The sequence below is a fragment of the Barbus barbus genome (genome assembly GCF_936440315.1).
Source record: "Barbus barbus genome assembly, chromosome: 19".
NCBI lineage: Eukaryota > Metazoa > Chordata > Actinopteri > Cypriniformes > Cyprinidae > Barbus > Barbus barbus.
In genome coordinates, this window is record NC_136747.1 from 10,864,947 (window position 1) to 10,937,035 (window position 72,089).

Genomic DNA, 72,089 nt, shown 5'->3' on the forward strand with positions numbered 1-72,089 from the left:
TCAGGGTTGGAGCTAAACTCTGCAGCAGATTGGCCCTCCAGGGAACGATATGAGGAACCCTGTTGTAGAGTTTATTTGTAATTGTAATGTTCGAGGCAGATGTCAGTAGATTTATTAGTACATTTATGCAACCTTAGGTTCCCATTGTGGAAACTCAAAGGAAATACAGAAGACAACTACTGAAAAGGGGCGGATCTAGGTCTATAGTGCGCAAAAAAAACACAATCCAAATATTGAGAGTCTCCTTTAAAGTTGTCCAAATGAAGTTCTAAGCAATGCGTAGTACTAACGTTAATCTAATTAAGTTTTGATATATTTACGGTAGGAATTTTACAAAATATCTTAATTGAACACGACCTTATCCTTATGGTTTTTGCCATAAGAAAAAAATCGATCATTCTGACCAATACAATGTATTTTTGGCTATTTCTACAAATATACCGGTGATCCTTATGACTGGTTTTGTGATCCAGGTTCACAAATGTGTTAACGTTAACTGATCCATTGCACACCCGATAACTACTCGATACCCAGTAACTAACTACTCGACACTAATAACTACACTAACTACGAACTACACTAACTACTCGATACCCAGCTAATCACTGGCTTTGTTTTGAACGCATTGTTTAAAAATGATTCACTGACTCCCTCATTAAGACCACCTGCTGGCGGTTTCAGTTTCATATTTCAAATTATCACTTCATTTCACGATAAAAAAGCGTCCGCCTGTCATATAGACAGATTTTTTCATCACCTGTGTAGCTTAATATCCCAATGTCCCGAGCTGCGTCTGCTCTGGCTGCGACGGGCAGCGGCTTATTCCGGATCAGTCGACCAGCCTTGAGGATCTTGTGTTTGAGGCTTCTGTCTGGTTCTTCCAGCCCAGAGGAAAAATAAGGCTTGATGTAATTATCGTACAATGAGGAGAGGAACCGAATCATGCGTCTGCCTGTCTTCAAACACTTTTTCAAAAAGCTTTTTTTCAAAACAAAACGTTTTCGTGACATCATCCATTTAGTACGTTTTCACAAGCGCCTTCATAAAATGCCTTTTACACAAACAAAAACACCTTTTTAAAGTCCATTTGCTTCAGAAAACGTTAAATGTTAATGCTCGGCGAATTTAATTAAAATTAAAGCAACACATTTACTGAACGTTTTGTCATTATGTAATTTCCTGAATCATTTTTGTTGCCATTATTACCTGAAACTGGACTGAATTTCTAGTTCCCAGCATGCTTTGCCATGGACTGGATCATGAAACTGCTGAAATTGTGCTATTTCGTTCAACAGTAATGAGTAAGAGCTGTTCTAATGTCTGTGCGGTTCTTGGTCCTCTCATATTGTACATGTAGTAAACATGCACTACAGGCATTAAAAACAGCACAATGCCATATCTGATAATTATGTAAAAATAAATTTTATTGCCACTTTCAGCAGAGGAAATACAGTAAACTCAAAAATGAAACAGTGAGGGAACATTAGCAATGTGACATCAAGTGAAATCTGCTTTCATTCAAACAGTAGAAGCTAAAGCTATTGTAAGCAGTACGCTCAAGCCCTGGACACATACAGTCACACGCTCACAAAACCATTACAACAGCTTTGCTATCAAGAAGGACATTAATTTACATTTTAATGAGGTTTGAACAATAAATGATGCAGTTGAATTTTACTGAGCTTCTGTTTGAGATGAATACAAGGCAATACATGTTAATTCAACCTTCTTACTTGATATCTCTGTGCAAAGAAAGGAGTGATCACCATTGCCCAGGGTCAAATACTGTAACGGTGGTCATTAGACAAACTCACAAAGCAAGAAAACACAGCCATTCATTTCTGTGACTGAATACAGAAAACAGCATAAACAGTATTATTTAAATATCTGTTATAGATAATTCTGATAAATAGAAGCCACAAAACAGCCTTAAATATATTGACTTCTGTATCATTATGGCTTTAGGAGTTGCGGTAAATGCCAAATAACGTTAAGAAACAATCTTACCAAACAGTTGTGCTTGTGAGGCCTTTCTGTACTCAGTACATTCCTCGAAATGTGCTTTTTTGATAGATTTAAGCCCCTGCTTCAATACAATTCTCAATGTCATACAAAATATTGCAAAAATAGATCGGGTGATCTACAAAACTGCGTTTTAATTGCCACCATAAGTGTAAATTCACATTTGAGAGCTTTAAAGATCAACACAGGGTGTTGTAATCGTCACAAAGCAATGCAAGCGTTCGGTTAGCAAAGAGCGTTTTTTCGGGTCAGGTGCATTAGCAAACTGAAAAGACATTTAGGAAAGGTTCCCTTGAGCACAAATACTGTATAACTCCATGAATACACTGTTAAAAGATGATACTGATCAACAAAACATCTTTCTATATGTAAAATGCCAACTTATATATATATATATATATATATATATATATATATATAAATTGAACAGCCCCTCAATAATACCAAATCCTGACTGTACCTAATCATATTGTGAACAGATATTTAGTACATCGTTAAAACAATCTGTTCTCAGTAATTAAAAAAACAACAACAACAAAAAGAGCGTGAAATCAGCATCTTACCATTTATAGTGAAGAGAAATGAAAAAATAAATAAATGATATTACAGTCACGTGACTCAGTAGTACAGTAACAATAGGCACAGAAGCGAGTTTGGATCACAGAGCAAAATATACTTCCAGTCTTCATTTACGTAAAACCCAAAAATTCACAGTAATGCATCACGCTTCACTGACTGAATATAGTGTAAAAGTGCATTTTCATATACTCTGACGGGCTCCAAACAGTGCTTGTTGTAAGATCCCATGCGCTCAGGCATTAGTACCGTGTTAATGGAAGTGTTCACTACAGGCTCTGTCCATAGAAATATTTTCCTCTAACCAGTGAAGGCAAGCAAGCGATGTATAAATCAGCAGTCCACCGCCCACACCGGTTATTTCTGTAGTCCATATGACCGGCTGGGTTCAAACAGCACACAAAATCTTTCCTTTCCCAGAGGTTACAGAAATCTCACTCTGTCCAGGTAAAAAAAACTCAAGCGGGGAGCATTAAAACGGTCCCTTATAATCCCTGAAACGGAACGGCACGTACAGAGGGGGAAAAAAAAAATCCCAGGACAAAATTAAAATAGGATTTGCTTTCTATTTACCGCCTTCAACAGTGCAACTGCAATCTGCAAATAACTAACTTCCAATATTAACACTCTTATTGTTTAATCAGCCATAATGACTCATGACCACTGTGACACGAGTAGCAAACATCCTGCAGAAAAGGAGACTGTGATACTGGTCTCAAGATATGGGCCTAAATCGAAGGCCAGGCTTCACTTTTCCTCTTGTTAGCAGGTGGTGTGTATTTCACGTCTGAAGTGTGCGGGGTCACAGGAGGGATAATGAGTTTTTCTAAAATGAAGTGGTAACAGCGTTACCGCGGCGAGTCCCCAGCCGCACCATCTCCCTCGGCACTGTGTCCAACTGCTCGTATGCCAGCCGCCCATCTTCACCTGAGAACAGAAACACACACACATGCTCTGTAAGAAACAGGAAGGAGTTGAAGTTTTCAGGTGATGTTTACAAGCATTGAGACCATGTATAATTTATATGTTATATTTTTGTTTAAGACTGGCACAAATAAAATTGATATTGAAATTAAATAGTCTTTTACTTTAATTAAGTTTGGGGTCAGTAAGAATTACGAAATTATTCAGCAAGTATGCATGAAATTGATCAAAAGTGATCTAAAAAAAGGAATCCTGAAAAAAAAAAAAAAAAAAAATCCGTGTATCATGGTTTCCACAAAATATTAAGTAGCACAACTGTTTTCAACACTCATGAAAAGTTTGCTAATAAAACAATAGTGTGTTTAAAGAAAGGCAATTAACAGATTGTGCCAATATTAATGAAATTGATGTACTTTACGTGTTAAATTATGCTCTTAGTCTTTCCTTCCTTTTTAATTATAAACAAGTATAAAATACTTTGAAAACTCTTATTTTGAAATGCCTTTGCCTTCCTATTCCCAGCTAAAATAAGCACTCTTACATCTGTCTTCAACATATTACAATATAAACACCAAAAAGTAAACATTGCACATTTATTGAATTATTATGAATTATGACAGTGTTCATTGATTTTAAACTGCTCAACCTTCAACAGCCTTTACAAGGTTAATAATCACATTAGCTTTTATTATGATTCCTGTTTTTCAGCTCACAAATTTAAAAACTTTTCAAATGTTAGGTACAACTTTTGTTATACCATTTAATATATTTATTAATTGTTACGACCTCGTATTTGATAAAACATAATTTAAGACATTTTAAAGGGATAGTTCAAGCAAAAATGAAAATGATTTGCACACCCTCAAGCCATCCTAAGTGTATATGACTTTCTTCTTTTGGACAAATACAATTTGGAGTTATATTAAAAAACGTCCTGGCTTTTCCATGCTTTATAATGTCAGTGAAAGGAGTGAGAAGAGATGATCATGGAAGCACAGACAAGAGAACAAAACCAAACACCTGTCACGAATTAGAAGAATGATACGAGGATTTGTAAAGAAAAATGTCCGAGGATTTCGATATGAGCCAAGAGGAGACTGGTTTTCCTTTGCTGTAAACAAAGCTTGGTTCTCACGAGACTAGCATATCCTCCCTGGAGCTTACACTACGTCTACATCCTCCGTCATCCGCTGGATGCCACTCTCTTGTGAACACGTGTACGACACTCAGCGAAGGCTCGAGATTATGGTTTATAAAGTTTTAAATATGTATATTTTCTTACAAAAATATTTACACACTTCAGTAAGCCTTTGTTCACCCCCCGGAGTCATGTGGAGTACTTTTTGTGATGTATTTATGAACTTTATTGGACTTCAAAAACTTAAACCCCATTTACTGCCATTATAATCTTGGAAGAATCACAACATTTTTTTAATATAACTCCGATTGTATTCGTCTGAAAGAATAAAGTCATATTAAAAGTCAGTAAATCATGAGGTCATTTTCATTTTTGGGAAAACTATCCCTTTGAGACTTGCTAAGGACCTGTAGGGACCCTGGTGCAAGCATACTTCTAAAAGTTAATCATACAGTCTTTCTCTTCTGGGAAAACATACCAAAAATATTGATGACTTCACGGTATACACATTTTTGGCTAATAAAATGCTGTCTAGAATGGGGTCTCAGTCAGATTTACACTAATTTGCAGAAAGAGCAAGTGTGATTAGTGACTAGTGATTAGATTAGTGTGACTGGATTTTTTACCGAAAGTGAGGAGGGTTTCTATGGCAATCTGGCGGAGATCTTCATCTGCTGAGTCACACAGTAACACCACAGCATCAATGCTCTCCACAGCCTGAAAATAACCCCAGACAGACAGAGAGGCTTAATGAAAAGTTTGGTAAACAATCACAGATATGATTTAATCTTCAGTTTAAGTGACGTGTGATCCAATCAAAGAGGCGAACTGACCTGCAGGCAGCTCAAAGCGGCACATGCAGCTCTTGATCTGTCTACTTCTGATAAGGCTTGTGTGTAACAATCAACAGCCTGTTGAAGACAAACACACAGAAAAGATTAACTACTTCATCATCTCCTGGTGAAGACAGGAGAAATGATTAAAAATGCTGAAATTTCTTCTTTGCATAGGAATAAATTACAATTCCAAACATATTCAAATAGAAAACATTTATTTTAAATTGTAAAACAAATTCACAGTATTACAGTTTTTCCTGTATTGATCGAATAAACGCAGCCTTGAAGACCTTTTTCAAAAGCATGAAAAAACATCTTAACCTCAAAGTTTTGAATGTCAGCTTATGTAGATTTAAACCTGGCTATAGACCTACCCATTAATCAACTCCACCAATAGCCAACCATGGGCTGTGCAAGCCAGGTAAAAGACTGACCTTTGACCTGAAGGGTTTGTGTGAGGCAGCCGAGGAGAGGAAGGCTGTAGCAGCCTTCATCACATCAGGGTCATCAGAGGTCAACAGCCCAGCCACGGCCCACAGGGTTTGATGGCGGGGCTGGAGACACATGACGGACACTTCCTGTAGTTCCTTCACACAACATTCTGTATCCCCACAGCTTAGGGCTTCTTCAAGCATGACTGGTTTGGACACAAAAGAGAGTTTTACGCTATGCTAAAACTGTGCTAATAATATATGAAGCTTTAAAGTCATTATTCGATAAAGCGTCTTACCCTCTTTGGCTAAATCCAGCAGGTGTCGCTCCATGTCCATGACATTGTGTTCAACAGTATAGCGGTGAAATTGAAACACAGTGAGGACATCCTGTGCCAGAGGGGACAGTGATGGACACAAGGAAGAGGCCAGCTCGCTCCTGTCCATCATCTCATTTACCACCATCCTGATCACTGGACACACATGCAAACACAGGCAGATGAACGCTGATGTTACATTCACTGATGTTTCCTCCTGCAGATTAATATTGTTGTTATTGTCACTACCTGAGTCAGGAGAGTGAGGCAGAATCTGTTGCAGTGGTAAGGCAAAACTGAGATGCATGTGCTTCAGCACTCGGTCCAGTGTAGTATGAAAAAGACCACCACTGCAGTCAGACCACAGAGACATCAGCACCGGATGCTCTACCAGCCCAGGTAACACTGTTTAGGGAACCAAGAGAGGTTATTTCACAAACACAACTTTTTACCACACCTAACAAGAGAATTGAGCAAAATTAGCAGTCATAAATATTTCTTAGGTGCCATGAAACTGTATTTCATTTCAAATGATAACTGCAGGTCATTTTGTCACTTGTATTATAATTCCTTGTTTAACAAAAACCTCAGGACACGTTGTGATTTTCTTCCTCACAATTTCATTTGGAAGCTTAGTTTATGCAATATCATTTTTGCTATTACATTTAAAGTATGTAATGTTGTCGTGACATTCCAAAGTGATTATTACTTGCACTTGGCTAGTATTAATTTGAGACCCTGATAACTTAAGTGCTATAACAATGTTCTAGCAAAAATGTATTTTGCTAGTGTAACCAATGCAAAATAAAACACTTTAATAAAATAAATATCATGCTTAAACAGCCAAAACACTTTGAAAAGCAAGCTTTGAAATACATGTGAGAAGTAACGATAACATGAAATTTTTTTTCAGAAGGACTAGTAAACATGAATACTTCACAACAAAATATTTAAGATATACTCACCATCAGACACTAAAATGCAGCTGCCCGGTCTGTCAAAGTTTTTCTCACTGAGCTCCTCCAACAGAAGTGTTTGAGTTGTTAGTTTGTGCAGGTATGTCTTGTGCAGCGACTGGCTTCCTCCTGAGCTCAACAACTGCATCCCATACATAGAGAAACTTTAGCATTTTATATTAAAAAATAAATAAAAAATACAATGACACAGTTCAATCTGTTTATGCCGTAAATATGCTGTCGACTGACCATGTTCGGTGTAAAAGACAAAAAAAACAATTTGGGAATCTGAGAAGGAGAAAATAAAGGTGGAAAAACCAAATAACCTGAATGAGATGACTGCAGTATTGTAGATGAACAACAATGGCCATGTCAAGGTTCTCGTTTCCTGTGGTGAGAGGCAACGGGCTGCCGGCCACACTGTTCCCCACACCAGTGTCCTCTGTGAGGGCTTCACTCAGGTGGCCTCTTGCTTCTGGATGTTGGCCTGACCTGTTGAACATGCGATACATACTTTCACCACCAGAGGACGCTACACAATCACAGCTACCGAGGCCATGCAGTTGAGTTCTTCAGTGAAACCTGATCACTGAAGGGTTTAATGTCCAACTCACCCCATTCTCTCTGACTCTATGTCAAAGAAGACAGCGCGTGAGAGGGTGGCAGCATCATCTCCCGTGTCATCGTCATCAAAGTCAGAGGTGTTGAGGAAGTCGAAACTTTCCAGAGCGCTCTCCACTGTCAAACTGAGGCTGGATGAACGGCTCCTATGAGCAGGTACCCGACACTGAGGAGAAACAACAATCTTCATTCAAGACTGAGATCATCTGAGACAAGGGGCTTGTTCACACACTGCTTTTCAATTATTTTCTACAGAGTCTTCTTGCTCATGACAGGATGCTCTAAAAACGTGATGCTCAAAGTTAAAAAAACACTTTCAATAAGCCAAGAGGAGACTGGTTTCCCTGTTGTAAACAGAACTTGGTTATCACGAGACTAGCATATTCTCTGGGGCAGTCGTGGCCTAATGGATAGAGAGTTGAACTTGTAACCCGAAGGTCGTGGGTTTGAGTCTCAGGTCCGGCAGGGATTGTAGGTGGGGGGAGTGAATAACCAACTCTCTCCACCCTCAATACAACGACTGAGGTGAGACCCTTGAGCAAGGCACCGAACCCCCAACTGCTCCCTGGGTGCCACAGCATTGGGTGTATGTTCACTACTGTGTGTACACTTGGATGGGTTAAACGCAGAGCACAAATTCCAAGTATGGTCACCATACTTGGCCACACTTCCCTTCCCTTCCCTCACGTGACACCTAGTCATCTGCTGGAACACCACTCTCTTGTGAGAACGCGTGTATGACAGCGGAAGCTAGAGATTACAGTTTATAAAGTTGTAAAATATTAATATTTTTCTTATACAAACGCATCACTTCAGTTCAGGAGGCCTTTATTAACCCCCCGTAGCCGCGTGGAGCACTTTTTATGATGAATGGATGTACTTTTTTGGGCTTCAAAATCTCGACCCCCATCCACTGCCATTATAAAGCTGGAAGAGCCAGGACATTTTTTAATAGAACTCTGATTGTATTCGTCTGAAAAAAGAAAGTCATATAGGACGGCTTGAGGGTGAGTAAATCATGGGGTGATTTTTATTTTTGGGTGAACTATCACTTTAACGACTGTTTAAAAATGATGTTCTATAGTATGAATGCGTGTAGTATGAATATAATCAGGGGTGCACATAAGTGGTACTCGGGTCCGCATGCACGACCAAAATTAAAAATGCGCTGTGTAAATAAATTCTGACAGCGCATTTGCGTACCGATATGGATGACAGCTGTTAATGCACAGTTACAATTTTAGATCGACGAACTGTACTGTATAAGATTTCTATTCAAACTGAAAGCATAATCTAGGCTAGCCGCTGCAGTTTTCAATGCAAAACTTTTTTAGTTTTTTTTTGAAGAATGATTGAACATAAAAATTTTTGCATGTAAATCCAGATACACAAAATATAATAGCAATCTCAAACTGTAGAACATTGTTTCAGAGGAGAAAAGTAAAAAAAAAAAATATATATTTAATGCAAAACTGTGACATTTCATTCACTGACGCTCTTCCATCAGCAGCTCTAAAACCGGAAGCGCATATACTGACATGCCGGCAACCCGCCAAAATAAAAGCTCGCTGATTTTACGTTTGAAAATGATGAAAATTCAAATTCAAATAATAATAATAAAAATGATAATAAAAAATTAGCCTTTTCTTTTTAAATTTACTATAAAATAATTGCATTTGTATGTAATACTCCCGTTTTATTTTAAAATAAATAGTATTATCACACTTGATTATTTAGTTTATTATTATTTAAAAAATTAAATAAAAGTGCAATAATATTATTAATCACTATTATTTTTGTTTTTTTATAGTTATATTTTATGGGTCACACACCCGTGTAAGGACCAAACCAAATCTCCAGGTACTCATATGAGAAACAGGCTGAAAAACTTATGTGCACCCCTGAATATAATCCAAACACACTACATTCTGAGGATGTCACGAGAACTGACACTACGGTACCAAGTCAGTATAAACATTTGACTGTCTGACAGCTTACATCTTGTTCATTCATTGTGTATCAGTCCGCGGATTATCCTTATTAACATTATTGGCTAATATTACTGGTTTTAGTGGTTTAAATAATTTATGTTTATGTTAATGGTTTTAAAAAATATTTTCATCCTGCCAGTATGTCAAGGAATTTAAACTATGCTTGTATTCAGAGTATGGGGGGAGGGTGTGTGTGTGTGCACGAATGCGTGCGTCTGTGTGTGTTATCTTGAAGGCCAAGTGCCACTAATGTTGTGTTTTTATAATGTTAAAAAAAGGAGTTAATGTTTAAGTATTATTGTTATTTTTTCCCATGGTATCGAGTATCGTGTACTTTTAGTGGTATCGGTACCGACTACTAGATTTTTGGTATCGTGACATCCCTATTATATTCGTCATGTTGCTATAGTCATGCAACCTACCAGTGTCAGTTGTGTTGCTTCACTGCCATTCACAACTACTCTCCTCTCCTGTGACCTCATTGGGTAGTAAAGTGTCAGATGCACACTTCAGAACCTGAAATAGTAGGTCATTCGGGGGCTTTTGGCAAACTGTTTTATGAATACTGTGAATTTGGACATACTACTCTGTCCACATACTATATATACTAAGGAAGTATTCCATTTTGGATGCAGCCTTGGTCTCAAGACCAAGAGTCCAATGCTCCTGAATCCATGACAAGACCAATACCACGGAAATATGGTCTTGGATTTGGACTCAAAGTGGACTCAAGACAAAATTTACCCTCAAGTCTTACAAAACTGTGGATTATCTGAACCCTAGACTGCCCTTTTCTTGCTAACCATAATTCTTTGGTGCCTAAATTCATGCTAATCAAATGAGCAAAGCTTCATGATCAAACAAACTCAGGTCTGCATCAAAATTTCAACAGTAACTCTTCTAATCACAGAAAAATCATTCACCTTAAGCAGGTCTTCGAGTCTCATGACCTCCTGCTCCAAGTCCTGCAGCTCCCCGCAGCGCTGGCCTAAGCTCTCCAGCCGCAGGAGCAGGGACTGAATGGCCTCCTCCAGGCTGCTCTCCTGGAAGGTCCTGCTGCTCTCTCCAGACCAGCTCACAGTGCTGGCCTCAGGTAGCATGTCAGAGGAGGTGAGCCTCCTCACCAGCTGCCTGGTCAGACTGCCTTCCTCCCCATCCAGCTCCACCGGCTTCAGCTCCAGGGCTTCATCAGGCATGTTGGGCTCCAAGAACACCACATCCTCGGGTCCCACCACAGACAGCTGACTCTCAGAGCACAGCGAGTGGGTCGCTGAGCCTGTGCCGTGCCCCTGGGCCTCAGCCTGGTCCCAATCCAGGTCTGGTTCGCTGATGCTGACACTGCCGCAGTCTTCCTCCACACACTCCTCCTCAACCTCCTCAGAGGCTGGAGCCGGTTCAGAGGGAGGGTCTGTCTCAGGGGGTGTGACTGTGATCTCAGGGTTTGACTGGATGGGGGCAGGGCTTGAGGTGGGCGTATCAGAGAAGGTGAAAGACAGGCGCTTGCATTCGGCCACACCGCAGCCTCCGTTCTCGAAGACGTCGTCTGGTAAAGTGGACTGTTTGATGGAAAGAGAAAGAAAATATGGTAAATATGGCTCCTTGATGACATTTATTCCTATCAGCACTATTATCTATAGTAGTTTAAGTGATCTAAAGATGCAAACAATATTTCTGTCCAAAGGTCAAGCACACTAAAGAGCAGCAGAACAATTAAAGACTTCCATGAAATGGTTTTTAACACAGGGATTCCCAAATGTTTTGTCAGCCAAAACTGTTTGACCTAAAACACTGACCTGAATTCTAAGTTAATATTTTCATATTTTAACAACACATTTGCATGTTCTCATTTCTCTGTTAAATACACCACTATTCACATGTTTGGGTAATTTTTTTCTATAATGAAATTCAAAGAAAGGATGCATTAAATTGATCAAATGTGACAGTAAAGACGCTGTTACAAATGCAAAGAACCCTGATAAAAACCAGAACTACTGTTTTAACATTGATGTTTCTTGAGCAGCAAATCAGTATATTAGAATGATTTCTAAAGGATCATGTGACACTGAAAACTGAAATAATGATGCTGAAAAAATATAAAATCAAAATATATTCAAATAGAAAACAGTTTTAAATTATAATAATTTTACTGGTTTTTCTGATCAAAATATTTTCGATCAAATGTAGTCTTGATGAGCATGAGAGACTTCTTACAAAAACTTTTTAGTGTTTTTTTTTTTAATCGTGTTTATTTTAAAAGGAAGTAAAATAGCTTTTCATCAACTCAGGAACCCCCAGCAGTTCCTTGTTTTGGGAAACCCTGGTTTAACATATCCAAATGTTCTTTCCAGGAAGTTGGTGTGGGACTTCCCACAGTCTGTTCATTGACCATGAGATACATACTACACATAAAACTGGAAAGCAATTGTGAAAACTACAACAACCTTTGCTTAAAATCATCTAGGCTGATAATTTGTGCATTTGTGATTTGTCAAAGTTTACATGCGAGGGGCTTAAACATGTAACTTTAAGATGTTCTATTTCATTAGGTAGGGGGTTCTTGGTCAGATTTTCATTTACTGTAACTGAACAAAATTTTCCATATGCTCCTGTGGATAGGATTAGTCGATATTTTAAGTCCATCTTCCTGAAAGAAAAATGTCTGCTAAATTTTTTGGTTGTTGTTTGCACACAAATAGGGCTCAAAGCTAACATGAACTCTCCCGTTATGGAGTCGCCACAGTGGAATTATCCACACAAAAGCTAACATGAACTAAAAGCCACAGTTTTTTTTCATAGGGTCTTTAAACAACTAATATTATAGTTTGGAAAAGTGTATGTGTGAATGTGAGTGAGAAGAAACGTGTGTTTGTGCGTGAAAGCAGAAAACGCAAGCAAAAAAAGAGCCACACGCAGATGTTCACTCAGAAGGGCAGGGCACATAGTGACCTGACTCACGTAGACCTCCAGGCTGGACCTTGAGCGAGGTCTCAGCGCAGCCAGATCGCCAAAAGAGCGACTGCGTCTGAGTTTCTCTAAGAGCGTCTCTCGGAGCGTGTGCAAGAATGAGAGACGCTGACCCTCCCACCGCCGAGGATGCCACTTCTTTGCCATCGACACACACGTAAAAACAACAACCACGATGCACATGATGCCACAGGGTGAATACAATTCATTAGACACAGCAGCACAGACTAATCATGAACATTCACACACAGGATGCAAGTGCTTTCATATTCAATAATACACACAAAATAATAAACACTGAACTCAGAACAGCTAGCCAGACTCAGTAGTGTTATATTTAGTTTAGTACTCAGCTGTTAAGATGGGAAATGTGACAGTGTGATCTAACACCTGATTTGAAAACCTCAATATCCTGTATCATACTGTATGTACACCCTTGTGAAAAAGAAGTGTGCTCAACTGCATTGAATGTTCACTTCAAATATTATAATTGTACTATTAACTGCAATTGAAGATAATAAAATATTAATGAAATAAAAGGCTACTTAAGTCTACTTAACGAGAATTTACACTTTCATTAATGTATTTCTTAACACACTTAAGTATACTTTTAAAAAGTGCAATTTTAAGTAAAATCTTTTACTTTAAAAGTACATTTTAAATCATTTTGTTTTAATAATCTTTTGTTAAGGCAGCACATGATATTGCATATAAAGTCAGTATATTTAAAATGTTCTAAATAGCAAGATTCTATAAAAATGACATCAAAGTATATTATAATTTACCTGCTTGTCAGTACATCAACAGTACACTTTAAAGATGGCATGTTCAAAGGCAATATAGGTAATCATGAAATTTCATATAAAGTTGCATTTAATATAAATTAAGACTACAATACATTTTCATTTAATTTTAAACAACAAGCAGTTAAGTGTCTTAAAACATTTAGTGCACACTTAACTATATTCTTTTATTTCTGTACTCATTTTAAAAGTATGTTTAAGTGTACTTCTTTTTCACAAGGGCAGGATTTAAGTTTGTAATGATGCAGCTGGTGACAGAAGCAGGACTTTTAAACAGAAATGAGAGGATTTTTCAGAATTGCACTCACAAAGAAAGACGTGTCCTGGAAAGTGGGCGTCTCGGGTGTGCCTTGGCTGTACACTGAAACTCGTCTCTGAAGGGCGGTGGCTTTACTCACGTTTCCTGAGGACAGTGTCAGATCCTCCACATCAAACGGACTGTAAAAAAAAGACAGACATGCATTCATGTACAGCAATCTAATATCATACTAAAGTATTTAATGAAAGAAAACAAAAAATATAGCATACAGCATAAAAACATATGTATCAACTGTTAGGCAGAAGTAATTCCGTGTGACTTCCATGACTGTCCTGAGGAGGGCAGTGTATATTATCACTTTCATTTAATGTGGCTGAAACCCCACACTTCTTATCTTGTTTTATTAGATAACTTCACTTACAACCAGGCGACCTCCAGGTTAAGTTTAATGGTTCCCAGGTCGTTGACGTCTACTGCTACCACCTGAGGCATAGCGGTGAACAGGTCCTTGGTTTCACAGATCACACTACCCACTAAGATGTGAGTGGCCAACCCCTTTAACTCTGTCACCTAGTAGAATAAAGATATTGAGTTAAGAATTGTCAATTCAGAAATGTTTCATTTAAGATAAATGCATAGCTTTCATTAAAGGAATATGTTTTTCTTGCATTCATCAAGGATCTAATCAAATATTCAAGATTAAGGGGACGACACGTAACATTTGAGGAATCAATGTTGATCAATATTGAGGGGACGTGTCTTTTTGAATGCCTTTGGTGGTTACAACCCAGTATGTCACTGTCAGAATTAACCACATTGTTTCATGGATGACTGTGTGGACTGGAGCCCACCTTGATGTTGATGAGGTCTGTAATGAGGGGCATGAAGATCATCTCCTCTCCATCCCAACTCTGCTTGGAGTTCGTTTCAATCTTTCCCTTCAGTTTCCACCGCTGTCGACCGTATCTCATGAAAATCTGCCAGAAAAAGAAAGAGAGAGGCAAAAAGAACTAAAAATGTCAGAATTAGGAAAATGCAGCCAAACAAGTTGACATAATTGTTTGAGTAATAAAGCAATGGGAGTTTTCAGTGTTTAGTTTTATACAGCCTTGAAAAATCTAATTGGGTTTGGTGAGTGTATGTTCTTGTGGATCAGAAGACAAAACGTTGCTAGGAGAGCTGTGATTACGAATGAACTGGATGTACTTGGCAGAACAGCAGGCAATTACTACAAGCGTTTAGTAATTTGATAGAAGACAGATGCATCTGGCTTTATTACATAAAAAAAGAATGCATGAATCTCAGTATGTTCTGAAAGGGTTTCTGTTTTTTGGTTTTCCAAACAACTCACCTCATACTGATCGCCGGGACAAAGCCTGGCAAAACCAGCCAATCCTAAGACAGGGAGCAAAGGAGTTGAAAAGTTTGTTATTTAAATACAACAAATATTTTATAGATTTGTTTTCACATTTTTGTGCAAAAATCCTGTACCTTTCATTTTGATATGAAACTCCCCCAACAGGTTCTCCAGTTCGGTTTCAAAAGTGCTCATGTTCTGAGGAGATGGGAAGACATGGTTATATGAATGACAGGTGAAATGAGATATTTGATTGGCCATAATTAAAAAGTATATTATATATTGATTATTATGCATTATAGAATGCAATTATAGTAGGCAGTTTGTTTGCATATGCTATGTATAATTCTAATTATATTAAATATAACTGTAGCAAATGCTTGAAGACAAATTGTGATTTTGTTCCTCATATTTTAGTTATTTATTGCAAGAAATATTTCACATACACTACTGTTTACTGTTTGTTTTTGAAAGAAGTCTTTGATTCTCACCAAGCCTGCATTTATTTGATCAAATAAAAACAATAAAATTGTGAAATATTGTTACAATTTAATTGTATTTTTGCATCACTATGCATGTCTTTACTGTCACTTTTGATCAATTCAATGCATACTTGCTGAATAAAAGTACTAAATTCTTTAAAAAATATATTTTTGGCTGTTGGCATTACTAAGACGCTGTGTCGAAAATAGTTGAACCTTTAAAAGCTCATCTTGAGACCTGTATGTCTTATGTAAATGCCCTCTCAGATACAGATGAACCCGAAACCAGACTAATTACACAGACCAATTAGTCGATTAGTCATTCAGACAATCTACACTCTAGTTGATTTAAAACATGTACTCTTCTGCAGCGTGTACAAAGCGATAAAAAATGGCTAACTGGTCAGACAAGCAAACATTAATAATATACCTCTGTATACTCTTTGTATCTGCGGTTGACCTCCGCCAGGCTCTCACGTGTGCCTTTAGTGGAGGGTGAAGCAGTGAATGCCTGTTTCATCTTACTGGCGCCATCACGCAACCTTCTCTGAATACAAAAGCCCTCATACAGCTCGTCGACCTGTAAACACACACACACACACAGCATTGGCGCACAGACTTATATTACACAAAAGCAACACGGCACACGCTCACGCATGCTAGCGCTCACTAAAGATTGCATAAACGCTACCTTTGATGTCTAAAGTGCTAGCATACATCATTACAGAGCCCTGGGGGTCCCCATTCAGCAGAGAAACGTGGCTTTTACAATCTACTGTAACGTTCTGTCTGCACAATGGAGCGGCGTACTGTACCAAGCACTGAAAATGAATTTGAACACTTCAAAAGCAAACACAAAATGATGCAGCTCAACAGCCCTGGGGACAATAGTAATGCCATACTTCTGTGACAGACGAGCAGCTCAGAGCCACGGCCTTTATCATGGAAATGCACATTTAGCACATTCACAACTCAGTGAACACTGGCCGTCTCAAATTAACTATGCTAATCCTACCAGCACCGAAGAGAGAGTGACTGAGGGGGATGGAGAGATAGCAAGAGCAGCAAAATGAGGATGCGGAGATGGACCGCAAGTGACAGAAACAAGTGAGCCAAAAGGGCCAGCAAGAACAGGGAATGATAGGGAGAGGAAATAGAGTCGGCAGGAAGAGGGATGGACACTGTAGCTAAAACGAGATCCAGCAGTGATTTCCTGTGATGCAGTGTTTTCTGCACTGCTGGTGAATCAGCAGTGCCACCGCAAAATTATACATTTATTTGGAATGTTGATACGCCATTAATGTTGTTTAAAGCTGTTATTTTAAGCTTTTGTTCAACTTGACACTAAAACGGTTTCCTTTCGACCTGACTTAAACTGATTGTTCTCAGTGGAGCGTCTGTTTGTGAGTCAATGGGAAACTCTTTAACTGCATTTTATTTATAAAACGAAACAGAAAGAGGCCTTTATAATGTTCCTGAAAGAACTCTTCTGCTTACCAAGGCTGCATTTATTTGATCAAATGTACATTAAATACAATAATATTGTGAAATATTATTACACATTAAAATAATTGCTTTCTATTTCAATGTATTTTAAAATGTAATTTATTCCTGTGATGCAAAACTGAATTTCCAGCATCATTACTCCAGTCTTCAGCGTCACATGATCCTTCAGAAATCATTCTAATTAGCTGAATTGGTGCCCAATAAACATTTCTTGTTATCATCAAAGTTAAAAACAGCTTAATATTTTTGTGGAAACCGTAATAAATTTTTTCAAGATTCTTTAATGAATAGAAACGTCAAAAAGAACAACTTTAATTTGAAATATAAATCTTTAATAACATTATAAAAATTTTTTACTGTCACTTTTGATTACTTTAATGCATCCTTCTGAACAAAAGTATTACTTCACTCAATAAAAAAATGAACAGCCATATATATAAAAAAAGTGAAATCAGTTGTACTCTTTGGATGGCAGCTGCCGTTTACAGAACTCCTAATCCGGTTAATGTGAAGTCCATAAAGTGCATTTTGATTCAGTTTCAGTAAATACACAATGTGTTTTTGTGGTAATGAAATGAGAATGCTCATTACCACACTTGTTTCATGAGTGTTAACAAGCAAACTGCCTACAGTGTGTGTGTGTGTGTATATATATATACACACACACACACATACACACACACACGCATACACACGCGCGCATGCAATGTATGTTACCATGTTGATGCATTATTTACTGACTGAAAGCAAAACTATTGCAATGCGCCATCCAATCTGCTAAGAAATTGCTCACCTGACAAATCAGTTTTAATCATCAATCTGACATCTCACTGAATCGGCTGTGATGACTCACTGACTTGGATGACTCACTAGCTCACTAAATGACACATTATTAATAACGTCTGAATCAACACAAGCAGAGAACAGTTACAAAGAGCAGTGTTCAAAATAGGTACATTTAAGTAAGTAAAGTTATTGAACCTTAAATCAGTTTATACCAAGTTAATAGTGTAGCAGAACGGAGTTTCAGAGTTTTGTTATAATGGTATTTTAATCAAAAGCGATTATATGTTGGAGAAAATAGAATTGTTAATGTTTAGTAAGATGTTTTCGGGTTTGAGGGGGTTGCCCCCCACTTAAAATACAAAATCTTGAAGCAAACCCTGCTGTGATGCCAAGGATGTGCCCTACTAAGCGCCGCTCTGCGAGGAAGTCTGTATGAAGATTTAATCCATAACGTACAGATTCTCCTCTTATAGGAGAAAACAAATAACATGTCAGGATACTAAATCAAAAGGAAATATTCAAACACATTCAGCGGAGGGACGTGAAATATTGACGCGGGGCTTTTTGAAGTCTCTCATTAAGGGGAAAGGCTGAGAAACAGGACAATCTAACCCAATTAGTGTGTGTGGATGGGGTATATTAACTGTGCGATGATGGATGTGCATGTGTGTGCTATGATGTGTGGGGGTTCCTCATGATAAACGACATACATTAGACACACAGTTAGCTGTGCGCATGTGGGGATAGAGTGTCTGGACGGTGGTCCTGTGGGTTTAATTACAATGGGAGGAAAGACCCCACCCAAGTCTGGAGAACTGGACCGAGTACCACACACATACACACGCCTACTGCCACCAATCACAGCTCTAATGTGGCACACAGCTGCCTGTTTATTTGGCTCCATAAAACCCCTTGTCTGACTCCTCTCATCTGCCATAGCAGCTAAGCAGCATGGGAAATGAATCACCATAATCGCCCCCAGCCTGGTCCATTCTGGCTGTCGGGTGGGGTCTGATGGGTGAAGTTTTATGAGCTGCATTTTGACAATAAATAAGCCTTTGGAAAAATACAGTTTTTCTTAACTCTAGCTATCAGACTAGTGTCCAATTTAAGGGAATTTTCCATTAAATGACAAGAACATAAAGCACCATAAGGTACCATGAAATAGTCCATACATCTCATTCACCATTACACATTTTGGTAGAATCAAACCCCCAATCTTAGCATTTTTAGCACCCTGGTAGTTCAGTAGATTTAACATCTTCTCAGGCCATAGGATAACTTTCACCCAAAAATGAAAATGCATAATTCATCCAAGTCATTATTTACTTACCCTAATGTCATTCCAAACCCATAAGACTTTCATTCATCTCCATTCTCCAAAACACAAATTAAAACATTTTTATTGAAACCCAACAGATTTCTATACCTCCATAAAAAGTCTATTCCACCAAAACTTTGACATTTCAAAGACTCAAAGTTCACAAATAAATAAATTAATCCCTTTAAATTGAGCAGTTTAAAGCCAAAACAGATTTAATTTAGACTTTTATTCACATATTCATAAACCTATATTATTTATTTATTTATTCATATATACTACATAAGCATTAAATCAACAAACATATATAAAACATCAAACAGGGCAAACCTAAGATCAAACATGATGGATGAACAAGAACCAATAAGGGTTTTTCTGAAACGTCTTGTAAATATAGCTGAGCTTCTGTTTACCATGTTTTATGAACTTTTTGAAGCATGAAATGGGATGGAATGGAATTTTTTGTTCCAGAGATAAACGCAAGTCTTCCGGATTTGGAATGGCATGAGTAAATGACAACAGAACTTTGAACTATCCCTTTAAGTCATAATTCACTAAAAACATTTTGTTCATCAAATGTCATTGGCACCTCCGCATATTCAATCATACCTCAACATATAAGCCAGAACCAATCATTATTGTCACAGTGAGTGCATATTTGAAGACGTTTGAATATTTGATTGTAAATTAAATTTGAGAGCTTGCACAATGTCATCCAACCAACTCTCAACATCTTCTCAAATTCACCAAAGGTATCCATGGAATGAGTCTCGACAGGAGTGACTCGTGACTAACAGGATGGTGTGCCGCTCAGGTTAGCTGTGGCTGTCAGCAGAGGGTTTGGCAGAGCTTTGTGTTTGTTTGATACAGACATAGCAGAAAGAAAGCACTGAGCCATTACAATCGGCTGATACTCTTCCAGACTGATATTGTCTCGTTTAAATATTCATGTCCACTCAATGACTGCTTTCTATCTCATTTGCTGTGCCTACAGCATTTGTTCTCACAGGCAGTGCCCCTGGTGACACAAACAGAGAGGCCTGCAGTGACTGCCGCAGCATGACCATTTCCTCTGAACACAAATCTGAACAGTCCTCAAAATATAGTGGCCTCAAAAAGTATTTGGACACTTGCGCCACACTTTATAAGTTCTTATATATATATATATATATATAATATAATATAACATAATACAATATAATATAAATGTGTTAGTGTATTATTGGTGTGGTGTGTAGGAGTGTGTTGGTGTTGAAAATTATGCATCTGGGGCAAACTGAGTGACACACACCCAGATATGCATTTCTGCAAACAGTCGTTCCTGCTGGGAACGCTTTTGATCTACTTGGGCACAACTTCTTTTTGGTTGACAGAAGAGGTCCAAGGCGCGACTCAACCCAGCCATGCGTGTGAGCAGCTGTTTGTCAGCCCTCTGTCCTTCGAAGTGTGCAGTTTCGGATTAGGCCTACTGATTCAAATAACAAGCCAAGAATACACAGCTGGTCCACACACACCGCAAAAACAACAGAAAGAACTAGACCAAGAGTGCACACATACATGACATATTAATATGTATCACTGTACAAAGGATATTTTAAATGGTCGAAGTGGAAAAATCCTCTTAAATTACAGGCATGTATCAGCTGTGATCAGAGGATTTAGACCCCTACTCAGGGGGGATGCCAGACTGATTAAACAGAGATTAAACCTACAATAATTCACCCACATCAAACATCTGTGGGGTCCAAAGCCAGATCATAAACTGCAAGCCTTTTGAAACCTCCTCTTGATGTTGCCTAACTTCCTATGGGCAAGCGGGACAACTATGGTTGTGATAAAGTTGATTTTTAAAAGCACAAACCCCTGCTGAGAGTCTGAGGCTGTTATCAATGTCCTTTCTGTGAGAGACACATAACATAATGTTATAATTATAGACATTAGTTTTCCTACAGCCATCTCTGGCCTCTTTACCCACAGCTCTCAGTTCAATGTGCTGGATATTATTCTGCAGATGTCTTTCAACAGGCTATGGAACTAAAATAAAATTGCCAGAGCCATTGGCTGTTTTAAAGGGGAAGGAATAAAGGACTCAACCTATTAGGAATTAACTTCTTAGAGAAGGTGCTGTGCTCTAGCATTCTAACAGACTAACAGTAATTGTTGACTGTCAACATGTTTAAACCCTCTCTAAGAAGTTGAGCATCTGAATTCATCCCATTTAAAGCACCGCCTCTACAGGCAGCAAAGCCCTGCTCCTGGAACAAATCCTCTTCCTTCACCAGCTCATCATGTGTCATCATGTTATGCCATCATTAATGCATAATACTATCATGTCATGTATTCAATTAAAAAAAATTAAATAAATAATAATAATAAACTTGTCTTAATCGACTCACTTTTTTTAACAGAACTAAGATCCAGCTCATTTAAGCTTATATAATCTGCATACACAATGCTCAGTAATAAAGTAGCAAAAACAGTAATAAGGTAGTAAAATTCTTTAACATGCATTTTTAGTAACATGTAAGTTCTATGCATATTTCTAGTAGAGCTGCAGGATTCCGGATAAATTGAGAATCAGGTTTTTTTCATCTCAAATAGACGTAGAAATAACAAAAGAATACCCTACGCCTGTCCATGAAACAGCTTTTGAATCAATTGCCCAATTACTGTTTTAGCAGCAAAAATAATAAAAATTGTGCCTGTGTCCAAATATATATAGACCTGACTGTATGTGTGTGTGTAATGTATATATATACACACATAGTAAATTATATATATATATATATATATATATATATATATATATATATATATATATATATATATATATATATATATATATATATATATAAAAACCATTTACTATTAAAATAATGAAAAATTGGTTTGAATTAATGATTCAATGACTCACTCATAAATAGCCTATTTCACTTGTTTCATTACTGGATGAATCAGCATTTTTGAACGAAACTCTTGAATGAATGATTCAATGACAAATACATTTTTCAACAGTAACTTGTCACAATGTAATCAACACAAATGTTATTTGAAGCTCCAATTACTTTCAAAAGTTTATTTGCTCTACTTTAATCGCCATCATAGTGTTTATATCTGAACTCTAAACTTTTATCCTAGTACTTCTGTGTATATTTTCAGACAGAAATAATACTGTGTAGTTGAAAGGCTGTTTGTGAACCTAAACAAGGTCACTGCTTGCTCTCTGCGCCAGCGGCAGCGCAGACAGATTTGAATGTTCCCGTATGATTTTTTCAAAAAGTTAAATAGACACAGACGAAAAAAGAAAGGTTGTCATGTAGAAATTAGATAATCTTTTAACGATTAATTATGCAGCTCTAATTTCCAGGATGTTATTGAAGTCCTTGTTTCACTCGTGTTATTTTTTCCAAAAGATTCAGTCTGATTTGTTGTACTGGTTTAAACAGTTCACTAAAAAGAACCGTTTCAAAAAATGATTCGTTCACGAACTGGACATCACAAGTGTGTTGGCAAACCTAAGCAGTGTTCTCTTCTGAAGCTTCAGAGAAGACATATGAAATTACTAGGAGAAAATGATGAGAAGTAGGAGTCTTGTTCATTTACTCTATATTTATTCTGCCTGGGAGAAATAGTGGAGATATTAAAGAGATCTCATTTGTGATTTTCTTTCCTGTGGGATGTCAAGACTGATGATCCATGCAAACTAAATAGGGCAGCACAGATCCGATCAGCTTTGAACAAACTTTCCCTTCTCATTTTACCAGAATCATACAGAAAATGCATCTCCCCCTATTTAGACATGCACACGCTCATTAACACCCTGGATTGAGCCATCAGAGGTTTGCTCATCACTCAAGGGAATTGCTTTGACCTAGATCCAGTGGCAACCATAAACAGCATAAAACGCAGGGGAAAACAAAACACTTCTGCAAGTCACACACAAAATGTTCTTTATAAGAACGAAAAAACAAAAAAATAATGATTGAAGAGTTTTTTTTTTTAGATTCGTACACTACCACACAGTCCAGAGTGTTCCAGTGAGCTAGCTGAATGTGGGGATAATTTCAAGTGCGTAAGGCTAATTTGAGCTATGAATTGCACTTCAACAGCCTCAAAGCTCTTGTCGTCAGGTTTCCATGGCTACTTCGGGACTAGACGTGCTGCTGAGTTGCCAATCAGCACTGTAGTTTACAGCAGACACCCACCTGTAATGTCACTAAAACACACTGAAAGAAGAAGGGGACACAGCAGGACTCCAGACACTGGAGAATGTCAAACCAGGAGACTCAAAATGAGTCAAGACATTCATTGGAAACCCGAAGCGCTCTCAGAAAAAAACCTGTATTTTCACTTCTTGTGTGCTTCACTTTTTCCAATCTATAAAACAGACAACGAATGCACATAAATATAAATGTAAAAAATGACCTTGCTGATGTGGAACTCCAGTCGTCGCATGTATCGCTCTATTGTCTTGATTTGCTAGGAAGCAAGAAGAGAACAAAAATCAAAGTTATTCACTGAAAACGAAAAGGCCAAAGAGAAGAAAGTTTTTCAAACAGGGAGGAATCTAAGTTCAGAGTCCCTAATTTTCAACACGGCTGACACCTGCGGTGATTATAGTGTCGCAATAACGGATCACTGCTGCAGGAATGCAGAACATCATTTATGCAAAGCTGCTTATTTTTCCTGCTGCATGTTTCTGACTTCAAACTTCTTAGAAAGGTTAACACAGGTCACCCTAGACAGGTTAAGAAGCATTAGTGTGTGTAGGGACCCTACCTTGTCCAGGTCATACAGCACACCCTAAGGAAGAAAAAAAAAGATATGTGAAATAAGTGGAAATGTTACAAAAATCAACATTTTATTATTAAAAAATTTATGTTTGGACAAAAACCCTGCTGAAAAGACCGTCTTAGATCAGCCTGGTTTATGCCATTTAATGGAAACAAAACTGAACAAGTACTGAAAATAGTTGAGCGGGGATTTCTTGCTTCTTTTAGCTAGTAAAGAAGTCTGACTCCAGCATCAAACTAAAACATATGCTGCACCGCAATTAATGCGTTTTTAATGAGTTTTTAATATCTTTTTGTACTTTTTTCACTTGTTTTTTATTTGTTTATAATAAAAAGAAAAATAATCTGCCACCGCAGTACGCCAGAATGTCTCCTATTAAAATACATTCTCTGAAGATAAGTCTTAATATCTTATGCAGTATTGCTTCTCAAGTAAAGCATCTTGTTTAAAGCATTTCTAGATATTCTAATACATTATTTCGTATGCTTTAATATGTATAATATATGTTTTGTAAAAATATAATATTGTGAACTACTATTGCAATTTAAAATAACTGTTTTCTGTATGAATATACCCTAAAATGTAATTTATTATTACTTGGGCACTTTATTACTTTATTCTTTTACTATTTGCTGCTCAAGAAACATTTCTTATTATTATCAATGTTGAAAACAGCTGTCTTTGTGGAAACTATGATAGTTTTTTCAGAATTATCCGATTGATCAATTTGAATGTGTCCTTGTTGAATTCCCTTTCAGTTTTTCAGCAGGATATAACAGTCATTAATAGTAATTTTGAGGTGCTTGCACACTACAGAAAACTCAGACCGGGTTTGACGGATATGAATGCACAAGGTTGATTCAATTGTATCAACACTATTTTGAGGACATTTAAAGAGATGGGTCCAGGAATACACTGAATTGGACTTCTGAAACCTCAGATATTGCTCATTGAAATCAATAGATTTGCAGCACTCTGACGCAGCGTAAACTGTAGTGTGTAGGCACCCCAATGTCTTATCCAGTCTCACCAGTCTGGAGTTCCTCTTCATGTCTTTCATGAGGGAAGTGAGTTTATCTAGCTCTGTTTGGTGCACCTCTAGATATTCACTGACAGAAAGAGAAAATGACAAAGACTTCAGAAAGATGCAGTACACAAAGATTTCATCACAGCCATTCTGAGCAGCAGTGATTCATGCAGTCAATGTGTGCTCAATATGACTAGTGAGAGCTGAGAGAGAAGATCTACGTGACAAGAGAAATGAGAATCGGAGGAAACATCTGAGCAGCACTCACTCCAGGCCTTGTTTGAGGGCTCCGTAAACTTCTTCCACTCTTTTGGGCTGCGGCTCTCGTGAGCTGCTGCTGCTGGACTTGTGCCCGGACAGATGGGGCTTCCTGGGCTTTGAGATGGGCTTCTTCTGCACTGCTGAGTTGCCCATGAAGGAGTTACACCTGAAAACACACAAACAGATGTGAATGAATCACAAGAAACCTGTCAAGATCATGTAGTGGTCCTTCAGATAGAAAGAAGAAATTATATTTTGCTTTAAAAAAAAAAAATAAAGCCACCATCCACCACCATCACACTGACATTTATTAAATCAAAGTTGCGGTGTTGTGCTGCTGCTCATCTGATTTTAAAGTTGAGCTCTATTGCACCAAATGTTGCTGTCACTCAACCAGTTGACAATTTAAAAAGATTATTTTTTTGTTGCAGGCATCTGTCAGAGTTAACAAATCCTAAGATTGTTTGCATTGTGACAATATTTCTGTAAACATAATAATAATACATTAATTTAAATTGCATGCTAATAAATTTTTTTTTTAAATTTAGATTTTTATTATTGGTATTTAAATAGAAAATTAATTCTATAAAATATATGAAATAAATCACTTCATTACAGTAATGAGAATCTTGAAAATAGAAATAAAATATAATACAGAAATTGCAAAAAATAAAAAAAAGTTTTTTAAAAAAGGGAACATTTATTAACTATTAACTATGACTTTTCCCTCAATAATCTCCTAATTTGCTGTTTATTAATAGTTAGCACGGTAGTTGTTAAATTTAGGTAATGGGTAGGATTGGGGATGTAGAATAAGGCATTAATATGTGCTTAATTACTACTAATAAATGGCTAATATTCTATTAATATGCATGCTAATTAGCAACTAGTTAAGAGACCCTAAAATAAAGTGTTACCAAGAAAAATGACCAGATGCATTACAGTGTAATTAAAATAAATCATATAATTAATTAATTAATACACTATTACACAGAAATAATTAAAACAAATAATTTCTTAATTTTATTATTTTTACTTTTAATTTTGGGGTGAAATACAGTCTTCCGGTGTAAAAGCCAGAGAGTTTAGTGCAGACTTGAAGCCTGTAGTCTAGTTTTGGCATTTTAGTGCACTTCACGCTATAATATCCATGCAAATAACCACCCTCTTCTCTTTTGGGAGGCTTGAAGGATTCATGTCATATGCGGATAAAGCTTGTAGTGTTGTACATCTACCTCAGTGCTTCCTGACATTTAAGACTTCTGTCAAAAGATGGGGTGCTCATTAGCCTACTTCTGATGTCACAGTCCACCACATCTAATAATATTCCTGTTTCATAATGACAGTTGGTTGCTTGACATGTCTGAACGTGTCACACGCAGTCAAAAAAAGCACTGGAAGTAATGCTACAGTAAATCTAGGCCATTGTGTAGAATGAGCACATGCTGTTGCCTAAGGGTCATCCACTCACGATTCACTCCGTCATGCTAAAATAAGCCAGCGTGCCCTGAACAAACACACTCTTTAATGCTGTTACTGCACCCACCGTTTTACATGAACATAATGAGCAGTTCTTCTGCAATTCTGGAGTTTAGTTTTACATTCCAAAATGTGGAAAGTCTTCGCAGAAAAGTGAAAACGGTTATTGGGAGGAATTAATCGTTTTAAAATGTTCAGTGGGTGTGGTGTTTATATACATTTCATCTTCCACAGTGGCAAAACTGATGCTTTATATTCGTCTAGTGGCTCGAGCAGCTCTTCTATAGAGGGGGGTTGGTGTTTAAGCCTCTGACGGGGCAAATGACCTCACCGTGAACGTCTCTCCTGCAGGGTGCTGAAGCCAGCGAACGACTGGCTCCTGATGATGCCATTGGGCCCTCCAGGAGAGTGAGTGCCAGCAGCCATGATGTCTGGGACGCGGGAGGACACTCCTGCAAGAGGGCAGAGAGGATTCTGGGTAAGAAAGAAACCAGTGGTACAGATGCAGGGAAGGTTGCATTTGTAGAACGATGGTGTTGGGAATGACCAAATGCTAATTTTTACCCAAAATAAAAAATTGGTGTTAATTTAAATCACCCTCATGTTATGAGGATGTGTGAACCAGTTAACTGAATGAAGGGGTGAAATGAAAGTTTTTATGGTTTCTCATAGTTTATGTAAAAAGGTAAGTGGACTAAGATTAGTTTATTCACTTTATATGCTTTAGACATGTAAAACATCCACATTTCACATCATTACTTTACTATAATTGAGAGTACATCACTGTGTGATTCGGTAAACAAACTAGTGAATCAGTTATTTGAACCAGTTCATTGAAACAAACTGTTTGAAAGAACCAGATCTGATTTCCCCAATTGGATTACAGGCAAGAATGCTGTAAATAATGCTCAATTTCTTGCACAGACTGATCATTTCGCTTCATAAGACCAAAATATATAATCAGGAGCTACGAGTATTCATTTTGTTTTGCTTGATATGCTTTTTTTTACTCTCAAAGTGACGGTAGCCATTGACTTGTATTTTATGAAATCACAAAAATACCACAGTTTCAGCTAAAAATCTTCTTTATAGGCTTTACTGATGAAAAAGTGAACTACATCTTGGAGGCCTGAGGGTGAGAAAATTAACGGCATTTTTTCATTTTTGGGTGAACTATCCCTTTAATAACGTAATAAATGATTTCAAACACACAAATTATAAATAATAAATTGTGATTACATAATGCACTTATAACTGAAGAAATCAAGATTATGCATTTCAGGGGTTGAAATGCACAGTTAATCCTTTTGTTAAAACAACATGAAATGAATTTGATACATATCACAGATTTTTGTTGAGTTTTTGCTATTTTAAAAAACAAGGTACAAATCAAAATGATGTTACTGTATGTGGTAGTTGATATTTCAGCAATTGTTGTCAATTAACTTGGCAAACCTGACACATTCACTAGATTATTTTTTTTTTAAAGATACTGGCTCTCTAATGAAATATCCTGACAACCATGACTCTAAATGAAAGTACATAAAACCAGCTGAAAATCACACAGGAAAGCAAGCAATGAGTCATTTAATCTCCTACTGAAAACAGCACTGCTGGGTGAGAAGACCCCATACGGTGCACATTCAGAGGTTTTTATACAGCGCTCAAAGCCACCTGAGCCCACCGCAGATCAAGACGCAGAAAAAGCACTTAGAAGCATGAGGCGGCCTAATGGAGCCCAGAAAGACCAACGTCTTCACTCATTTCTATCAAGTTTAATGATCCAGCGAGGGCACAGAAATCTCCTGCTTACAAAAAAGCCTTCAAGATCATCCCTGATCTCCTTATAGCTCATCTCCAACCTCCCCTAATTCATCAGAGCAAAGCGGGATAATGACAGTGGCGATTGAGGGTAATGAGGGTATCTGTGATCATCGATGTGAGAGACTCATTCTAACCCCACATCAGCATGCAACCTTCGTAACCCCGTCTAGCACTGATATCTACACCAGAAAAGAGGGAAAAATCTGGGTTTTGCAGTTGAGATTCTCTCCATAGTTGAGGTTTCACACTGTATCCAGGGACTGTTTGTCGGAGGTAACCATACACCTGTGGGTTTATGCTCAGTGCGATAGATACATAATTGCTTATATAAAGCTACACCAATCCAATACGGCTCTGAAATAGATGTTGTTTGAAGAGGAAAAACAAAAGAGTGTTGTATAACAGGCTATTTATAGGCAATGTTATATTGGTTTTGCCTCTAGAATTAACTTATTTATTGTGCATCTTGATCATATGACAACCGCTCAGATCATGCTCATAAACAGGAAAATAAAAGGCAGAAATATTAAAAGCATACACAGTAGCATACAATTCTTGAAGTCTAAAATAATCCATCCAATCAGAGAAATGCTCTACAGAAAATTATATTAAATATATATTAAATATAGTAAATTTCAATATTTTTCTAAATACGCCTCCCTTTTGTTGTTATGTGTCCATAATGCTATCTCAAAACTATAAAGTAAAACTATACTAGCTTAAAAACTGCACAATTTTCATATTAATATTCAATAAGAAATATTCAGTTATAAAAATATGTTCTAATGAAATAGCTAATTAAAATAATCTACTAAAAATAGAATAAATATGTACTTATGTATATACTGTATGTGCACTTATACACATACATTTTTCATTGTATTATGATATTATCTGGGGTCGACAATATAATTGGCCCGGTGGCCCGGACGTACTTTTAAAACCTTTTAAAACCGTCAGGGCCACCAGATCGCTCCAACCACTAGCCCGGTGGGGCCAGTAAAAATAATGCCTCGATTAAAAAAAAAGACTAATTTCACATTAATTACCTGTGGTTCTGTGTTTTGATTTCTGTTAAATCGTCTCGGTAACCACCGCTAGCAGGTTACGTGATCCCGACAGTTACAGATGCAGCGGGTTTATGCTCGCTCCCGCGGTTACGCGCGCAAACTGCACACTGCTGCTCAGCACCTACCTATAGCTACTATTAAGCTAGGCTACATGTTTCTGAAACCCCCATCACCCGGCCAAACGCCGGGTAAAAAAGAGAAGGCAAGGAAGAGAAAATCACCAGAGGAATTGAGGGAAAGCGAAAGGGAATACGAAAAGAAAAGGCAGAGAAAGTTTCAGCCCCAGTGGCGAGACCGCTGGAATTGGCTGGGCTTAGGGGTGGACGATAAAAATGTCTCCACGATCTGCTTTTGAAGAAATATGGTAGTATCGTGCTACAGCACACATTATATCAAATACAGTTCTGGCGCCGCGGTCTCTATATACTGTACAACACGACATACAGCAGTAGAGTTACTCTGACGGGACACTGCACTTATTCGCGATCGCAAAAGTACATTATTTGCACACAAGCCTTGCTGGTTAAATGTTTAATTCGCGCGCTGGTCTGACGTGCGCTCATACACCTGAAGCACGCGCGCTAAAAAGCCTGTCTAACAGCGCCTGATTACTCAACTAACTTATCTTCTGCGCTAATACTGTCAAAACACACAAGGTTTACATACAGACTGAGTTGGTTATCTCTAAAATGAAAGTAAATAGTTAAGAGAGAAACGGATGCGTGCCTGTATATTAGATGCGTGCAGCTCTTAAAGGGACAGGACACTAAACATGCTGCCGACTGTCATTAAAGGGATAGTTCACCCTAAAATTTAATTTCTGTCATCATTTACTCACTCACATGTTGTCCCAAACCTCTATTAATTTCTTGTGCTGAACCCAAAAGAAGATATTTTGAAGAATGAGGGTAACCAAACAGTTGCTGGTCCACATTGACTTTGATATGAAAGAAAAATCCTATGGAAGTCACTGAGGACCAGCAACTGATTGGTTTTCCACCTTCTTCAAAATAGCATTTATGTTCAGCAGAAGAAAGAAACTCATTCAGGTTTAAAACAACTTTTGAGTAAATGATGGTATAAAAATAAAACATTATGACAGAATTGACAGACAGATGACAGAATATTAATTTGTGGGGGAACTATTCATTTAACGTTAACAAAACAACAAAACACAAAGAGAAAAATCACTCTATTCTTGACTGAAAAACTTTAATACAGTTGCTTTAGGAATCAGTCTATGTAGAGTTTTATTTTTATATTTGTTCATTCAATTTCATTGAATGCTCTGCTAAATACACCTATTGTACCTGAAAATGAAGAAGTTTGTTTTATTTGTATATTATGTGTATTTGTAATGTGTATCTTAATCTTAATCTTATTTTTTAATAAGAAAGATAGAATGATGACAAAGATTTTTATCTTCGCCCACTTTGACCTAAATATCTGCCGTGTCTTTTTTTTGTTTTTTGTTACCTTGAAAGGCTTTGTCTTTCTAGTTTGGCTGTAATGCTCAGACAGCTTGTAAAACCAACATGACAAAGAATCGTGATAAAATCGTGAAATTTCTAAAAAAAAATCGTGATATGATATTTTTCCCATATCGCCCACCCCTAGCTGGGCTACGATCAAGAAAAAAAGAGGTTTACTGTGAGCTCTGCAGATCAATGCCCACATATGCAGACAAGTAAGTTAGAGAAAAGTTAACGTGCATGAAACCTATGGTATGAACATAATATAATGAATTGCTGTGTGACTACGGAGAATGAATCCTATGCAATAGGTTTATTTGCACTTGTTTCATGTTTTTGCACAGTTTTGCTGCACTTTGCACTAAACCTACCTTAAAAAAAATTAATGTTATTCATGTTGTTCAAGCAAACTGTTCTTTTTCGTGATTATTGGGATCAATACCCGACGCGTTGACCTGGGCCAGTGAACTTCAAAAGACACTGGCCCGGAGGGCCAGTGGCAAATTTCCCTTATTGTCTACCCTTGTATTATGTATGGTATGATTCTTTAATATAATACAATCAGTGTGTGTGTATACATACATAAGATGTGTTACTGTTAGTGTATATAGTATATAGTATATTTACTGTTATTTCAATTAAATTTGTTTATTAATTTACTATATTTTTAATTGAATATTAATGGTGCAATGTTATTTATTTTGTATCAACTTAATTTATGCATCCAAGGGTTAATGCTGAAATCTTTCAAAACACAAAACGAACACAAGGAAACCAATATAACCAAATGCTTATTTCAACAAACAAAGGTTCCACTTCAGTTTCAAAAACACAACGCGACACTGTGCCACCCAGTGCATGCTGGGATTGTTCCACTCATTCTATTCAGGCCTAGTCTTCTCGGTTCACAGGCACTCGTGAAGTGCCGTTAATGTGGGCTACGTCATCCCCGTCCCTCCGGGCACGACAGCTCATAAGTATTCTGAGTACAGCTGCCTGGCACCCAGCTCTGAACTCTTCACTGTGAGAGACGGATGACGAGGACAAAAGAACCAGGGAGGGGGCTTCGTTAATTTGTCACCTCCAGCAGGGACCATGTTTATCTGGCTCGTTGAGGGTGCGGGGGGGGGGGGGGGGGGGGGGGGTCTTGAAGCTAGGCTGAGAAGTACTGAATAAAAAGTGTGTGTGTGAGACATAGGGGGTCCCTCGTTTCCTCCCAACAGCCCACATTATGAATTCTGACTAGTGTTTTTGTTGTTTCAAGCATAAATCTAAATGTAGCTAGTGAGCTGCTTAAAACAAGAAAGTAACTGCAGTAAAAAACAAAAAAACCAACTCGTTATATTCTCTGAAAATAAGTACTAATATCTTACACTCTTAAAAGATGCAATGTCTTTAATAAGAATGCATATCCGTTATTGGCCGATTTAACAGTATCGTCAATGCTGGACATTTAATCATTCCTGCTTATGTCCCCAATTTTTATATTTAGATTACTTTTGCTGTCATCTTCCAAAACACTTATCATTTAACAACACTGTTAAATGCAAATCTCAAAATGAATATAACTTTTTCATATGCACAAATAGTGTGATACCTAAATTCACTTGTATCATTTAAAAATGATTGATTTAGGCTTTTATGTATTTTAATCTTTCATTTATCTAGACAAAATATTGAATTTTAATACCTGCAATTTATTGGTTATCAGCCATAACAAGAAAACAATTAGCTTATCATATCAGACATTTTTAACACTAGCGCAACCTTAGTTTTAAAGGGATAGTTCACTCAAAAAATTTAAATCCTGTCATTATTTACTCACCCTAAAGTTGTCCCAAAGCTGTATGACCAAACAGCTAACGATAGCCATTGTCTTCCATAGTATTTTTTTCTTCCATAGAAGTCAATGGCTACCGTCACAAAAGTAATTTGATTTCCCATGCAAGCACATGTGCACGGCCGCATGCACAATGCACAAGCGGACACTATCTGCACGCGTGGATATATCATCAAACTCAACCCACACTGCAACTTAACAGTAGCACGATTCCTAACGGCTGTATAAATGATAGTTTCTATAGTAACAGCAGACAATGCACAATGTGTCCAGTAAAAGAACACTGTTATCATGGATCCCCGCAGCAGGCCTCCTCCTGTCCTTCTGTTCTGAGGACCCGTTGTCTTCCCCAGTCTTTTGCTCTAAGGTAGGAGTTCAATCGCAGCAGCTGTGTGATACTCAGCTGGTCTTGTTCCACACCCTCCTCTCCACCTTGGAAGAGCGATGAACTCACTTCAAACATCTATGCAAACTGTCAGGCATGTGGCAGTGACCGACTGACCCTGTTCTACTCATGCTGTAGTAATGTGTGCTTTGAGCAGTGTCACCAAACAGGCCAGAACAAGGATGTGCAAAACCACATACACTCAAAATCAACTAGTCGATTGGTTGACTAAATGACCAAATATGTCAGAACAGGCCTGACTTACATCGCTGCACAGGAGATGAGTCTTTATTATAAGCACAAAGATAATAAACACAGTGAAACATGATTCCAAAGCAGGCGCATGATGACTGAATGGATGCTCTTGTGTTGTGACTGAAAGATCATGTGGTCATGACAGTGGCTGCTTATTGTATTGCTATTTTTAGTGTCCTAAAAAAATACAACATTCTTCTTGAAATTGGGAGGCACTTTAAGTTTATTGCCACATGAACACTATTTGGACAAACTGACCCAAACAGAAGTGGACCAAAAAGAAATCCACATTTTATACATGCAAAGAGAACCGAAGTCTTTTCACAATGTCCATGCTAGTCATAACTGCTTTAAAGCTGGTCAACCAGAATGGATTTACTGGTGACGTTTGGGAAGAAAAACCAATCGTGTGGTAATGTTTGCCACAATTTAATAAAGTTTCATTGAACTGATCTTTATTTTGAGTGCATTATATGGCACGACTTATATTTTCCTAATTTCTCTCATAAATTCACATCTAAATATAAAAGCTAAGTGCTTATAAATATATAAGAGTTTGAACACACTGATATAGATGAAGCTGACAAGTTAACATATCAGTGTTAAGATGTAAATTTAATATCTCCTAAAGCTAAAATACTAAGCTGTGTTATAATACAAACAGTGACACATGCATCTTATGGTCAAATCCTTTTGATTCTTCTGATGGTCAAAAACAGGCGTTTACATTTAAGCCACGGACATCAGTCTCATATGATTAAAAACACTTCAGTTAATCTATTACTAAACGGTCAACATTTGGACAGGAATGTGGGTTCAGCAAGTTAATTTGGCCCAACTTTGGAATTAATGGATGATTTATTTCATATTTAATCCACAGATTTAAGAGCACTTGAATGGTATCTAATGTCAAATACTATAATGTCACACTATTTTCATCTTCATTGTGTCTGAAGACAGAAAGAAACTATGTCAGGAGGCCTGAATTACACTTGACCACTGATAACCTCTGAAAGGCACATGAAGAGTTTGTAATCTCAACCTCATATCCATCTGAGCACGCTGAAAATGTCACTGTGTGAAATGTCTGTTCATTATTCAACTGCTATTAAATCAAAATTATGATAACCATTCTTCCAAAAACAGCCGAGAAAGGTAATAAAGAGAAAAGGCTTTTGTGTAACTTGACATAGTTTTTCAACTATAGTCCATATTCTGATTAAGCCTTTATTCAGAAAAAGACTATTGGAATATTTATGTATACATAATCAGCGTATTAAATTAATCTGTTAAGACATGCACTTCCATTTCCCATGATTCTCTTGTGTAAATAATAGAGATGCTCGCTCTCACCACTCATTTTTAGTAATTCTGCAGGGTAACTTAATCAACTCATTAATTCTCATTCATGTCTTTGACAGCACATAAGAGCACACTGAACTGAAAAAATGTAGATTTGAGACTCTTACTGTGCTTTTACACATATTTTATATTGATTTATGTTCTGTTAATGTATGGAATAAAATCTCCCTCCGTGCTCTGAAAATGTTTTCTTCTGAATTCTAAATAAGGCATTATTTAGGCTTTATTACCTATTATTTATATTAGTTTTATCCTATTATTTATATTAGTTTTATTAGGGTAACACATTTACATGACACCTACTTCATTGTAATGTGACCAAATTTTGATATGAATTGAATTATGTGCATGTAAGTATGGTTCATAGGCAGAGCAGTGACTGGTTTAATCTGGCTTAAAGACAGCTATGACGAAAACAAGTCAGAGAAAGAAATGAGTTTGAAGATGGGCTAGACTCGAGGGACAATTCTGAGTGATATGTGGATGTTTTGCTATAATACTAGACACTGAGCCATATTTACAAAGCAGCAAAGAGAGGACAGGGGCAAGGCAAAATTAGAAATGATGAACGAGACAGGAGCTTGAGGCCTAGGTAAAAAAAAAAAAAAAAAAAAAGTGTGCGAGTATCTGAGGATAACACAGCACAGCTGGCTAAAAACCAACACAAACCCAGATCAAATGTCAAACGTGATATGATGTGAAGCAAAAATCCTCTTCCCTGTGCCACAGCAGCTTAAAAATGCAATACCTTCAGCTTACAGTTTGTGTTAATAGAAGAGAGAACACATTTACTTAGAGGCTATCAATGTAGGACGCTTGTTATTGGAGGGCTGTTGTTGTATAATCACATATTTTGCTGTCATACGTCTAAGGAAGTCGATACTATCCTAAACCTCACACTGTTCCTATGTCTTAAGTGGAAGTCCAAAAAAAAAAAAAATGTTTTGGAAAATTTATTGGACATGTAACTACATTAAGAGTTCTGATTTGTCAAAAAGCGTATGGTTTTCTGATAAAAACTAGGCATTAAGACTATTTTGCTTCAAGAAAAATCTAAGTACAAGGGTGGCATGACATATCAGACAAAACCAAAACTAAGTTTATTTGGGAGTTTGAAACAGCTTGCCAAAGCAAACTTTATGGGGTTTTTTCACCGCTGTCATTTTGTTATTAAGAGAAAAGCATCCAGCACATAATTACATATTCATTTAAATGCCACTCTCAGCAACTCAGACGGCATCAAGATGTTCGTATAACAGTATAATGCTGCTCAAATATTGTAAACTTATTTTTTACCCTTAAACAAAGAAGAAAAACTTTTCTGTTAGTATATAGTTACTTGAAGATCTACCCCAATGCTAATTTAGCCCTCAGTGGGGCATAAGTGAAGTAAACGTACAAATGAGGTTGTATGAATTCATACAGTTTTGCCACCAATTCTCCAAAATCTGAAATAGTTATGAATTTTGCAATGAAAGTGTTGTGACTGATTCACACTGGCAAGCTCCAAAAATCACAAAACATATGTATTATAAAAGTAGTTTATATTTCTGCTGTATTCGAAGCCTTCTGAAACAGCCAATTTATCTGTCTGAAAAAAATACATTATTTTCTAAAACTTGACCTCAAGCTTGACAAAAAAGGTCCCTGTATGCAAATGAGTAGATTGGACATACTAAAAATTATATAATTTTGTATTCTAAAGGAAGAAAGAAAATAAAATGGTTTTGAAATGATTTTTCATTTTTAGGTTTGCTATCCCTTTAAGCAGCGGCACTCCAAAGAACAGCTGTCCTAAAATAACGTGCATTTTTCTAAGTGCAACAGTAAATGTGGATTGTCACTGAGGGCTATGCCAGTCCCCTACAATTGTTAAGCCACTGAACTAAGTTTCACTTGATTTGGTCTCTCTTTATTCAGACAGCGCTGACCAGTACCACACAAATAAGACATGGCTCAAGCGGAAAACAATCCTATTAGCTTTGGAAAATAGGAAATGAACTGAATTAATAAAGCCGTCACTGACCCATGTGGACACAGACACTTGCAGGTGAATCTCTAGAATGATTCAGCAGTTCAGCCACAGATCATTGTGAATGTGTGTGTGTATGCAAGATGCATGAGAAAGACAAGAACAGAGATGGAGAAAGACAGTTGCCTCTTCATTTCTGTCTCTCCTGCACTCTGCCAACTGGACATAACTAGAGCACTGCTAAAAAAAGACGCCGACATTTTGACTTGTTCCAGGCATATGCAGATGAAACATTGAAACAGTTTTTTGTTTTGAGGACTGAAAAGACATTTTAAATTAAAGATGACATGTCACTTTCAGCTTCAAAGCATCTAAGCAAGAAAGAAAACACTCTCTTGATGCACAACCCTTACAGACTGAAGATTAAACTATGTCCTAAAAATACAATGAAAAATTAAGATGATGAAATCTGACAATCAGAGGTTTGATGTGGTGTATTTAGGTCAGACAAAAAGCCAAATCCTGAATAAGTGGTGCTCGCTAAGACAAATATCATAAATACTACATACTCAGAGTGTAAAACTGAGAGAGAAAAAAAAAACTTGACCCTATTAAACTTTAGTGTAACTTACTAGTGTGTGCTATGAACAGAAATGATACCTTGAATTTTGCAAATTGTTGAATAACATTATAATATAAAATAATATGTATGCTTTCTACCTGTCAGAAAATAAAATAGGTAAACAAAACTCACCAGTTAACATTGAGGGAAAAACCTAAGTAATTTTCCAAGCTGGTCCGTTTCTACTCAGACATTTTCAGTTATAAGATGTAAAAATAGTTGGCTTTTAAAATCAGCTGTATGAGGGTGCTTTCCCTTCTGGGTTTGACAGGAGGGCGCTGACTTCATCCCTGCTAAAACAGACCCCGAGGAGGTCAGCACTCTTTAAAAGGCATAAGGATTTGGCTTTTCAAAGCAGATTACATGTTACAGCTGACAAAATCTAAAAATCAGACATCAGCTGAGGAAGAATATGTCGTACATGACAACATCCAAGGACCTCTATTCAATCAGCCAATGACATTTCAGAACGAATCCACCACAACCAATCAGATTTCCGCACACCATCTAAATGCTATGCAAACAGACAAGGAAAAACAAAAACATTGAGTTCATCAGCTTATGTTTACAGGATACCGTAATACTAATCACAGGGCTGAGAGATGTGATTGTGACGCTATGCAATAACTGTCTGCAAAACGGATGTACGAGGGGTGTCCTCAGTGCAGTCAAATTCAAACAGACTGTTAATCAGGGGCGATTATGGGATAGCATCCCCACTGATGAGAGCTAAAAGCACATGTCATCTGTTCAGGAAGAGAGAGAGCGAAGAAGGGAAGATGCCAAGTCATTCACTTCAGCTTGCCTTTCCCCAGAAACTGAACAAAACAAGCTCTATTCAGCAACCTACCTAGACTACCATTTGAAGGCACCATAGACACACTCCTGAAGCAAAAGCTGTTCGAAAAACCTATATTAAACTACGTTTAAAAGAACAGGCAGCAGCACATTTATCATTTGCAGATGAGGCAATCCCAGAATGCACAGCATCCAAGATGGAAGACGAGTCAAGAGAAATACCAATGCCAACTGTACATAAATTTATTCTATACTTTATGCTGCATATTAGGGCTATAAAATACTGCAATTGTGCTAATCACAATATGCATATTGCAACGGCTTGCAATAACTCACTGAGTTTACAAACACAAGACATTATCATATCATGTAGGCCTACTGTATTATTTAACATCAGATGTTTCTCCAATTCATGCAGCAAATAATTCAGCTTAGAAGGCAGCTGCCTATGTAGGCGGTTCACTAGGTTTTGGAACAGAGCTAAACTACTCAATCAGAATGTAAGAAACATAGCTAAATCAATATCAATGAACATGAAAATAACAGTATTGGACACCATTTATAAACCTGATTATGCACCCTTAAGTAAATTCGATTGTTGTATCAGCCACACAAACCTACTTTCTGATGTAACCAATGCGATTTCATTACCATGTACTTGTTAACATTAGAAAAAGCAATATATTCATTGAGGGTGCTGTTTGATTGTTACTGGTTGAGTGTTAGCTGACAACAAAGAGCATATGTCAGTGGAGACCAATTCTATAGTAACACTGACGCTCTGCCGGCCTCTTGCTGACTGCGCTGATTTGATTTAGCTCCCTTTACGGCCGTGACGCAAGCCGAAACTTCTCACTGCCCCGTCATACACAAAGTGACAGTAGATAAAACCCAGACCTCTTCCATTCCGCTTTCTTCACCTACTAAAAAGATTCTAAGATCTCTCTTTCATCGACAACTTCTTTTCTACCTCCTCTTTTTCTTAAAATACCCCTCCACAGGCCCTAGGGGTCAAACTTTGGGACAGGGATTTGTCTGTGCAAGATCACTGGAGAGAGAGCCTTTCAAACACATATGAACCTCATAAGCTCAATTATATCTCTGTCAGAGACACCTCAGCTCAGTGCGAATCAAGATACATCTCCATGAAGACAAACGATAGCCAGTTTACAATCACATCTAAATCAAGTTGGCTAGTGAGATGATAGTCTAACTCTACAGCCAAGTGGCTAAGCAATGGTTGAAGTCCTCCTGAGTAGAATTATACACTGATGACCACCAAGAGAGGAAAATTCTATGATTATCAGCTGTGAAAAGAAAAACACCAGGAATAAACATTACTGTAAACAGCTTAACAGCAACTCACAAAGCTGATGTGCTCATCCAGAGAACTAATTGATTGGATGTTTTTAAAGTGCCTGAAGTAAAGCGGCCTCATCTTACTGAACGTCTGCAAAGTTTCACTGAGCTTTTCCTTATCCAGCAAAATTCACGAATAAGAAATAACACGCTCTGCTGAAATCACAAACTTTGCCCTCAACTTTACCCTCAAATCCAAACATCTCCATTTACAGGATAGAGAATAAATATGCATGAAGAGCATCAACAATCATTATTCTTTGTTTAGAGTTTAGAAAAGAATCAAGGACTGTCTAGATTGCCATAATGGTCCCAAATAATAAGCTATAAATGTACTGTATTCAAACAGACAATGTTGCCCGACTCAAATAAATGCAAGTTTGCAACCCACCGGCTCAGCAGACTGAGATAAAACTGATTAACCACTGAATCTTTGCTTAGAAATGTCAAACAGAGAACAGATAGCAGAATGTGATCTAATATGCACTAGACAACATTTCTGAGAGGCTGAGATCGAAGAGATGAGAGTAAAAAGGGCTGAGAGCTGGAGTGAAAGGGAGGGAAAAGGTGGGTTTATTCAGTGAAAAAAAAAAAATGTAGAGATGAAATTCTGAGAAATGCTCATTTATCACTGCTTTGGCAGCACTAGACTCTAACATCCCCCTCCAATAGAGCGTAACCGTGACCACCCACTTTTTTAGTGGTTTTGGTTGCGGAAGCATTTTTCTCATTCATTTTCCCGGGAAGAATTTCAATAAAATCTTCATTAAAGAGTTCTAAGTTCTCCACCAAAGCAAGCAGCTCTGAGATAAATCACAACAGTAAAAACTTTGATCCAAAGCAAAAAATATGGAAACAAGAAGAAAGTACAAGACTAAGTCATTCAAGCACTGCAAATTATAGTAATAAATATTTTGTGTTTATTGCACAATATTCTGATATACACAAATACCTCAAATCACTGTAACATTAACTTCCAATATAGAAAGTAACCTCAAAAAGAAGCATTTCACCTTCTGGAAGTAAACATATGGCACTGTGTCATCCATATGAGCTCGTGAAATATTGACCTGACAGCTGCCAAATTATACCACAACAGGTTCAACAGACATGGTTTTCTGATGGCAGCTTGTCTTATTTCATGACACAATCTGTTTTAATCACACACGCACGAGCCAACAAAGTGCAGCTATTAGCAGTGGCAAGTAAGATTAATTTCTGCGAATCAGCTGGTTTCAAAGAACCTAACCCTACAATGTTCAAATAAAGCAATATGATTGCATTAATAATAGTGTTTATTATAATTTCATGGGTATCAATTCAGTTTGATTCTGCTCATAAAAACAAGTAAATTAGAAGATATAATTTGAATTTACATAAAACAGTACAATTCATCTACATCTAGCGGCATATAAAAATGCAGCTATGCATAGCCTACTATGTGTTGATAAAACGTTCATACAAACAATTAAATGCTAAATCGCTCAGATTGCCGTGAAGCTCGAATCATTAAAAAGATCCGATTCAAAAGAACGATTCGTTGGAGAAACGAACTGAAGTCCGATTCAGTTTAGTGCAGGATACATTGCATATAGTTATAATATGAAAATGCTTTCAGACAAAAAATAAATAAAACACTGTCCAGCTTCTGCAACATCACGTGACTCTCGCACAGTGCCTTACAAACGTATAAAATACAGAAGGCTATCATAGATATAGCCAAACTAAATTTCATATAAGCTGATAAATGTTGGACTCGGATGCAGAGTTAAAAGCGACAGATAATAATCATGCACAATGCATCAAAACAATGACAATTGGTGGTCAACCACAACTAACGTTATGCCTTAAAACTGTCATTTGTAAAAGCCCTCCAGCAAACGCACGCATGTCGCCAAAACGAGCTATAATATCCACATTTAAATGTGTTGTAGTGTCAAATATACAGACCGTAACGTTACTCACCGCTCGAGACAGAAAACTTATTCCCAGTAAATGTTATTTACTCGAGTTGAGCACTTCCATCCATGCGAACAAAACAGCACTTCTCCTTTTTGCTGCTCGATGTGCTGATGTGTGCTAAATAAAACTAACACAACAAAACGTGTTGAATGACAGCACCACAGACTTTGCCGACTGAAAGCACCCAGCACGACAGCTACGGATCAAAAATCATGTGTAGTACACTCGAAGAGATTTGTAGCGCTCCCTCACAGCCGCCGCGGACCAATCAGAAGACAGCGCTGCTGTAGTGGGCGGAGCCTAGCTGTTTTGTCATGTTCACCCTTGACTGATTTGAGGCTTGTCTAAAAACACATTGTAGTGTGCCACATCAGGGGCTGGCATTAATGGGGTATGTGCTCAGCTGTCAGAGTGAATCTTAAGCTGCTTAAACTATGTGTCTGTAGGAGTTTTGCATATTTAAAATAGCTCAGAGTGCCTGTAGGCAACATGAAACCTGCACACTATAGAAAATAGCACAAGCTGCCTGACCACTGACCAATGTAAATGCTGGAATACTATCTTAACAACAGAGCTGGATATCAGTGTTAAGCTCAGCTTTAAAGTACTGGAAATTGGGTTCATTATATGCACCACCATGATTATGATTATGAAGGATTATACATGAAGTCCTGTACCATATTTTTTACTGTTATTAGGACAGGCATAGGTGCACAACTAGGCCTAGCATTTTTAATAATAAACTACATATTTTACTACTATTTTAAGAACAGTTAAGAAAATACCTAAGCTGATTTGAAGAATGAAGAAGAAATACATAAAGGAACGCACCTAATTTCTGACGTTTTAAGTATTTCGTCATAATATTTAAGAAAATTGTTTTGTTGTTGTTCTTTATAAAGCAAAGGGATTTTAGAAGTGAGTCTTTCTGAATTTTAAAATGGGGAAAGGATTAGATTCCATTCGAAAACTTGAAATCTAAAAAACGTAGAATATAGAGTAAAAAAACTGACATTATACTCCAGTTGTGGAGCATTACTAACACTGAAAGCAACATCTGTAAAAGCATTTGGGGCTCTTAAAATTCAGCTTTGCCATCACAGAAATAAGCTACATTTTAAAATGTATTGAAATGGAAAACAGTTATTTTAAATTGTAATAATATTTCACAATATTACTGTTTTTAGTCAAATAAATGCAGCTGTGGTGATCATTAAACTCAATATAATTCAATCTTATTCCAAATTTTGTCTACCAGAAGTTTAGGTAGACACTGTTAATCTTACATACCCCTCATCAGTATTCATATCAAGATCAGTAAATTAAATTTCGGTGATTGACTTTCAGTAGACAGAAAAGCAAGTTTTATTTGAATTGGAATGGATGGAACCAAAACATCTGGGACTGTATTAGTATGTTATTTTAAATTTTTCACTGTATTAGTATGTTATTTTAAAGATAATGTGGGCAGATATGAGATCAATTAAAAGGATTAATTATGCATGAAATATAATTTATCTTTTTATCTGCAAATCACACAGATCTGTTCCCCAAGCTGAAGTCTTTGCTGTAGGTGGAAGAAATGTGCCTTGCAGGCACTGCACTTTATAGCAGAATCAGCATGACCACATTAAAGTTTGAGCACTTGATTTAGGTACTGTTACTGTGAAAGCCACTTTACATCATGTCTTGTTCTTTAAGTCCCAGTCTTCCCGCTGAGCTCATTGTGGTTAAACCTGACCTTGAAGGTACATCGCTCTCGCATGATGGGGTGCGGTGCAGTGTGATGTGTTGTATAATAGTCGGAGAGGCTGAGTGCATCCAGACAGGCTTGGACAGTGCAGCACAGACACCTCCACATGCATCCTCTCTCTCAGCTGCTGCTCGCCTCATCCTGTAATTATGGCTGTCATCAGCAGCCCCCGACGAGGAGCTATTTACTGGAGCCTTGTACAAACAGTTCTCAGGCTTACAGGAGCCTGGAACAAAAGAAAAAGCTCTCTCCATTCACTTGCAACTGGTCTTAAACAGGTTAGCCGGTGAAATATGAATGAAAACAGAAGGCTAATGAGATGAATCAATATGCAGTAGAAGAAATGTGACTACACTCAACACTTAAAAGTCTTATTTAGAGACTGGACATGCATTTATACATAACAGTCCTCTCATTCTGTCTCGGTATTTAATGCTGTTCCACATTGTAAATATAGACTGAGCAGGAATCATTCACATACGTTTGTACAGCTCTGTTCAGCAAACATGTCTCATCTCAGGTATTTGCGATCACTTCCATTGGGAGAGACAAACAGAAGTAGGTTACAGCATGCCACTGGGGTCAAGAGGTTAAGAAAAGCAGCCAAACAAGCGCTGCTGAAGATCAGTATGTGTGAAGCTGTTGATGGAATGATCGCTTTAACCATTTGGAAATATTCTGTTACTAGATTTGTAAATTACAACCTCGTAGGTCTCTTTAGCAATCGTATAATAATGCATTGAATGCAATTGTTTTGCATGTTTTTTTCACTACATGACTTGATTTGGTAATTTTTTTACAATATTAATATTATTTTAACAAAACTGTTTCACAGCTTTTTTCCCTTTAGAAATAAAAAAATTTAATATTATGTCATCCTACCAACTAAGGTTTTCACTTGAGGAATGTAATTATTTTAATGAGGCTTTTATTCCTTCGTGATTGAATTTGTATCACAGCACAGTGATTCTCAACAAACGTCCAGTGTGGCCTCAATATGACTTAAAATAAGACAGATAATATAAAAAAATATATTATTTTTAATATTTAAAAAATAATAATATAAAAAATATGAAAACAAGCTAAAATGATCAACAATCAAGAGATTTCTTATTTTAATTCTCCCCTACCTTATGGAATCCCTAAATTTAATTTATAGAAACTAGGAGCCTTCAAATATCATTGGGGTCAAAAAACGTGAAGAACCACTTGTAGAAAGCTCCCTATTGTGAGTTTTGCATGGGTATAGGAACCATTCACATATTCTTGTAAAATGCATAAATCTAGTTCTAAGTAAATTGTCAGGCTGTAAATTTCCACTGAAACCCTTTGAAACTGCAGCACCGCAAAACTGTGTATATTTCATGATGTTTAAAGGCCTTCAGTAAGCCTGAGTTTTCAGATTATAGGCTGCCGTGCCCTGTGGCTAATCTCCTGCCTTTGGTCCTATAATGACAGGCTCTGATGCAGGTAGCAGCCCACGGTGCCAAACCCACACAGCTGTCTGTGGACAGCCGCCCTCCAGGTGTTCGGTAAACTGCTGTCTGCATAATAGGTTTACGGTAAGATTGAGATCAGTTCTGTCGTGATAAATGACATAAAGAAACAAAATCAACCAGGGTATGGTGGATCATGTTTTCATACTGAATGGTGGTTCAGAGCAAACCAGGAAATGTTAGTGCTCATCTGTCAACATCTCCACATTGTGTGTTTTCACCCACTGTGCAGCACAAGAATACAGTCATAGATTGTGTTTGTGGAAAGCTCTGCTTGTTTGGTCTAAAGTAGGTCAATGGAGGCCTCCGTCATGTAGGGTTGAGGAAAAAACACACCGTAATGCACAACCCCCCAAACAGTCATTGTACACATGACACTTGAATCTCTCATTAAGCTGTCTTTTAAAAACACTACTCTGGCTGCTCAAAGAAAGAAAAGCAATCAGCAATTCCATGTACTTTTGCTCTCACCCTGCAGGCTGTACAGTTTGTTCTGCGTGCTCAAGGGCACGTGTACTGAATCGCTAAGACCAGGTCATGGCTTCTTCCTTCTGACACATTTGCCCTAAGCATCACACGCTACATGGATGGATAAACCGTATGCATGCAAGCTGCAGCAAGAGGGGCTAAAGCCTCCAATCTGCATAAGCCTGAACCAACCAACAAACAAAAATGAAAACATGGTTGTAATTCTGAGGAAAAAATGACTGGGGATTTCATAGCCAGCCTCAGGGTGCTCACACAAACCTCACATCTCACTCCCTCTTTCACGCACCAATAATTTCCTGTTACTTCTCTTTTATTCTACCAATAATTCTATCAATAGCCCAACAATAAAATTAAAAAGAAAGAATGCACTGCAAAAACCTTTTTCTTAATCATTATTTTTGTCTTGCACTCCAATACATTCTTAAAGTTGACACGAAACAGAAGTTATGATTGTCTTTCTTCCTTGTTGAGATGTATAACCTAGTGAAATCGATTCTTGAACTAGAAAAAAATGTAATTTAATTTTGTCCAGTTGGAATCGATTGGATCGTTGTTGTTTGCTATTGCCGCAAGAGTGACAGTTTGTCCCATCCTTGCACGAGTTTACTAAGAGATGTTGTTGCAAAGGGGAAGTTATTTGATTACAAAGGCACATGGATTTTTTTAAAAATTCATGATGTGCAGGGATAAATCATTTATGTCATTTTTTTTAATCAAAAAAAAAAGAACTCAGTTTTGATTTCATGTCGACTTTAAAAAAAGATATATTCACTTGAAAAAGTGCAGAAGAAATTAATCAGTTTTATTATTTTAAGCAACTTTGTTATTGCATCAATAACATTGTTATTTTCCTTACTATTGTTTTTAAAGCATCTAACAAAAGCGGTCAAGTTTTTGTTGTTGTTGTAGTTGTTATTAATTAAATATTTGTAAGTTGAATTAGTTAAAATATTTGCCTGTGTGGTAAGAAGGCAATTTTATTCATATGTTTTGTATATTCGAAGATATTTACTGGAAAAATATATATAACACTGCTTAAGAAAAATAAAAAAGACTATAACTCATTAACTGGCTTAAGTGGCTTATTGCTTTTATAAAACAGTGGCAACAAAAATATCATAAAAGAAATATATATTATTATAAAATCTAATATATTATATAATATACTATAAATGATACAATACATAATCTGATGTATTAATAATAACATTAATATTAATAGTTCTTATTATTATTATTATTATACACAAATTCTTCCAGCAATAATATAGTCAGTCTAGCTGTAGGTGATTTATAGATAATATGGACCCCAATACAACTTTGAACAAGGCTCAGCCAGTCAAATTTCAGACAGAGCAGTCTTATAATCTTATAATCAGTCCTATAATCAGTTTTATAATCTATGGTAACTTTCATTTTGTTACCGTTAAAGGTGTCTGGTGTGATGAATCAAACAGCTGTGTGAAATGCTCAGTGCTCACTCACACTCTAAATCAGCCTAGAGTGTATCAGGCCTCTGATCTTGATAAGACATCAGTTGATGCCCATCATTACAGCTGTTGATCCTACAAATCCTGCTTTGCTGACATAGGCACTGAGATCATAGTTATTCACTGGCAGCCTTGGACATGTAGTGCAGAGTGATGATGACCGAGCACATTGTGTAGAGATCACAGTGCCAGTTCTGCAGATAACATCTCTACCAACGGCTGAGGTAAAGCCAGACTACACCCGTAAATGTCTCGCCCTGCATGAATCAATACGTGGAGCAGCTCAGGGCTGAAATCAAATGCCACCACAGCGAGCTTTGTTGAAGCCCCTGAGGGGATATGGTTTCCTCAGCCTGAGTGCCATAGATCAAGGGCGTACGAATGACTTGAAATCTTGATTTGAATGACTTGATTTGATTGACAGAAAACATGAATGCTGTTCTTACATATACAGCAGCTTTCTGCCACCTCATATCACATAAGCACTTAGCCAATCATCAAGTTGGAAAGACCTTTAAATGAAAATACATATACATTTACCAAAGTCTCGACTATTACTTTTATGCTTTGGAAACAATTAAGGAGGAAATTAAATGTATTACTGCAAAATCAATATAGTCATAATACCAACTGTAATTGTATATTGATGAAAAAGGAGAGAAGGAACAATCTGACAAGTGGGAGCGACACATTATAAAACAGGCCTTATGAATTTTAATCAGGTGTCATAATTTTTATTGTGCCCAGTAGTTGTAACAGCTTTAGGTGGCACTCATTTCGGATAGTCATTAGGTTAGGCTGACATATTGGAGACTAATGTAAATTAATTTTCTTTACTACGACTTTTACCGTGACCTAGGTATTCTGAGGTTATTCTCAGCAGTACTCATACTTTATTGCTTCAGGACCAGAGAACAGACTTCACTCTCTACTTAAGGGGCTGCAGGCAGCCACATGAAAACCCTCTTGAATAACTCATGAACCACATGCAAAAGCACACAAGTGTGTATTTTGTTTCCATAAAGTTGCCCTTACTCAAACACTTTTTGACCAAATTAGGTTAAAGAAAAATTAATAGCTGAAGTGTAAAAGTTTTTGGAGAAAGTTTATGCTATAGGCTTCAAGCTGGATGGCCTGTAGTGAACTGGAAAAGCTTTGAGGGACTCTCATAAGATGGTTTTATTGGATGAGAAGATTTTTTTTGAGTCTTGGATTTTAAATTTCCAAATGAAAAATATACATAAATTGCATGATGATTGAAAAAAGGTGTTTGTGGCAGAAATAGTCACAACTAAATTGGGTCAGTCCAATTGAGTCACACCTTCCACAGATCATTTGCCATCAACCTCAGGCCATCCAAGGTATGCTTGTTTCTTCATCTGAACAGATTTGGAGAAATTCAGCATTATATCACTTGCTCACCAATGGATCCTCTTCAGTGAATGGGTGCCGTCATAACAGCTAATAAAAACATCACAATAAGTAATCCACACAAATCCAGTCCATCAGTTAATGTCTTGTGAAGTGAAAACCTGCATGTTTGTTCATCATTTAGTATCCAGTTAAAATATGAGTCTGCTATCCACAATATTGCTTTCTCCAGTGAAAAAGTTGTCTTGTCTGAATCAGGAGCGAAATATGCAAAGTTTAAACACAGTTTACAAGTGAAAACAGTCCAAAACAGTTCTAAACAAATATTTGTGTGGATGTTGATGTGAGAGGACAACAGGTGTGATAGGACAACAGCTTGTTGTAAATTCTCCAATTCGGTTACAATGAAGAAACAAACCGTACATTTTGGATGCCCTGAAAGTGAGTAAATTTTAAGCAATTTTTCATTTTAACTATTCCTTTAATGTCGTAATTATCATGAGATCAAAGGCAAATCTGCCTTTTTAAGACAATGAAAATGGATAGAGATAATTTGCTGTCAATTTCAGTTCAAATGTCAGTTTTTTTGTGTGCATGTGTGTTTTTTTATTGTATTTTTTTAGCATTTTATTGCAGTAGGACAGTATGTAGCCAGGAAAGTGTGGACTTGTGTGTGGAAAGCCAGAACTTGAACTCGGGACGCCGAAGCACAACAGCGCTGTATGTTGGTGCACAGGCCACGAGGCTATCGGCACCAACAGTTGAACTGTCAGTTTATACTAATTTAATGTTATGTTGTTACGGAAGCAGATTAGACACAGAGGATTACCAAAATAATGCAATGTATTTATTGATTCAGCAGATGGTAAGCAGCAGATGAAGGTGAGTAGTAGTATCGGAACTTGAATAGATGTGGAAAGGCTATACTGAATAATATCTTGTCTTGCCAGGAACTCATGGATGACTTGAAGCAGCACACACCCCAGGATGACGGTGGAGATGAGGACTGAATACTGACTGAGGGAGACGCATGATGGAGACGCAGGAACCAACGAAGGAGAGGAACGGGAGGTAAGTAGTCTTCAAGGTAAGTAGCAGGTAAGCAGTAGCGAAGAGCTGAGAGAGTCCACTTCGTGTGAGCAAGATCGGACAATGACTAGAGTGGGGGGTGTGCTTAAATAGTGCTGTTCTGAGGAGTGCTGATGATGTGCAGGTGCCTTGAATTAATATTCAGGTGACTGTGATCGTTGTGATGGATTGGTGGCGGAGCCTGGCCGATCTGCTCCAGAGGGCCGAGGGGCCCGACGGCGTGGTGGTCTACCTCTGGCTCTGGGTGCAGGTGAATCTGGGAAGTTGGAATGGAATTCTTTATGAGGGCAGGATCCAGAATGTCATCTTTGGGAACCCATGACCTCTCCTCTGGGCCGTAATCTTACCAATCCACGAGGTATTCCTGCCGACCACCACGACGTCGGGAATCCAGGATCGTTCTAACCTCGTAGATGGCCCCATCCTCCAGAATTAGCAGGAGAGAGGGTTCCGTACTCAGGCCAGGCTCTGTGGGGTGAGAAACAGGAGAGTGGTAAGGTTTGAGGAGAGACACATGGAAAGTGGGGGTGAATCCTGTATTGTGGAGGTAGATTAAGTTGAAAAGTGACCGGGTTAATTTGTTTCTGAATGGTGAAGGGGCCAATGTATCTGGGAGTGAGCTTCTTGCAGGGCAGGCTCAAACGGATGTCTCTCGTTGACAGCCAGACCTTCTGTCCCGGTTGGTAACGGGAAGCGTCAGACCTTCGAAGGTGTCCTGTCATCTTGCGCCTGCGAAGAGCTCGTTGAAGATGATGGTGTGCTTCGTCCCAGACCCTCTCGCTCTCTCGGAACCAGTAATCCACTGCAGGAACATCCGAGGGTTCCTCGTCCCAGGGGAACATGAGTGGCTGGAAGCCGAGCACGCACTGGAAGGGAGTGAGTCCAGTAGATGACTGACGAAGGGAGTTCTGAGCATACTCGGCCCAGCCAATGAACTGGTTCCAAGAGTCCTGGTGGCCGTGGCAGAAGGTTTGCAGGAAGCCTCCAATTTCCTGGATTCTCCTCTCCGTCTGCCTGTTGGTCTGGGGGTGGTAGCCAGATGACAGACTTACGGTCACACCTAGGAGTTTGAAGAAGTTTTGCCATACACAGGAGATAAACTGAGGACCTCGATCAGATACTATATCCTCGGGTATGCCGAAATATCTGAAGTCATGGTTGAACATAAGTTCGGCTGTCTCCATAGCCGTAGGTAGGTTCTTGCGAGGGATCAAGCGGCAGGACTTGGAGAACTGATCAACTATGACCAGGATGCATGTGTTACCATTCGAGGCTGGTAAGTCTGTGACGAAGTCTACCCCTAGGTGTGACCATGGCCGGTTGGCAACGGACAGCGGGAGGAGCTTGCCTGTTGGAAGATGGCGAGGACTCTTGGAGATGGCACATTCCTCGCAACCCTGGACGATCCTTCTCACATCCCTAGCCATGTTCGGCCACCAGTAGCGGTCTTTTAGCAGCGAGAGGGTTGCGTTGGCCCCAGGATGGCCAGTGCCCAGTGAAGAGTGCACAGAGTGAATGAGTGGAGTGCGTTGGGTTCGTGTGACATACTGTGCACCTGGTGGATAGCCCGGCGGGGTGGCTGTGGAGACATTGGAGGAAGGAGCGGATTCGGGATTCCACTGGATGGGATTTACAAACATTTTTTCAGGTATGATGGGTTCTGGTGGTTCTTCTCCTTCTTCTGGGGCATAAAGGCGTGACAGGGCATCCGCCTTGGTGTTCTTGGGTCCTGAGCGATAAGAAATTGTGAAATTGAAGCGTGTGAAGAATAATGCCCAGCGTGCCTGTGACGTATTGAGCCTCCTTGCCTCCCTCAGATACTGTAGGTTCTTATGATCCGTGAGCACAGTGAAAGGGTGTTGGGCTCCTTCTAACCAATGCCTCCACTCCTCTAGGGCCAGCTTGATAGCAAGGAGCTCCCTGTCACCGATGTCGAAGTTGCGCTCCGCCGGGCTAAGTTTCCGTGAGAAGAAGGCACATGGATGGAGTTTAGCGGGGTTCCCCTGCTGCTGGGATAGAATCGCTCCAACCCCCGTAGTGGAAACATCTATTTCAATGATGAAAGGTCTCTTGGGATCCGGATGCATGAGGATTGGAGCTTGGGTAAATGCCTCTTTCAGTCTTTCGAAGGCTTCGTTGGCTGCTGGGGACCAGGACAGAGATTTGGGCTTGCTACGGAGTAGGTTCGTGAGGGGACTGGTGAGAGTACTGTAGTTCTGGATGAAACGACGGAAAAAAATGGAAAATCCTAGGATTCGTTGGAGTTCTTTAATGGTTGATGGTACTGGCCAGGTCTTGATGGATTCCACCTTCCCCTCATCCATCCGGATGCCACTACTGTCGATATGATATCCGAGAAATTGTACTGAGGGTTGGTGGAAAGAACATTTTTCTGCTTTGAGGAAGAGTTGATATTGTCGCAGGCATTGGAGGACCTCCACAACATGGTGGCGATGTTCGGCCAAGCTCCAAGAGTAGATTAGGATGTCATCGATGTAAACCAGGACGAAACGGTGGAGGTACTCTCGGAGCACCTCATGCATGAAATCCTGGAATACGGAGGGGGCGTTGACTAGACCATACGGCATCACCAAGTACTCGTAGTGGAAGGTAGGGGTTACGAAGGCCGTCTTCCACTCGTCCCCCTCATGTATCCGGATGAGGTTGTACGTGATACAGAGGTCTAGCTTTGTGAAGATGGTGGCACCACAGAGATGTTCTAGAGCTGCTGGGACGAGAGGAAGGGGATAACGGAATTTAACAGTGATATTGTTTAAAGCCCGGTAGTCAATACAAGGCCGCGAGCCTCTGTCCTTCTTGGCCACGAAAAAGAAACTGGAAGCAGCAGGGGACATGGGAGGGCAGATGTAGCTTTGTTTAACAGCCTCTTCAATGTACTCCTCCATGGCCTTCTGTTCTGGGAGTGATAGTGAATAGATTTTCCCTTTGGGTACTGACTCACCCGGTAACAGATCTATCGCACAGTCCCATGGCCGGTGAAGTGGAAGTTGAGAGGCCCTTTTTGGGCAAAAGACGTCACTGAAGTGGGGATAACAGGTGGGTATGTTACTGGACTGTTTCTCAAGAGGACTTTCGATGGTGGTGGAATTCAGAGATATGGACTGCTTGACTTGCGGTGACGGTTGAGTCAGGTGTGGAAAGCAGTCTGGGAAGCACTGGTTACCCCACTTCAGGACATCTCCCGTGCGCCAGGATGAGGTTCATGAAGTGCGAACCATGGTCGGCCGAGAATGATTTCCGTAGTGGCTTCCTCCAGAACCAGTAAACTGATGTCTTCTTCGTGAAGGAGACCCACTCATAGATGTACCGGACCGGCAACGAGTCGGACATCATGACGGCTGAGAGGTTTTCCGGTTATGGATTGGATTTGGTAGACCTTTGGATTGATAGTTGTGTGGATCTTGAGTTGGTGGCAGAGGCTCCCTGAGATGAAATTCCCGGTGGACCCCGAGTCAAGGAGGGCATGGACTGGAACAGACATGCTGGGTGCAATAAGCGTTACCACTATAGAGAGAGGCTTCATATTTTGACGTAGGGGTTGAATTGCACTCACCAATTTTCGAGGAGGTCGAATGGGGCATGTAGAGATCACATGCCCGCCATTTGCACAATAAAGACATAGACCCCGAGTCAGTCGCCTCTGCCGCTCAGTGGATGACAACCGCATATTGTCCGTTAACATGGGTTCTGGGACTGGTTCTGGAGGATGGTTCGCTTCTGGGTGACACTGTGGAGGAATGCAACGGCTCAACATGGTTTGTTCATCAAAACATGATTGCATACGGGTGGAACATCGGATGGAGAGTTGAATCAAATCTTCTAATCTACAGGTATCATTATAACCGGCCAGTTGTAGGCGTAATCTGGGTTCTAACCCTTGGCTATAGGTGGTGATCAAGGATCGCTCATTCCAACCGCTGGCTGCGGCAAGGGTTCTGAATTTTGGCGGAGATGGTACAGCTGGTCACTGACGGATGTATCATCAGATGGTCTTCCGAACACCTCTCTGAAATGAGTGACAAAGTAATTAAATTACTGGGTTACATTACCCGATTGGGCCCAGATAGTTCCAGCCCATTGTAGTGCCTTGCCGGATAAAAGTGAGACGATGAAAGCGATCTTTGATTTCTCTGTGGGATATAGATAGGGCTGCATCTCAATGGCGAGTGAGCATTGTAGAAGAAAGCCGATACATTCGTCCGCCACACCAGAGAAGGGCGCTGGTCGGGTCATGGGACTGGCGATCACAGGTAGGGATGACGTGGTGGTGTTGGTGGAGGTGCGGGAGTGAGAACTCGTCGAAGATTATCCACGAGTTCCTGGAAGGGGTCCGGTTGGCTCATGCTGAATCACTCTGTTTTTGGTCCGATCTTCTGTTAAGGAAGCAGACTAGACACAGAGGATTATCAAAATAATGCAATGTATTTATTGATTCATCAGATGGTAAGCAGCAGATGAAGGTGAGTAGTAGTATCGGAATTTAAATAGATGTGGAAAGGATATACTGAATAATATCTTGTCTTGCCAGGAACTCGTGGATGACTTGAAGTAGCACACACCCCAGGATGACGGCGGAGATGAGGACTGAATACTGACTGAGGGAGATACACGATGGAGACGCAGGAACCAACGAAGGAGAGGAACGGAGGGTAAGTAGTCTTGAAGGTATGTAGCAGGTAAGCAGTAGCGAAGAGCTGAGAGAGTCCACTTCGTGTGAGCGAGATAGAAAAATGACTGGAGTGGGGTGTGTGCTTAAATAGTGCTGTGCTGATGAGTGCTGATGATGTGCAGGTGCCTTGAATTAATATTCAGGTGACTGTTATCGTTGTGATGGATTGGTGGTGGAGCCTGGCCGATCTATGACATATGTCAGTTTAGCTGGTTTACTAACAATATTTTAGGTTAGATTTGAAAAATAACTCAAAGATCTGAAAATTAACTAAACGAAACAGGTTTTCTTTGATTAGGTTTTATAACACCTACAGGACGCCAAGTCAGCAAGGTCCCCAAAAACATGGGTGCATTGATATATCTCAAATATCACAAATGTATATTAGCTGAAAACAACTTCCTGCAACACAATAATGAACAATGGTGATACCATAGTGGCATAAATATATATATATTATCCTTAAATATCTATTGGACATATGCGCAACAGACTTCCGTATTCTGCTAACCTGGTCTCGTTGCTTCCGGTTCACGCATTTTGCATATGCCTCGTTAAATATGAAGCTGTTTTACTCAAGATGCCTTCAAAGTAGACACTAAAGATAATCATAACTAACGTCTATCACATATGTGGGTTGATTAATAAATGTTTTTTTATTTTTATTATTTTCACTAACATTTATATATAAGTCGAATAAAGTGTCAATAATAAAAACAGCTAGCTAATTTAACTGATTACCTTAAAAGTCCATTGATATCACTATTATTTAATACTGTTATTAATGCACTCTCCGAGAAGCGGAAGCGATGAGACCTGTTTTCCGGGTTTCATCATGTGACGTTCAACATTTACCACATTATTCCATCTGTTTTAGCATATGTTTCTCAAGCACTAAATCGGTATATTAGAATGATTTCTGGAGGATTATTTGGAGTACAATTAGCTTTACCATCACAGGAATAAATGACAGTTTAATATATATTGAAATAGAAAACAGTTATTTTAAATTATAATAATGTTTCACAATATTTACATTTACATTTATTAATTTAGCTGACGCTTTTATCCAAAGCGACTTACAATTGCTATATATGTCAGAGGTCGCACGCCTCTGGAGCAACTAGGGGTTAAGTGTCTTGCTCAGGGACACATTGGTGTCTCACAGTGGATTCGAACCCGGGTCTCTCACACCAAAGGCATGTGTCTTATCCACTGCGCCATCACCACCCCTTTATATACACAATATTACAGTTTTCTCCTCACTAAAGCACAAATCACAGCAGTTGTGCTCTGTTTGCCAATATTTCTAATGCTAATGCACTAGTAGAGAAAGTCACATTGCATTCATCTGCTTGAAACTCCATTTAAAGAAAATAAGCAGTCATTGCATCTTATTACATTCTGTTTGTGCTGCTACAAAAAGTCATTTAGGAGCAACCACACAGTAAATGTTCTTCCGAATTCTTACAGTATGTTAATTTATGCAAATGTTATAAACAGGGGAAATTTCTGCCCTCCAGAAGATCAACAAGCATCCGCTTTGGCATATGAAACAGATATCACTCAAAGCAACATGTCTGATAATCTAATGAAATGCCAAACTGCTGCGAGGTTTCAGCTCTACAGCAACATGCCCATCCGAGTTATCAAACACATCTACTAATGTACTTCAACACAACCAGGAGTTATACAAGAACGCCCACTCGACACTAACGCTCTTATGTTAAGATATGACACATAAAAAAATCCATCTCCACAGGATTCACTCACAACCACGGCCTAAACTTCACACCGTGTCCCAGCATGACCCTACCGTCATCATCAAAGACATCCTCTGCCTCCTCACGAATCAGTTCATTTAGGTCATCCTCCGTGATGTCAGGAAAGGCCATTCCGCTATATCCTCTCTTTTGCTTAAGCGTCTGAGCAGTAAATATACTGCAAAATTAAATCAACGCTCGGACTGTCTCCCCCCCAGGTGAACGTGAAGCCCTCAGTCAGCTTGAGCCTGAGCAGAGAGGCGAGAGGCAGTGGACCACTCTGAGCTTCTACTCACTGCACCAAGTCGAGTGTGAGTGTGTGTGGGAGCCCACACCATCCAGGCCAAGTTTCATCAACAGGATGATTTCATAATCTCCTGTGTGAGTGTCAGAATGAGGGAGATAATGTGTGCGTGTGGTAAATATGCCAAGCCTGGTGTGTTGAGTGGAGGTCAGGTTGAAGCATCTGGAGAGCCAAACTCTGTGTAGTATTCATCTTGAAATATTACTAACAATATTAAAGTTATACTTATGTTTACTTTATAAAAATCATTATAGATTTCACAGCAACCTGACGGCTTTTAACTTTTATCAATCAGATGACAAAATGCATGTACAGGTCGTGAAGAACAGGTTTGTCAGCAAAGTTGTGATTTTGTTGGCCTTTTAGAAACTCAAATATGATATATTAGGCTTTATAGGGTTAAGGTGCATATGGTTAATCACTTACGATTTGGTGTGTGTTTGAAAGCTTCTATCATGTTCTTCACATCTAAAGTCTTTCTGAAATAGTAACTAGGCTGCAGTGGATTTAAGTGCCTCCTATGAAAGCTCTGCGGAACCGACCTAATGACAATCTCATTAACGGAGGGGTCAGTTCACACATTCACAGTCGTATAACAGCAATTATTCACTTCAGTACTCTTTAAAAACATGTCCTAAATAGAGGAACCAAAATAGATCCACCCACACTTGTCACGTTTCCAGGAAACATTTTGATGTGATTGCTCCATCCTTTCACATTTTGTGGTGTTTGCTATAGGGCAAGAATCACTATTATTATTATTATTCAAATACAGAGTTTGTAAATTGAACAGTATTAACTGTGAAATGTAACTCATCCTGAACAGTTTGTGCTATTGGCATGAAGGATACATCAAATTATGCTTTTCCAAACAACAAGACTTTTGCTTTTCACCTGGCGGATAATAAGACATTAAATAAAATCTATTAGCAAAAGCTTATTTTGAATGAGGAAGCCATAGCGAACACCTGGCAAATTACCTACGTGAATTTTTTTTTTTTTTTTAATTTTAGTGTAAATGAATATAGCATTTACATTAGGCTACCTACCACTTACCAACTACTTAACATCTACTACACCAACTACTGGTACAAACTAATTAACTGAAAGAAAATTTAACCATAAGTTGAAGAAATCATGTCTGTTGGGGGAAAAAAAATATATTTTTGTATGTCTCAAAACAGAGATTTTGTATATTTTGGCACACATACAAACACAACAAACCTTATTTAGGCTACTGATAATTTCTTATGTGCGCAAAAAAAACAAAGTTATTTGGCAACTTTTCACTTGATTAGCGACAGGTGTGCATTTCACCAGTCTAACAGGCCTAATAATCAGTAAACGCGCATACATTTGTTCCTACCTTTGTTGAAATGTTGATGAAGCCGATTTATATGGGAAGTCGTGGCCTAATGGTTAGAGAGTCGGACTTGTAATCCAAAGGTTGCGGCTTCGAGTCTTGGGCCGGCAGGGATTGTAGGTCGGGGGAGTGAATGTACAGCGCTCTCTCCACCCTCAATACCACAACTGAGGTGCCTTTGAGCAAGGGCACCTCAACGCCCAACACCTCAATGCCCAACTACCGAACGCCCAACTGCTCCCCGGGCGCCGCAGCATAAATAGCTGCCCACTGCTCCGGGTGTGTGTTCACGGTGTGTGTGTGTTCACTGCTGTGTGTGTGCACTTTGGATGGGTTAAATGCAGAGCACGAATTCTGAGTATGGGTCACCATACTTGGCTGTATGTCACGTCACTTTCACTTTTATTCAAAATGATGAGCATGAAACATGTCAAATCATGTTCATATAAGGCCTTTCTGTACCACTTCACGTCCCTTGCGTTGTGTGTGTGCAGTTGCATGCCGATAAGTGAAAGAGACCTATTTTTCAGTCAAAAGCTTCGAAGCACTATATGACTTCTGTAAACAAGTTTCTTATAATTATGAATTTAAATGAGATGAGTCAGGTCTATTTTTCTTCATATGGTAAAAATTTGTTTTGATAAACAGATTAAAACCTGTGGCTAGATGAACACTAGCATCTAAAATCCCCACAAGCCTCCCTGATTCTACAGCTATGCAAGCAAAATTACTTAATATTGTAAAGATAGATGAGTGAATTGTGTTTGGTTGGAGATAGACTGGCTTGCCCCTGGCCTACAGTCGCCTGGTGGTGCCTTTCAGGTCTGTGCACGTGAATAATGAAAGACAAGAGAGTAATAAGACCCCTGAGGTAGCCAGGAGGAACTGTTCTCTAGACCAGACCACACACAGTAAGTCTGGTTGTGTAAGTAATGTATGTGAACTTCAAATCTATGCAAAATCTCTGTTAAAATCCTTCTCATGCAGTCATCATTGGGATATATATTGGAGAGTTTCCATAAAAAAGTCACAAATGCTGTCACTGGTACGAAAGCCTTTCAAAAGGCACACATTTTGGTTGCATTTTAGTCTCTTTTAGTAGATATTTGTACCTAAAGTGTACATATTAGTACCTTTTGAAAGGGTACCATCCCAGCAGCTTTTGTACACAGTTGTAACAAAATGTGTAAATAAACATATTTTAAATCAGCCGAGCAGTGATCATTGCTGTATATAGTATAGTCATTTAAACCTTTAAAGCATATCTCTACTGTACATAAAATGAAATGTACAAAATCCACAATAAAACAGTAATTTCCTTATTTTTGTTTTCCTCGTCTGTGATAGATATAAAAATGAAATCTTTTATGGCAACACAGGCTCATCGACAGTCTGTCCTGCTGTAATTATGTTAGCGGTTAGTCATACCACTGAGAATGAGCAGCTATCATACCCCCCAACCACACACACACCTGCTGTTATCAACACATCCCACGCACCACAGGCTGCCAGGTAAAAACAAGAAACACACTGTATGAAAAATATCAAAAACCTTTGGGAAGGACAGTAATCTGCACAATATATCCGCAAATATTGTTAAACAGTTTAATAGAGAAGCTGAAAAATATTTCTACCATCACTCTGCTGCCTTTATTTTATGAGAACATCTTAATGCCTATTCCCATTAAGTTCACATTTTATTCCTTCATCTTAAAGTTCTCACATTACCTTTAACTTTCCTAACACAACTCCAATGTCTCTTCTCAGGAGTTCATCCATATATCATTTTTAAGTCAGTCAGATAAAAGGATTCTGGGTCTTGTTCTTGATTCGGTAAAGTGCCATGAATAATCTTAATTCACGTCAGTTATAGCTTAACAATATGCTTTACTTATGCAAGAATGTGCAACCTCTTTTAGATGAAACAGGTTGTACTAAAATACTCAAAGAGATGGTAAAACAAGGAAGGACATTGAAACAAGCAGAGGAAATTCTCTTATTGTGCCACTTTGTTCATTTCTTTCCACCAAGAATGCCAACATACTGTATATTATAATATCAGCATCTACTAAGAACTGCTGCTTTGCCAGAGAGACAATAAGAAACATACTGTAATATAAGGCAATTAATGATCTGGCACATACAGTAAACTAAACATCATGCTACTCTTACAGTGACAAGTCGAGGTCTCAGTAATGCTGATTCAGTGCACATTAAAGCGGTTTAAGAATATGACCGGTCTGCCTTTAATGCTTGCTGAGTCTGTTTCCAGATTCATTTTCAAGTTTCAAGTTCAGGGAATGCAAATTATAAATAAGTCAATACGAAGCACCCTCGTGAGCAAGAACAGCTAACGATTGTTTGTCCAAAATAACAGTAGATGACACAGAGTTCTCCTTCCTAAAAGCTCTTCAAAACGGTATTCCACGTCAGGGTCAGCAATGCAATCATACGGGGAGGAGAGTTGTTTTATTTCTGATTTTAAACTCTCAGTGACCCAAAGCCACTTTGCAAAGCCTCACTGCTTACTCATAAGGCATGGGAAAGAGGGCACAAGCAATGTGACAAACAGTTTTACTGAACCACACCCTGTGCCAGATTCAATATAACTTCTGTTTTTACCTCTAAATTATTTTTCATATCCCCAAGGGCTTTTAAAGGACAAATGCAAAGCGTATGAGTCAAAAACTTACTTCATTTTATGAAACTGAATACATAATTTTCATGATATGATGTTTTCTTTGAAGTGGTTAATACCATGTAATGGTATCAAATGCAAGTTTCATGTTGCTATAAGCGATGGTACTGAATGATTACCATAGTACATGTAAAAAAAAGGACAGGCTATGGGTGGAGAAGCTTCTGTGGTTTGCATCACATCCGTTCCCACCCAAACAGGTGACCAGAGAGCAGGGATGTGTTTGCAACAGGGGGTGGAGAGAGAAAGAAAAAAGGGAAGGAAAAGAGCCACACCTTCCAGATATCTCTAACATGCTGATGTTGGTTAAGAGCAATATTGGTCATGCCTTAGCACATTTACCACTTCCTGAAAAACAAGCAATTCAGGGACAGCAAAAAAAGTGAAATGGTACACATGGGGTAAAATTACAGCAAAGCTGAAGTAATGCTGGTCAAACCAAGAATATCTCCATTAGACTTATTAGTAACACATGATATGGTAATATGCCTTGACAAATGGGAATGGGTGGTGACTGATTGTGAATGTAAGGGGGACAGAGACAGAGAGAGAGAGAGAGAGAGAGAGAGGGTGGTAAAAAAAAACTGAATGGGCCTTTTTTGTTGAGCAAACTAAGTACAGCAGTTGAATAAAAAATAACTATAGCAAACTATATATATATAAAATAACTATTGTTCATATTAAATTACAAAAAAGACAAAAAAATTTATAAATGTATATTAGATGTTATTTTATTTATTTAAATATTTTAAATAATTATGAATTATTTAATATTATTTAAACTAGGTGATTTTGGTTTGCTATTGGTGATAATACTAACTAATAAAATAAATAAATATTCTAAATATTTAACAAAATAAATAAATATTTAAATACAATTTTAGTGATTGTTCTGCTATTAGGTGCGATTACTAAAACAAACAAACAAGCAATGCAAATAAATGTAATTTAATATTTAAATCTAAATCTAAATATTGGTGACTGGTTTGCTATCGGTAAAATTACCAAAATAATTTTATTTAATTTAATTTAATTTATGGTGTATAAGTAAGCAAATACATAAATGTAAGTTAATATTTAAAATATAAATATTAGTGATTGGTCATTGGTTTGCTATTTGTGAGATTAAAAAAACTAAAATAATTTTAATTTAATTTAATATTTGAATATTAATATTTGCATACATATATTAGTGATTGGTTTGCTATTAGTGAGATTACAAAAATAGATAATTAAATGTATTATTAATTACTTAAATACTAGTATTTGTATACAAATATTAGTGATTGGTTTGCTATTAAAGAGAAAATATCAATCAATAAATAAATAAATCACAACAAAACCCCACAAACACAATTTTAGAAACCCGCAAAGTATTTATGCATTCATTATGTATACATTAATGTTATTTTAGTGAAAAATAGTTAATTTGACAAATTCATTTCTCTTTACCCCTGAACATGCTGAGAACTGCTTGGTGCTGGGCTCTTAGTTTTCCATCCTAGTACTGAGTGTGAGATTCCCATATGGAGTTCCAGAACTCCAGACAAGGAGCTCTTTTCCAGTTTATCTACATGAGAATGTTCTTTCCCAGCATGCCTGGCGAGGCTGTCACCCTCTGCTCATTCAGCCTAGCCAACCCAGGGATCCTGGCATTCTTCAGTGGGCCCACATCCTGCTTTTAAAACAACGATGAGCCATGGTAACATCCCAGAATCTATCAACACCAACCACAAACCCCCAGGCCTCACAGACTAGAGAGCTCTTGAGAACCCTGGGACCCCTAATTTAGGATTGCACAATGTTGTTGTCCCGTCTGTTCCAGTAATGTGTACCTGTTGGGAAGCTACTTTTGTAATACAACAGAATGTTAAATGAGGCATCGTCACCCTGTTGGTGCATGATTTATGGGCTTCAGATGTGTCAGGGTTGTTTTGTAATCATTCCTGCGGGCTGCTGCTGGTTTCTTTACGAATTTATAAATTAGAATGACTCATTTGTGATCGTCAGCTTTTTGGAGACATAATGAAACTGGTAAAGACACAGCATTCTGCCCACTGTTGTCTGGCTAATAAGGTTACCACGGAGAAATATTCATCAGACATGCATCCAAAAACTGTGCAAAACAAATTTTATTTTAATTAAATTACAGTGTTATGGATGGTTGCATCTAAGTTGTTATTGTTAACTAAAACGATTAAAATTTATTTCATTTATTTCAGCTTCATTTGATAAATATTAGATAAAAAAATAAATGTTAAAAATGTTTCTTGCCAACTAACTGAAACAAATATGTTTAAGTTAAAAAATAACTAAAACTGAAGTAAATATTTAAGCTATTGTAAGTAAAAAATAATAAAAAATTACACTAATAAAAATGAGTAAAAACCTAAACTAAAAAAAAAAAAAAAAAAAAATATATATATATATATATATATATAAATCAGTCAAGTTGATTCAAAATATTAATAAATGCTGTAAAATGGTATATAAAAAATACTAAAATAACAATGTTCTAAGTATGACGCTTGGCATGTTGCCCAAATATTTGATATTTTACATTTGGCTTGGGTCCCTCCCTCACAGGAAGGCCATAGCATTTTCTTCTTCTTCATATTTTAACCTGAATCCGATTACAAATAATTAAGTGCACACTTTTTCCTCAACGAGCCACACAAATTATATTTTAGACATTGAGTGACATGAAGTGAGTTACATGCTTTAATGTAATACTATTGTGTTACATTGTGTTTAAATTGTTAACCCTTAGTATCCACCCACCTCCCTATACTTCCTGTTTAGAAGAACTCTGCAGCATATCTGTTGCTTGATTTCATTCAATTCCACCTACTATACAGAGAAAAACAACTTAAAAACCCCTGAATCATTCGAAAGATGTTCACGAATGATACTAGAATACTTCATTACACACAAAGGTCAGTCTAACCCTAAGAAAAGTAAACAAGCAAGAGGTAAACAAGGTAAAGGGGCCTTTTTTATGTCCTGCCGTGTTTCTTAAATGTTGTTGAACCTGATGCACTCATGCAGGCACATAAATTCCTTTCCAGCAGGGGCCATTCAGGATTACTTACATTGTGATCAAAGACTGTGAGTTTGTTAAATCCTGAGAGGACCCGCTATGGTTGATGGTGCTGTGATCCTGTTCGAGGGCCCGTACCTGCATCTGCATGCTTCAATGGCCCCTATTGTTTTATAATATCAGGGCCATGTGGTCATTATGGTCTTGGGTGACTCAGCATGTGACAACACTGGATGTCTAAATGCCTCATGTAATATCTTTCCTCTGAGAGCAACCCAATTAGAGCCATACAAGATGGTGGAAGATGGTGCAAATAAAGAGAAGCAAACGAAACTGCAAGAGGAGTGTGAATGAATCACATCTCTGTAACCTAAACCTCTCTGAGGTGCTTAACCTCCACATTAAGGATCCTGTATTAGCTCCAGAGAGGCGTGTTGCCATGGAGTGGGAAGATGTTGCTCTGCCTCCAAAGCTCATAGTAAAGCAATACATGTAGAAAAAGAAAGGAAGCCAAAAGCAGAAAATAAAACAAAACCAAACACATAGGTTTCAAAACAATATATTTAATCTGTTTAATGATGCTGCCCTCACAAATGAGTCCTCAAGATCAAGCATAATTTTCAACTTAATCAAAATTGTATTTTCATAGCTTAAAGGTGCTGTATGTAGGATTTTGACTCTACTAAAGCATAAAAATGCCATATGTTTGCAGATATTTAAGAAACATGCTAAGTTAATATACTTGTTTATCTGAAAAACAATGCTACAGTCAGTTATTCTCCTTTGAAAATGAACATTCCGGGACGGAATGTCGGTCTCTGTTTTGGTTTGTGAAATCCGCCCACTTCCAGTTTACCCAATTGTATTTCGGCACCCCAGGTTGCCAGTTGGCAACACAGAGCGTATTTCATGTCATTCATCGTCATGTGCGCTCGTTCCTGTTTGGCAACCTGCGTGTGAGTCAAGTCTGAGGAGGAGGGGCCGGTGAAAAAAACCCTCTCCAATATTTTGAATTTGGACTGCAATAGGTCAATCCTACATACAGCACCTATTATAAATTCAATAACCATGGATTACCATAAACACAGGGCGGCAGGTAACCACATCATTGCTGATATTCAGACCAACAGCATAATGCAGTGTAATATTGAATTTATAATGTTTTACAAAATACTCTCATCTCTAAAATGTGCAACACATTTTACTTCCAAATTGTATGTAATATCTCATTCATTTCACTTATACTGGAAAGTTTTCTTCAACATTATGCAATTTTGGAGCACAAAACTGTGGGTAATGGGACAGGCCTATATTGTAGAGTAAGAGTTAAGTTAGCATGCTGTTAAAAATATAGCTACTCACTTGTTTCGTTCCTGAATGGATCAGTGCTATTTTAATGAATCTGCTGAAAGAATGATTCGGTGACTCGCTCATAAAGTCACTTGTGTCCACAACTAGCATAATGACATAAACTGCAGAAAGCGTCACTGAAAATCCCTACAGCTAATTGACACTTTACACATTTCTAAGTTTCTAAGATGCGCAAGTCATCATAGTTGGGTAAACTTTTACAGTAGTGAAATTACTATGTGTTTTTTTGTGTGTGTGTGTATTCCAATAGCAAAAGAAAAAATCCACATTTCTATGACTTTCCAAAAGATCGAGAGATTGATTATATTGGTCAGAAGAGAGAAAGATGTCAAATTTGTCATCACTCTGTCAACCATTGTATTAGAAACACTAATACAATACACACTCAGCAGCGTTAACCAGTTTTCTGAAATGTAATATAAAACAAAGTATAACATTCTAAAATCCTTAAAATGAAAATACAAAAAAACTGTCTATTTACTATGTTAATAACTGTGAAAACATCGTCACAGTTCATAGAAAGGGGTTCATAGAGCTGTTGGGACATTGCTCAGCCAATCAAATTCGAGTTAAAAACTGTTGTGTAATACTATTTAGTGCTTCCTTTTCCATTGCACTCAAAAGTACCAAAAATATGCCTTCTTTACAGTGCAAGGAAACAGGAAGATTTCTTCATTTCCTCAATGAACTCTAAAAGTTTTGTGGTTAACAACTGTAATCTCCATATTGCAAAATATGAAGAGAGTCTCTGAAAGTGACAGGCTTTAAACTGAATCACCCTCTGAAGTGCAATCTAACCTTACAATGTGGAGACTAAAATATTCAAACCTGAGACTCTGAATATTGATATGACAATAATGACACTTAGCAACACCACAGACGTCATTGCGGCATGTTTAATGTTCAGGCGTCGTCTCTCTAGGGGGTTCTTGTGCCTCATTGTCAGGCCTCTCAAATGGCAATATTAAGTAACAGTCATTGTTGGCGAGCTAGTGTTAAACAGTCGGCTGCCGTGTGGCAGTATGCTACGCTACTTGAATGGACCTTCCTGAAATAGGTGTGCATGTTTATGTGGTTTATGAGGACACAAATTTGTATAATGACATGGGTATGACAGAGGTATTACAATATGAAGGTGGTTTCTGAGGACACTGCCTATGTCCCCGTAATTCAAAAGGCTTAAAAAACATACTAAATGGTGTTTTTTTGAAAATCTAAAAATGCACAAAGTCTCCTGTGAGGGCTAAGTTTAGGTGTAGGGTTGGTGTAGGGCAATAGCACACACAGTTTGTTCAGTATAAAAACCATTACGTGTGTGTGTGTGTGTGTGTGTGTGTGTGTGTGTGGTTAAAAGGGATTGGTTGTGTCTCCTAGGGACACTTATGAATTATCATCAGACACTATGAATCTCCCATCTGGTCAGAAAGAGATAACCAATACAAGCTCTAATCGTAAAAAGCATTAACAAAACATAACATGTAATTCTTGTGCAGCTAAGGATTTACTACAAGGATAAGCTATTGAAATATTGTCCAGTATCATGCAAGCATGGCAAGAGCTCCAGTGGGTGGACACATTGCAGTCTCTGGAGTGTTTCTGTGGGTGGAAATGCTCTTCAGGCTCTGGTCATAGAACTAATCTGTCTGATTGTAGACAGACAGTCATGTCAAATAGGACTCTAAGAATAACGTTCTTTGTTACAGACTCCTCAGAGGGGAACCGGGTTATCAAAGGAGAAAGAGTACTATTTTCGGCATCAAACTTTCTTCAGTGATTTGTCACAGTTGCTCTGATGAAACAGATGCCACTGCTAAAAGAATCAGAGAGAGCAATGAGTTCATTATAAGTTTAGAAAACGGCAAAGAATCAGTTTGTCACTGTAAATGTTTTTATGGTTAAATACTTTTTGACCTCTATTACCCATAGACTTACATTGTGGGTGCATATCAGTCAATGCATTTTTGTTTTGTTTTGTTTTGTTGGCTAACATGGCTCAGGCAGCCCCTGCTGGCAGATGCTGTGAATTACTAAAAATGAATTATTTTATAGTATTAGTTTTTAAACTACCATAAAATTTTTTTAAACATTAAGTTGATCAAAATTTACAGTAAAGATATTTAGGCCTATAGGATATTTAGGCCTATATGTTGACACTAGAGGAAGCCATCACCAAGCATGTATGCCTTACATATCTAAAAGCCTGATCAAGACCTTGAAAGGTCTCAGGGGTCAACCAGGGTGAAAATCAATGTTGAGCACATCCGATAAATCACTGTAATCAGGCATCTCTTTGAGGATACTTGGGGTGCCTTGTCAGACGGCTTTACAACTCACAAAGGCCTCAAGCGTGGATCAATACTGCACCTTTATCCAAATCTTTAGCAAATAGGAGGAACCAAAACAATAGATTCCATATAATCAGATGCTCTACTGGTGTTTCATCCATTATCCTTTTTCCGTTCCTCCTCCATCGGATTTTTTTTTGCTTCAAAGTCTCTGCAGGTAAAGTCAGACAGCAGCAGAAAGCTCTTGCCCCAGAGACACCACAGGCTGTGATACAGTCTAGAGCTCTGGGGTCCTTCCCCACCCCTCAGACACCTTCAAGCCCCTCATGTGGAGAGGACAGAGTCCTCGCTCCCCGCACCGCGCTGCCTTTTGTCTTGCTGGTACAAACACCTCTTCAACATGTCTATATGTGAGTCTAGAAATAATTGTCCAGACTACCCAAATCCACTCTTCACAGAGATGAAAGGAGTCTTTGAAATGAAATAAACCCCCCCAAAGCGCTGTGTGCATGCGTATGTGCGTTTCATCCTTCAAAAAACGGCGGGGCGTTCCTAACAATTAGTTTTAATACGGGTGGAGTGGGATTCAATTCACACAGATTATCTTTTTATCTACAGTCCACGGTGAGCCTTCAGCCTCTTCTCAGACACAAAAGAGATACAGACACACAGTGGAATCAATTATTTTAAGACTCAACCAAAGCAACTGAACAAAGTAGATGTGTGAGCTTCCACCCAATTCTCAAAAACTGCTAGTCAACAGTTTTTGCCAAGCACTTCAATATCACCAAACCTTTTATGTCTCTAGCATATTCTACTGAAGTATGTGAATGCAAATGCTACACAAACTCATTTTTGTGTGTGTGTTTTTCCACAAAAAAGAATCCTAGTCATTCGGAAATGCTGTCTGCCTTTGAATCAATTTGCACATTGGGATTGGCAACATCTGCTGGCCTGATATGTCTTTGGGGGATCTGGGTTTGGGAAAAAGTACATGTGGTTGAAGTTAGTAAAAATAGCAGAAGTTATCAAAACAAATGAAACTGCTTACAACACTGCAATGAGTAGCATATTTTCTCTTTGCTACTTCATCTTTGCTAACTTTTACCATACTCTCTTCAAAACCCAGATCCCCAAAGAGTGCATGGATGAAATGGATAAGGACATAATCTAATTCACAAATATTAAACCATTTAAAAATACATATTTGAGCGATACAATCTTTTCGTGGAATACCCTTGTTGGTTCATATTGAGTTTTAAATTTTATGTTTATTTTCATGATTTAAGGTAAATGATCCAGTTACTTTCAATATGAATATAAAGGTCACACAAAATGATATTCAAACTTACATTTGACCCTTTTTTAAGTTCTATTTTTGGCATTTTTGGCATTTTTGCCTATTTTTATTTCAACAGGACAGGGTAGAGCTGTCAGGAAGTGAAGTGGGAGAGAGAGAAGGAGGCGGACTCGGGAAAGGTCCTCAAGTTGGGATTCAAACTCAGGACGCCTGAAGCGCAATGTGTCTGCGTACTGCCCACAAGGCTATCATCGCCGACACATTAGACCCTTTTAACGTTAAATAGCACATAATCAATACCTGAGATAATCACTGTCATAGTTTTCATAGAAACAGAAAGGGGCTCTTAACACAAAACCATTTTTAAACTAAAACTGGAAAACTTTTTATGTATTTTGGTCATACAATTACATAGCAGCAACACATTAAGGCATATTGGTGGCCTGAAAATGCATACTTTTAAAAAAGGGTTTCAAATTGCAAATTTTTAAAAGCATAGGCCTACTTTTATTATCGCTGTGTAAACTATAAAAACATGAATTTACATGTTCAGTCTATATGAGTTGAAGCATAAGTGTTTAGGACATGGTGTAACGTGCGCTCCTGCATTGCTCTTGCAGTAACAAACCTCAGGACTCAAGGGGTGACAAAGTTACTGGAATGCCTCTGCCATTAAACCCCCCAAAAATAAAAAAAAACATCTGGACTTAAGCTAACTTTCTTAGCTAGACTATCTGAAAAAATTGCTCCACCATGAGAGTAATAAACCTTAATAAGATAACTGTCCATAAAAGAAGATATTTTATGGTTAATTTAGCTATAATGCAAGGCATAGTGATTCACCACAGGGAAAATAACTTGCATAGCTAGTAACACCTGCGTTCACACAGGCTACTATCATACTATGTGAAGCATGTTTAGGGCCTAAAATAAGACTTCAGAACTCTGATTCAGAATTTTGAATGCACCCTCCCATTTTCTGAGACATCTGTGAAATAGGCAGCCAACTCTTACGTAGCACATCTGAAATAAATAGCATTGCACAGATTAGACGCTCCCCAAATGAAAAACAGGCGGAAATTAATACCAGTCTGGGAGTGACTGAGGCGGAATTCATGGCACATGGTCAACATTCCCAGAGCAGCAGCAGCAGCAGCTGTAGCTGTTACTGTGTGTTTAGCTTTGTAGAGGAATGATTAGCACCTTAGCTGCAGAACTTAAAAAAAAATCCTGTTGTTAATTAGCTATGCAAAGGGATTCTGAGGACATGGGTTCCCTCTGTTGTCACGGGGCATTCGGCTGATGAGCCTGAACTAAATCTTTTCTGTCACACGTAAAACAGGATTTCATCGTTTCTCTCTCTCCTTTCCTTGGCGGTAATGCAAACATGGTTAGCGCTGTACTCATTTAGACATGGGGGCGGTGAGAGCCAGACAAAAGTACCAGCGAATCAGCATCATGTCCTATTTAATAAACATCTGATTAATTTTACAGGATTGTGCTCGAGCCAGAACTGTTGGGTTCAGTATGTGGCGAACCAGAGAGGAAGAGGAGTGTCCCTCGCAGTTAAATCACAGTAACACAGGTCCGGACACACAATTGTACCATAATTATTATCTTTAAGCTTAAAATGTCACAATAAAACACATTAAGGCATTTCTAAGTTGTCCATATTTGCATATTCTGTACTTGGCTGTGTATATAAGAGCTTAAGGGCAGACTAAACTGCATCAATTTACTGCTCCCTTCAAACCCTCTGTCAGTCAACGCAAATGTGCTGCCTAGTGCTTGGCTATCTTTAGTTATCACATGTCTTCAGCTCTCTCTCTCTCTCTCAGACACACACAGACTACACTGCTGAAGAGCACAACACAGAGAAATTACACAAATTAAAAAACTTTAATAGACTAGGGAGAGAAAACGGTGAACCTCAGACTAAATTTAAACTAGTCCATGCTTGTAACCAGAAGCTATCCATAATATAACATGTAATACAAAATAATCCTAAAGTGTTCAATCCTTTGAAACTTTAATTGATTATAAATAAAGCGTGTTTTTATTAGATATTTACAGATCCATCAATACAGCTCAGAGACAAAATTAAGGAATGATATTTTCACCCAGCATACAAAAAGGACATTAAAAGGGTGGTTGTTTATTAATATATCAAGCCATGACGAGGTCTAAAACCTCTTTTTTAATTTGCCTGTAATAGCTACTGTTTTAATGAACACAGTTCTGAATCACACACTTATTTTTGTGATTCCAGAAGATAAAAAAGTTTAAAAACCAGCAGCTTTGTCTAATTACAGCAGAACATACTGGAACAAATATTACAGCTTATACAAAAGACCTTCATATATTGTGTTGGATAACTAGTGGTATTTGATTAAAAAAGAAAAAGGATTTATCCATAGGCTTTCAAATTGTGAAGGACTACTTCTGTTCCACTACAGCCTTGCACAGCCTTGAGCTATCGGTATATTAGTTAGCATTGACCAGTAGTCCATTTTGAAGTTCCAGGTTTTAAGAGCCCTCTAAATATATCTATATATATATATATATTTATTTATTTATTTTCTGGCTGCATAATGGTGTAGTTATGACATCTAGTAAATAGAAACTACCTACATAGGCTAAGCATCCCAAACTTGATCCCTTGTAGTCCAAAATCTGTGAGCTATGGGAAATTTATTTTTATTTTTTTTGCAAACTTTACAGGTGAAAAATCAAATACAAAATAACCAAGGTCAACAAAACATACATGACTATGGGAACATTTTGATTGGATGGCCACTAACTAATGTTGTAACTCAACACTGTGGGTTAGAAGTAGAGCTAAAACTAAGACACATTAAACTCCTTGTTATTTCACATCTGAGTGAACCGCTGGCTACACAAGTCTGCCATTAATCTGAAGAACACATCACCAATCAGCAGCGCTGGTCTTCAGCCAAACAGAGCCGAGCGTGAGTCAGAGCGTGACCAACACTCGATCCCGGACACCCATGGTGTTTATCTCTGAGCAGAAAGAGACTAGAAGACGAGTCATTGTGGACACTGTGTACCTTCACACTCACTTCATGCTCTCCCTCCTTTTTTTCACACACAAATGTGAACACAGACCCATACAAAATACATATGGGTGAAATTTCAGACTCATTCCAATGATATAGATACCATCAGGACAGTGATGCCATATAAGAACCATTTTGGTTCCACAAAAAACCTTTCAGTGACCTTGCGTGTTAAAACATTTCTAAATCTAAAGAACCTTGGAAAAGGAAAGATCGATGTTAAAGGTTGTTCATGGAACCATAGATGTCATAAAGAACCTTTATTTTTGAAAGTATAGAAGAATAGACCATTTACACTGAGAAAATATGTATTCATGAACCCTTCCAGCATGTTCTTTCACACACACACATGAACATATCACACTCACTGTTGAACTTCCTGTGACGGGCCCGGGCCCTCCAGGGCCGTTCGCGGATCCAGTGCAGCTTTCGAGACAGTTCCATGGCTGTGCGCCAGATCGTGCCCACAGGACGTCATCGACCGTCATCAGCCCAAACTTTTCCTCTTGTCCCCCAAACATGAGCTCATATCCAAAGCAAACATCGGACCGTTTGAGGGTCTTGGTCCAGTTTTCAAAGTGGACTCTTTCCTCTCTCTCTGGCTGCGTATCTCTTGTCTCAACAAGTCTGTTTGCGTTGCCTGAGATCTATATTTTATGCATGAGTCAGGGGAACTCAACTCCCTCTGCAGCTCTGACACATAGTCGCCACTCAACTTGTCTTGATCCAGGGAGCACC

General features: G+C 38.2%; 1 protein-coding gene across 1 annotated transcript; it reads right to left on the bottom strand.

Annotated features, from left to right (window-relative positions):
* Positions 1-1,409: 1,409 nt before the first annotated feature.
* LOC306885412 (rho family-interacting cell polarization regulator 2) lies at positions 1,410-41,995 on the bottom strand. Its single transcript, XM_079441902.1, has 22 exons — positions 41,776-41,995; positions 27,183-27,303; positions 25,380-25,538; positions 25,115-25,193; positions 24,070-24,093; positions 23,716-23,769; positions 16,108-16,257; positions 15,330-15,393; positions 15,190-15,233; positions 14,690-14,815; positions 14,260-14,408; positions 13,888-14,017; positions 10,736-11,368; positions 7,815-7,987; positions 7,527-7,692; positions 7,210-7,342; positions 6,494-6,649; positions 6,227-6,400; positions 5,931-6,133; positions 5,494-5,571; positions 5,287-5,377; positions 1,410-3,525 (listed from the first exon to the last, which is right to left on the bottom strand). Exons 2-22 carry the CDS (start codon positions 27,275-27,277, stop codon positions 3,425-3,427), a joined length of 2,982 nt encoding a protein of 993 aa, XP_079298028.1. The 5' UTR covers positions 27,278-27,303; positions 41,776-41,995; the 3' UTR covers positions 1,410-3,424.
* Between the last annotated feature and the right edge of the window lie 30,094 nt (positions 41,996-72,089).

What these genes read in the sequence shown, in the direction of transcription:
- LOC306885412 (XM_079441902.1), bottom strand. Translation starts at nt 27,277, where the DNA reads ATGGCTGCTGGCACTCACTCTCCTGGAGGGCCCAATGGCATCATCAGG. An exon ending in TGAAGAGGAACTCCAGACTG is followed by an intron (nt 24,094 to 25,114) that starts GTGAGACTGGAT and finishes TTTCTTCCTTAG; the next exon opens with GGTGTGCTGTATGACCTGGA. An exon ending in AACCTGGAGGTCGCCTGGTT is followed by an intron (nt 14,018 to 14,259) that starts GTAAGTGAAGTT and finishes TTTTTTTTACAG; the next exon opens with TCCGTTTGATGTGGAGGATC.